This window comes from Pan paniscus, chromosome 1 (assembly GCF_029289425.2).
Source record: "Pan paniscus chromosome 1, NHGRI_mPanPan1-v2.0_pri, whole genome shotgun sequence".
Taxonomy (NCBI): domain Eukaryota; kingdom Metazoa; phylum Chordata; class Mammalia; order Primates; family Hominidae; genus Pan; species Pan paniscus.
In genome coordinates this window covers 14,544,720-14,616,808 of record NC_073249.2, presented here as the reverse complement: position 1 = coordinate 14,616,808, position 72,089 = coordinate 14,544,720, and the positions used below count along the sequence as shown (strand labels likewise).

The 72,089-nt window shown below is 43.0% G+C and overlaps 1 protein-coding gene, 2 long non-coding RNA genes and 1 other non-coding gene across 6 annotated transcripts in view; 3 read left to right on the top strand and 1 right to left on the bottom strand.

Annotated features, from left to right (window-relative positions):
• Positions 1 to 8,946: 8,946 nt before the first annotated feature.
• Positions 8,947 to 9,074, top strand: LOC112438420 (U8 small nucleolar RNA). Its single transcript, XR_003026842.1, has one exon. It is a non-coding gene; the product is annotated as a U8 small nucleolar RNA (small nucleolar RNA).
• Positions 9,075 to 19,941: 10,867 nt separating this feature from the next.
• On the bottom strand, positions 19,942 to 25,854 carry IRF2BP2 (interferon regulatory factor 2 binding protein 2). 2 transcript variants are annotated; one of them, XM_034949292.4, is made up of 2 exons: positions 24,125 to 25,854; positions 19,942 to 23,531 (listed from the first exon to the last, which is right to left on the bottom strand). In XM_034949292.4, the coding sequence occupies exons 1-2, from the start codon at positions 25,170 to 25,172 to the stop codon at positions 22,816 to 22,818; spliced, it is 1,764 nt and encodes a 587-aa protein (XP_034805183.1). In that variant the 5' UTR covers positions 25,173 to 25,854; the 3' UTR covers positions 19,942 to 22,815. The 2 variants fall into 2 exon arrangements, with proteins under 2 accessions (XP_034805183.1, XP_034805189.1); XM_034949298.3 differs by having other exon boundaries at positions 24,173 to 25,449.
• Positions 25,855 to 26,913: 1,059 nt separating this feature from the next.
• LOC130540884 (uncharacterized) lies at positions 26,914 to 50,574 on the top strand. 2 transcript variants are annotated; one of them, XR_010109893.1, is made up of 3 exons: positions 26,914 to 32,625; positions 45,396 to 45,534; positions 48,737 to 50,574. It is a non-coding gene; the product is annotated as an uncharacterized LOC130540884 (long non-coding RNA). The 2 variants fall into 2 exon arrangements; XR_008954903.2 differs by lacking the exon at positions 26,914 to 32,625 and having other exon boundaries at positions 33,707 to 45,534.
• Positions 50,575 to 62,037: 11,463 nt separating this feature from the next.
• The window catches only part of LOC130540878 (uncharacterized), a 14,598-nt gene continuing 4,546 nt past the window's right edge, over positions 62,038 to 72,089 (top strand). Inside the window, exons 1-3 of the long non-coding RNA XR_008954900.2 lie at positions 62,038 to 62,254; positions 70,961 to 71,199; positions 71,843 to 71,968. This is a non-coding gene — a long non-coding RNA (uncharacterized LOC130540878). The remainder of the gene's footprint in view (positions 62,255 to 70,960; positions 71,200 to 71,842; positions 71,969 to 72,089) is intronic.

The following is a 72,089-nucleotide window of genomic DNA, read 5'->3' as shown; positions in this document are numbered from 1 at the left end:
GCGCGCGTGCGCGCGCCGTTGTGGAGTGGGGGAAGGAGGGAGTGTATTCTTGTTCAAATTGCCAGATTAACCAGAAAATTAGCAGGAAGACAAGGCAGCAAAGTGAAAACTATTCTGTACAGTAGAGGTTCTTCATAGATCATTCGACCTATTAATGAAGTGACCATTTCAGCAGCAGGTATTTGAGTTGAGTTGCCAGGGGAGAGAAGGAAAGAAGGGTATAGGCAACGCTGTTAGTCCTTGAACTCACACAGAACATGGAGAGCTACATTCTTAGTAATACCAGGGATCGTGCAGTGAGCATTTCCTAGGCAGCAGACACAGTACAACACACTTTACATAGCTCATCTCATTCAATATGTACAAAGTCCCTATGAGACTGGTACTAGCTTATGCCCAGTCTACAAAGGGAACAGAGACTCAGAAACTAATTTGTTCAGGATTAAATAGTGAATCACGTTGTGGACACATAATTCAAATCCATTTTTTTTTAATGCCCAAACCTGGGCTGTTAGCAACCTTGCTAAGCTTCATTCCTTTTCTTGAACCTCTCCCTAAGCCTGCAGCCATGCATCTAGGACTCAGGGATATCTCTGGGTGGGGGTAGAGGTGAAGTCAGCCAGAAGTGTCAGGGATGAAATGTCACAGTGTTATTATAGACCTAAGGACTGGCCCTAGAGGAGGGGGCTCCCATCTCCTGGCTCCTTTCCAAGCTGGTAAGAGCCTGGCAGTCATGCTGGAGAGACAGGGGAAACATCTAAGCTGCTGAATGGAGCTCAAGTCTCCACCATCGGGGAAAGTTCTTCTCTCAGGGTCTTCCTTGCTTTCTCCTTGGACCCAATCTGTCCGCAGGAAGCAGAATTGCTGGAGAGCTTGCCTTTAATTGATGCTTGGTGCTTAAAAGAATGGTATCTGGCCCGCAGCCAGGAACCTCTGCGGGGAGATGTGAGCTTACTCTCTGGAGTCCTCTCTCTCTATGGCATCAATTGATGAAAATAAAATCTGCATTTCGTGACATTACTATATACCCATGAAATAGGATTTAAAAGGGTCCTGATTGGTGAAAATAAAAATGAGTCAGTTCTCATTTGCTCAGTTTTACCCTTCAATTCAAAAAGCCTGTGCTCTGTATCTTAGCCTCTCAGAGGCCACACCAGATTCTTGTAGGGTCTGCTCAGCCTCCTCAAACTGCTGTGACAACAGCCCTGGATTCTCGGATACACTGACACATGTTTCTAACCCTCAATCCTGCCACCCTCTGCTTTTGCTCCTCCTGCTGAGAATTCCCAAGGGAAGAGCTCTGAGATCATGACCCTCTTCAATCCCAGTTCAACACAACATCCCTTTGGTTAATTTCTGAGAAAATATCCCAAGTGGTTATTTCAGATAGTTTTCTTGGACTTACTGCTTCTGTCTTGAGTTCTGAAAGTCTGCGTATCTGTGCCCTCCTTTGTAGGCTGGGAGCTTCTTGAGGGCCTGGCTTCTTTCTTTTTGCCCTGGCACCCAGCATAGTGCCTGGTGCATGTGAATGATAAATCACGCGTTTCAAATGCATGAGTCAGTGGGGGAATGAATGGAAAAGCACTGCTTGGACAGCACAAATACAAAAACGGATCTACAGACTATATAACCAAAAGACTCCTCTACACACACATCCTGAGCACCAAGGAAACTTCTGTTTGGGCTGCTGACCATGAAATCTACTCTGCTTAGTTGCTGTGTTCATCTTCGTCCTCCAGTCTGGACTCTCAGTCTCCTCGACCCAGAACTCCTCGGCCCCAGCTCTGCTCAGCCCGACCTGGACCCTCGGCAACCTGGTCCATTTCCTGTCCGATGTTCCTTAACATCACCCACTACCACTCTTGCCCAACTCTGGATGTAGGGGGAGGAGAGGAAGATCTTCTTCTGCCTTGCGGCATGTCCCGGCATAACAGCAAGTCATTCTTATATGCTCATCTAGGCATTTAGACTTCTTCCAAGATTGGGTGGTGCTTCCATTCTCATAAACGACCCACGTTTGCAACCTTGGAGTCATTGTTGAAGCCCCCTTCTTGTCCATGCCCTTAAACAGGTCAGATTCTGAGTCGTATCAGCCCCTTCTTTGAAATGTCTCATCTGCTCCTTCTCTGCTGCCATCCTGGTCCAGTTGCTCAGAATTGGGTTATCTTACTGGCCTGTTGGCAGCCTTAATCCTATCCCCGCCTTGTTCCAGGGTCAGCTGCCTGACTTGCCACTGTCATCATGGGCCACACTGAATTCTTGGCCCCTCCCTGTGTATGAGTTTCTGGGCCCCTGGAAGTTTCATCTTATCCTATTTACTTCCCATCACGTAGACAGTCCTTCATGCTTCCCAAAATATAGGATGCTAATTTCTGTCTCTTTGTCCCGCCGCTCATGTCCCTCCTCTCAGGTCTCACTTGAGTCTGTCTTCTCCATGAAAACTTCCTTTTCCCTTTCACTCCCCTCTGTAACCACCATGCACCCCTAATCCAAATCCTACCGCTCCACACCTGCATGCGTACTATCTTACACTGGGTTCATAATTGAGTGTGCATTAGCTTGAAATTGCCAAATAGGCTCATAAGTTCTTTGGGAACAGAATGTGAATCTTGTGTTTCTCGCGGTACCTGCTGGAGAGAAGAACTTACATATTATTATGCTTGGGTTCATGATTGACTAACCTTTGCTGAAGAAAATTGGGGAAAGTGTTAGTTCACAAACATTATACATATTTTGCTTGGGAAAAATGAGGGCTTGCAATGGGGATTTTGTTGACATTGGCTGCTGCTGCTACTTTCATTTCTGCTTTTTCTTTCTCCTTCTCTTTCTCCTTTTCCTTCATGTTAATCAAATCTCTCTCTCTCTCTCCAGTCCTTTTGCTGTAGGCTATAAGACTGTTGGATCATAATAACAATCTAAAATCTCCAGTACCACACACACAGGAGGCACACAATAAATGTTTGTCAATGACTTAATCCATGAAATATTTTATATCTAGAATCCTTAAAATCCCATAGCAGTGGCTGGGCGTGGGGTTCACGCCTGTAATCTGAGCACTTTGGGAGGCCAAGGGTGAGCAGATCACGAGGTCAGAAGTTCGAGACCAGCCCGGTCAACATGGTGAAACTCCGTCTCTACTAAAGATACAAAAAATTAGCTGGGCATCATGGCATGTGCCTGTAATCCCAGCTACTCAGGAGGCTGAGGCAGGAGAATCGCTTGAACCTGGGAGGTGGAGGTTGCAGTGAGCCGAGATTGTGCCACTGCACTCCAGCCTGGGCAACAGGGTGAGACTGTCTCAAAAAAAAAAAAAAAGAAAAATCCCATAGTGGTTAAGCCAAATACCTCCTTTGTTTTTAATTCCTAAACCCAGACCTTTCAATGTTTGAGTATCCTAAGCACTACATCCATTTCTATGTGTTTCTCTATTCGCTCCTCTTTCTTCCACTTCTATTCTGCCCTATCCAATTTTCTGCTATCCTCTTAACAGTGATTATTTGGCTTTCAAAACATCCTCTCATGAAATAAAGTTCCATGATTATTAATTGCAATTGTTGGACATTATCATATTTGCTATAGCAAGAGATAATCCATGAAGATTAATCAGTGTGAAATGTGCAATTTATGAAATGACCTTTATATACCCTAAGGAAAAAAAATTAACACATTAATAAGAGATGAGTTTGCTGGTGCATTTGTTACTAGACTCTCCAAAGGTGATCATACATATTTCTAGAAATCACCTTGCCTTCGGAATTGGAGCCCCAGATTCAAGGTATGTGTGGTCTCTGATGTTTCCCCTAAACCACACTGTATTGAATTTGAAGAATCAACCTGCATGTACAACGGGGCTGTCAATGAGAGTTAATTAATAATGTCACATGGCAGGACATTGCATGTTGTTGAATCACACTGCTACCTGCCACAGTAGAACTGAGGGACCTATGTGAGTGCCCCTTGAGAAAACCTAAATAAAAATCAGGAAGAGGAAATAGAAATATTCCATTGACTATTTAGGTCCATGCATAGATAGTATGTATTTTAAAACTAAATAATTTATGTTTTCTTTGTGATAGTGATTCCACATTTTATTCAGCATAGCAATCATGACAATTGATTCATAAAGCAACATTGCTTAATCAATGGACTAGAAATACAGTCACTGTGAATATAAATTCTTTCCTCTTCTAACGATCCCAAGCTAATCATTTCAGCTCTTCTGGCTCGTTTTCCTGATTAAACCAGGAGAATAAAGACAACAGTAACATGTGACTCCTACATTAGCAAGCTAAGCATGAAGAATGAGTATAAACCCGTCTGTAAGCAAAGGGGTTTGGGGGATTTGTATAATCCATTCCATGGCACGTCTTAACTAATATTCCCTGTACTGATAAGGCCAAAAAAAAATGTAACTCTCAAATAGCAAAAAGAAGAAAATGGGATTAGAGTTAGATCAGCTTCACTTTATAACTATATATAATTTAAAGCAAGTCGCTCGGCTTTGCCTCAGTTTTCTGTTCTGTAAACGTGTTTCTTAGAGGCGGTTATGAAGATTAAATGACCCGACAGAGGCAAAACAGCTTTGTAAACCATAAATCATTTTGTTCGGAGTCAACAGGATGACTTTTTCCCCTCACACAATTTAGAATTATGTACCTGTTGAGGTAGCAACGCCCTCGTTTAATCCCAGCCATGTTTGGTCCCCAAATGCCTCTCTCACTCGCCCAGAGTGATACTGAGGCCACAAAAAGCTCTGCTGTTTTTTTTTTTTTTTCTCGTGGTCTTTCTCAGTTCCAACGTGGTACACAGGTACCTGGCGTGTGTCTGCTCAGACGGTGGATGGCCCTTGTTCAAAGACTGATGGGAACACCTAGTGTACGAGGTGGCGCCGGGGCTGCCCACACCAACAGGCCGTGTGCTCCCATCTCACTGTGCACGAGGAACCGGTGTGCTTTTCGGCCAGGCTGCATCACCCTCCCTCCCTTGGCTTTCTGTGTGACGTGCCTGTGCCAGAGACTGCAGTGGCAGCACAGTAAAGAGGGAAGAGGCCTAGACAGAGGGCGGGGTGGAGGAGGCATTTTACAACTTGTTAAGATGTGAGTCTTCCCACCTCAGTTGTTGGTTTTTTAAACAAAAACAAACTACAGATCAAAATCTCAAAGAACCCCCTCTTCTGGGCTGCCCCAACTTGTCTCTAAGCCACCTTCTTCCTTCATTCTTTGTCCCTGCCAAGCCACTAATCAGAACAGCGTGAATCATGCACCTCAGCTCTGGGTGGCTCCCAGCAACATCCCAGATCCCGCAGTTGTAAAGCCAGCTGCTAGGAGTTTAATCCTGTTGAGGTGAGCACTCCCTGTGTCAGAGGGAGGGGCAAACAGATCAGGGACAAGGACATCTGAAGTGAGCACATGTCCACCAGCCACGACCCCACTCTGCCATGCTGTACTGATACTGCCCTGATATCCACACAGGGAACACCCTTCTTTCCAGGCAGCCCTGCTTTGGAGGCTGATGTGGAGTACTAAGTTTATCTCCCAATATCCAGGCCATTCCTCAGCCGCTGTGCAGCAACCATTTATTGTGGTGGGACTGATCCTACTCCCAATTGCAGGGAAAGACTCCTAACTAGATGCCAGTCAGGGCAATCCCATGCCTTTGCCCTGGGATTGGTTAGGGCATGGGCAGACCTGAGCCAATCAGAGCAGAGCTTTTCCTTGCCCACGATGATGATGTCGGGACTGAGCCAATCAGAGGGAAGCTTAGGACTTGTTCTAAAAGGAAAGCTCTGCCCTCTTTCCTCTTGGATGTGAAAGAGAAAGTGCATCATCCTGTAAGCAGGAGGGAAGCCTGCCTGAAGATAGTATCAACATAGTGAAGGTACAGACACGAGAATCAGAGAGAGAAGATGCTTAAACCTTAAGCAAGTCAGACCTAGGGTCTACCTGACTGTAGATTTTATTAGTTCCCAGAGCCATTAAGTTCCCTTTATAGTTTAAGCCTATTTGAGTAGGATTTTCTGTGATTTTTGCCCTTGAAAGCATCACAACTGGTAGAGGCGTCATTGTCTGGGGATGGAAAAGGAAACTTGGAAAGTGGCCATGATGGTTAATGTCATGTGTCAGCTTGGCTAGGCTATGGTGCCCAGTTGGCCAAACACCAGTCTAGATGTTGCCTTGAAAGTATTTTAAAATGTAATATTTAGATCAGTAGACTTCAAGTAAAGCAAATTACCCTCCATAATGTAGATGGACCTCATCCAATCAGCTGAGGACCTTTAAAACAAAGACTGAGGTTTCCTGAAGAAGAAGGAACGGGACCTCAAGTTTACAGCATAAATGTCCTGCTTCAGTTTCTAGCTTGCAGACTTTCAGACTGAAGACTGCAGCATGAACTCCACAACAAAATTCCAGCATGCTGGCCTGCTCTACAGATGTTAGACTTTCCAGTCTCCACAATCACATCAGCCAATTCCTTAAAGTCGATCTCTCTCTTTCTCTATCCTATTGGTTCTGTATATCAGGCTCTGGAGAGCCCTGACTTATACAGTGGCACCAAACTTGTTTACTAGGAAGGGACAGGCACTGGTTCAACTGATTTGGTGGCAAAATCTGATTTGGGAGATGATGGGCTGGGATGAGGTGCAGCAACCTAAGCTCCAAGAGTCTCAGACACAGTCCAGAAAGTGGTTGGCATCATGGAGCCCAAGATGAGGTAGCAGAGACTCAACAGGAAGGCATAGTATGGTGACAGGGAACCTGGACAGAACGCCATCCCCTAGGAGATGCTGGGAAGAAAACAAGGCAAGCAGCAGAGTCCTCTTCACTGTACTGGGGCTTATGGTAGATCTCCAGTCCTAGAAGAGACCTAAGGATGTGGGGACCAGGCAACCAAACAGAGCTTAGGCATAGGCCAAGGCACAGTCCTGTCCCATGGACTTGCCCGACATGGGTCCAGAGAGAGAAGAAGTAGCTAAGAGGTGTGATCTAGGGGCCTGGAGCTACCTAGAAGCCTTTCCTAAGGACAGTAGCCCTGGGGCTTGGCAGGGAAGGAAACCCAGGGAGCCACAAGGGAACTCAGAGCTACAAGATGATCTTGGGACTGGAAGAGGTTCCTCAAAAGTCCACTTCACGCTTGGGTTAGCCTGGGGACTGGGGCGGATGTGAGCCTTCATGGTGGGACCTGGGAGCCCAAAGCAAAGGAGTTTCAGTGTTTCTTCCTCTACGAACCCGTCCCCCTTGCTACCTCACTCCTGGCAGAGTGACTATATCTTCCCTATGCCCCCATGGTGTCTTATAAATGCATTTATTATGGCTCAAGGAAGACAAAGCAGGTAGGCCATAGCTCCCATCTTAGCAATCTTACATTGAGTCTTGACCACACATTGAAATGAGACACTCATTTGTATAGGCCCCCAGTTAGTAGCAGAGGTATTTCAAATCTCTTGTCAGATATGCCCAAAGGAACCAGCCTCCTTCTGTTTCTATATTCAGACTTTGTCTCTGGTGGCCTTTCTATGGGGACTAAAGTAAAGGGCAGCAGGTCTTCCCAGCCTTGCTAGGAAGAAGGCTGTGGTCTCTTCTGGTGCCTTTGACCTCCTGGCTCCCACTGTGGACCCCATGGCAAACTTGAGCAGAGCATTTCTGCAAGGCAGTGCAGAAACGTGACCCAGGGACTTATAACTGCACCAAAGCCATGAGAACCAGCTCACAGAAAAGGCGGCATCCTCAGGACGAGCTTAGGATTCGGAAGAACTGTGTTGGATACATATTTCAGGTGGTCAGAGAAGAGTTCATCAGTCATCTTGATATTTGTAAAAATGTGTAAGAAAAGCAGGTTCCCAACTTCATCACTAAAGCAAAGCTCGCGTAGAAAATCCCAAGTTAGACAATAAAAGTCAGCATTTTTATGTTACTTAAGAGTTCGCAGAGCGTTTTCATGCTCATAATTCTATAATATAAGCATTAGTGTTCCCTCCATAGCTAGGGTGTGATGAGTGATATATACATTTAGTTAATTTAGCATAAAACTGACCTTAGCCCTTGCTGCTAGGGAGAGACAGAACCAAAACTAAAGCAGCCTTAAAATCCTCCAAACCAACCTCTCTCTGAGTCCTAGAACATGGTGCCCTTTCTTGCTTCTCTTCCCCATAGCCAAAAAGGGACCAGAGCTCCCCACAGTGGGGCTTGTAGGAGCCTGAACAGAGCAGAGGCATGCAGACTTGCAACTGAAGACTTACAGCAGAGTCTGCAGAGCACGAACAGGACAGAGGACCAGAAATCCATTACCACTGGAAGTGGTGGGCTTGGGTTCCACCAAGTAGGGGTCTGGAGAGGGGTCTCTGAAGCTTGAGGGTGTTAAATAGTCATTTAAAGAAGATTGGCCAGGCGCTGTGGTTCACACCTGTAATCCCAGCACTTTGGGAGGCCGAGGCAGGTGGATTGCTTTGAGTTCAGGAGTTCAAGACCAGCCTGGGCAACATGGCAAAACCCCGTCTCTACTAAAAATACAAAACTTAGCCAGGTGTGGTGGCATGTGCCTATAGTCCCAGCTACTCGGGAGGCTGAGGCTGGAGAATCTCTTAAACCCAGGAGGCAGAGGCTGCAGTGAGCCGAGATCATGCCACTGCACTCCAGCCTGGATGACAGAACGAGTCTCCATCTGGTTAAAAAATAAATAAATAAACTATCAGAGGAACTCTATCCACAGAAGACCTGAGTGGGAAGGCTGTGTGAGAGGAAGAGCAGGTGAGGTTAAGTCACCTTCCCAGAACTCTGATGCTTCCTGCTTTGGGATAAATAATAAGACCCCACATATATCACAGACTCAAGGAGACTTTGCACATTGCTTCATTTAACCCTCACAATGAATTTAAGAAACAGGTACTATTATTATTCCCATTCTACAGATGAGGAGACTGAGGTTTAGAGAAATCAAAGAACTTATCCATTGTCAGGTGGGATAATACTTACCTATGTTTGGAGGACAGTATTAGGACATAATGATTGGAGTCACATGATATGATTAATGTCTGCTTCATAATCAGGTCTCACACACCCTGATTGCTCCTATCTGATTCTTCCTGACAATCTCTTAAAGAAAAAAACATAGGCCGGGCGCCGTGGCTCACGCCTGTAATCCCAGCACTTTGGGAGGCTGAGGTGGGCGGATCATGAGGTCAGGAGATCGAGACCATCCTGGCTAACATGGTGAAACCCCGTCTCTACGAAAAATACAAAAAATTAGCCGAGCGTGGTGGCAGGCGCCTGTAGTCCCAGCTACTGGGGAGGCTGAGGCAGCAGAATGGCGAGAACCCGGGAGGCGGAGCTTGCAGTGAGCCAAGATCGTGCCACTGCACTCCAGCCTGGGCGACAGAGCGAGACTCCGTCTCAAAAAAAAAAAAAAAAAAAAAATGTATTTCCAAGGACACACAGGTGGAGCTGGGATTTGAAAGCAGTCAGGCCTTTAGCCATGACACTGTTCTATGTCCACTTAGCAGAATCTTTCAAAACACAAAGAACTGCTGCTAACATGCTCCTAAGACCACCCAAGAAGCTGTTAAGTGAGTCTTGCCCTACCCGCACTACCCTCTGTCTCTTCCCATGCCAGAAGGTGGAAGACCACAGTGACTGATCAGATGGCAGCAGCACCCACCTGTGACCCAGCAATCAGAATCAAGTCCCACCACTGTTGCAGGCTGAGCCTGAGCAAAGCAGTCCCTGCCATAAGAACTGCTTCCTGCCTACTTTCTCCTGCTTTATCTTAAATCTCCCTAAACTCTGCACCTGTAAAAGCATCTCAAGACACATCACCCTTCTGATTGGGACTCTGATGTGGTTACCATACACCCTCTGACTGCTTCTTTCTGTTTTTTTTGATCCAGGTCTGTCTGTGCGGACCCTCTGTCCTGGCTGAACAGCATTTGTGGGGTCCCTGTGTTTGCTCAACATCCCAAAGCCCCCTTAATTTTAGATCCGCTGAGCTCTGCTCTTTCTCTATCCTGCCTGGCCAGCCCCACCTCATGGCTGCTAGCCTCAGCATTCTCTCCCAAGGTAGACTGATTGGGTTTCCATTGTATCTTATAAATACATTGTTATGGCTCTTTTCTTATTTTCCATTACTTCTCACCATATTTCCCTTGTTGAGATTAGAAACTAAATTTATTCCTTTAACAAATATTTACAGCACACATGATCATGACAGTGGGTGTACTAGTCCGTTCTCTCATTGCTACAAAGAACCACCTGAGACGGGATAATTTATAAAGAAAAGAGGTTTAATTGGCTCACAGTTCTGTAGGCTGTACAGGCAGCATGGCTGGAGAGGCCTCAGGAAACTTACAATCACAGCAGAAGGCAAAGAGGAAGCAGGCATATCTTACGTGGCGGGAACAAAAGGAAGAGAGAGACAAGGGGGAGGTGCTACACATTTTCAAACAACCAGATCTCATGAGAACTCTATCACAAGAACAGCAAGGGGGATGGCGCTAAACCATCAGAAACCATCCCCCATGATCAATCACCTCCCACCAGGCCCCACCTCCCACACTGGGAATTACAATTCAACATGAGATTTAGGTGGGGACACAGAGCCATACCATATCAGTGGGGGTCACTTTGCCCTTCCTCATAGAGTTTATACTCTATGGCAGCAGTCCCCAACCTTTTTGGCACCAGGGACTGGTTTCATGGAAGACAATTTCTCCATGGACCTGACAGGAAAGGGGTTAATGGTTTGGGGATGAAACTGTTCCACCTCGGATCATCAGGCATTAGACTCTCATAAGCAGTGCACAACCCAGATCTTTTGCATGTGCAGTTCACAATAGGGTTCATGCTTCTGTGAGAATCTAATGCCGTGGCTGATCTGACAGGAGGTGGAGCTCAGGAGGTAGTGCTCGCTCACCCGCCGCTCACCTGCCGCTCACCTCCTGCTGTATGGCCTGGTTCCTAACAGGCCATGGACCCATATGGGGCTGCAGGCTGGGGGTTGGGGATCCCTGCTCTACGAATGCAGGGCCTAGGGTCTGGGGAGACAAAAACTTACAAATTAGTAAATAATATATAACATCTGATGAGACAAAGTACTAGGAAGAAAAATAAAAGAGGAACAGAGACTATAGAATGTGGAGTAGCTTAGCATGGATAATTTTATATAGTGTATCAAATATATTATGATAGCTGAATAGTGGCCCCCCAAGATGTCTCTGTCCTAATCCTCTGAACCTGTGAATATATGAAGTCACATGGTAAAAGGGATTTTGCAGATGTGATTAAATCAACCATTTTGAGATGAGATCATCCTAGAACTGCTTAGCTGGGCCCCATATAATTACAAGGATCCTCGTAAGGAGGCAGGAAGAGCAGTGATGATGGAAGCAGGAACTGGAGTGATTCAAGGAAGGGACCACAAACCCAGGAATGCAGGTGGCCTCTAGAAGCTGAAAAGGCAAGGAAGTGGCATCTCTCCTGAAGCCTCCCAAGGAAACCAGCCCTGCCGTCATCTTAATTTTAGATCATGGCATCCAGAACTGTAAGATAATCATTTGGTGTACTTTTAATTCACTGTTTGTGGGACGTTGTTATAGGAGCAAGAGGATGCTAATAGAGGGTGGTCAGGGAAGATCAGGGGACTGATCAGGGAAGATCACTCATCAGGGGACCTTGGCATAGAGACCTGAAGGAAATGAGGGAATGAGCTATGCATACATCTGAGGGAAGAGCATTCCAAGCAGAGAAGAGCCATGAGGTGGGAGCATGCTTAGCAAGGTCAAGGAATGCCAGGAAGCTGGCGTGGCTAGCATGAACAAAGATAGGAGCCATGTCTGGGAAATAGCATGGCCTTGATGGCCATTGTAAAGACTTTGGATTTGACTCTGAAGGAGACAGAAAGGCAAGAAAAGGATTTGAGCAAAGGAGAAACAAGATCAGATGAATATTTTTAGGGTTTATTCTGGCCGATGAACTGAGAATAAGTTGCAGAGGACAAGGGCAGAAATGGGAGGAACAGTCTGGAAGACTCTGCAACACCCTAGACAAGAGATGATGGCGGCGTCTAGTAGGTAGTGAGATGTGGTCAGATTCTGAATATATTTTGAAGGTAGAACCAAGAGGATTTGCTGACAGACTGGATGGAGAATGGCTGAGAAAAAATCCAAGTGAAAGACCACTCTAAGGTCTATGGCTCAAACAACTAGAAGATGGAACTGCCATTTTGTAAAATGGGAAAGACTGAAAGGGGACTGTGGTGCGGTGGTGTTGGGCGAGGGTGGGAGGGAGATCAGAAGTTCAACTTCAGACATATAAATGTGAGACGTCATTAGATATTCAAGCGAACAACTGAGTAGGTAGCTGGATATACCAGGCTGGCACTCAAGGACGGAGGTCTAGGCTAGAGAAATAAATCTGAGAGTAAGCATATAATGTTATTTTAAAACCATATTTCTGGATGAGATTGCAGGGAGTAAGTGTAGACAGAGAGAGAGGAAAAAAAAAACCATCTGAGGACTAAGCTTAGGGGCACTCCAACAAGTGAGACGATGAGGAAGCAGTGAAAGAACAGCCAGTGAGGTTGCAGAATGAAGAAAGTGGTCTCTGGAAGCAAACTGAAGATACTGTTTCTTAATACCTTTATATTTAAGGTTAGAAAGAGGTGGAGCTGGAAGTTAAGAGTAAGCCGTCTGACCCCAGAGGCCATGTTATTTATCATGAGATATACGTGGGGAGTGAAAGAGCAAGTGAACCAATGAACAAATAAGTGAATGAATGAATGGCTATGGCCAGATGTTGGTTCCTTCATGTAATTTTACCTCTCCAATCTCTCAACTCTTGCACATGCCATCTCTTTTCCTTTCATATTTGTTTATTTAACAATAAATATTGTTATTTATTTTAAAGTGTTTGTAGACATGGTGTCTCACTATGTTGCCCAGGCTGGTCTCAAGTGATCCTCCCACCTCGACCTCCCAAAGTGCTAAGGTTACAGGTGTGAACCACCACATCCAGCGTCTTTTCCTTCTTAACTGCTTACAATTCATCTTGTTCACGAAGAGTTTCAACCTAATTCCATCCATGTCCTCAACCCCTCAGCAAACATGGCCTAGATGAAGGATCTCTGGCTTGGTCTGGTCATTCCTTGAGACTCAGCTCAGCCAGTATTTGTTACTGAGACCTTGAATCATTTCCTTCCAGTGCTACAAATTTTGAGGCTGACAAACCCAACTCTTCATGACCTCTGAAGACTTACTCATGAATCCAGTGGCTCCTGTGTAAAGAAATATGATTTACAAGAAAATTAAATGATTTTTTTACAAACACAACGTTTTTACCAAGGTCAAAATCCAGTGAAGATGCTCTTATTTCCCATTATACATCATTTTTATTGATTCCTTATTTAAACAAACCTTAACAAAAATGAAATATGTTCAAACATATTTTCAACCCACTCACCCCCAGCTGCTACTAGCCACACATATACCATCCTTGCTTTTAAAGTCATAAATGGAGTGAGGTAGACCATTGCGGTGGTTCATAGGCAGGCTGAGCCTTGAGTAAGTGAATCTGAGCATAGGGTGTTTCAAGAAAAATATGCATATTCTTTCTTTGTGATATTTTAATTTTAGTTCCAATGAAACTATACATCCTCCAAGGTGATGATAACTTTGAGAATCTTCTGGTACTGTGATTGAAACCCAGTGAATACTCTAGCTACAAGACACTGGCCTGAGACAATGCATTTTCTGTGATGACAGCAGGGGGAGCCCCTTCTCTCCAGTGTTTCAAAGCGATTTGCTATTATTCTGTTTAATATAATAACTGAAAGTCTCTATTTTGGGTGGTAGGCACTCACTGTGCCCAATCACCTAATGATGCCCTGTATGACAGCACCTTCTCATGTCTGGTTGATAAATGAAAAACCAGAAACCTGTCATAGAGATTACCTAATTTGATATTTTAGGCCCCTCTGAGGCAAGTACATCATATATATATATATATATATATATATATATATATATATATATTTTTTTTTTTTTTTTTTTTTTTTTAAGACAGAGTCTCACTTTGTCGCCCAGGATGGAGTGCAGTGTGGCGATCTCGGCTCATTGCAACCTTCGCTTCCCAGGTTCAAGTGATTCTCCTGCCTCAGCCTCCCAAGTAGCTGGGATTACAGGCATGCACCACGGCACCCAGCTAATTTTTGTATATTTAGTAGAGACAGGGTTTCACCATGTTGGCCAGGCTGATCTCAAACTCCTGACCTCAGGTGATCCACCCGCCTCGGCCTCCCAAAGTCCTGGGATTAACAGGCGTGAGCCACTGTGCCTGGCCTATATTTTTTTTTAATAATTGCAAAACAGATACAAAAGCTAATTGAATTACCTGAGATGACTGCGCAAGTCCCAAGAACATCTGGAGATTTCCTGACCTTTATTCTAGTGGTTTTATCTGGGGGCAGAACTGGACAATTCTGAGGTGTTTTCAGAAAACCTTGAATTTGCATCTCTCAGCATAGTTCCCTCTCAAAGGTCTTTGTGAAGGAGCAGAGCCACTGAAATTGCATTGCTGCTGTGTCAAAAACAGCCACAGGAAAAGAGCAAGAATAATTTCCTAGGAATTGCATTTCAACCCGAAAAAGCTTCCAGATTCCTCAGTAACATATATAAAGAGCAGAGTGCATTGCATGATTTCCATCTCAAACTTCTAAATGGTTTTTGTGCCTATTATCTAGAAAGAAAAATATGTTGGTGAAGGAAGTCTTTGGATAGGGTTGTGTCTAGGAATTCACAAGCCTGAAGCAAGGCTTTTTTTTTTTTTTTTCTAGCCTCCTATCCATTCACCCGTTCATTCACTTTTAAACAATCACTAAAACTATTATACAATACTTATTCCACAATCTAGTTGCCACTTCTGGTAGCCAGCACCCTGCCCCCCCAACTCCAAGGCTGGTGATGAAGAAATAGTTTAATGTCAGTTTTTAAAGTGACAGGGGTCATGCTGTTCATTTTTTGAGAAAATACTGCAGAGTATTAAAGGAAATAATTAATAAAAATTAGCAGTTAACTAATTGGGTAGAACCTCAGGTGCGCAACAATGCTATGATCAAAGAAAAACTTTTTTCTTCAAATTTAAATAAAAGTTTCTTGATAGAAAGTAAACTCATTTTCAGGCAGTCAGTTGTTAACAGTACTCTGGGCAGTTCCCATAGGGGCATGTCCTGAGGTTTGCTTAATAAATACATTTTTATTAGCATGCACCATCCATTAGTGCTAACACAGATGCTTCTTAAACATGCGTGTTTACTTCACCAGCACGGAACATTTGGCTTATTATAGCTGCAGCCAAAAAAAAAAAAAAAAGCAGCATCATGATTTCCAAAAAGGGAGTGACATTTGATTTGGGGCAGCTCTTGTCATGCGCCATCTCCAACTTAGAAAATCCACCCTGTACAGCCCGGCCCGCGTCAGGGACCCTTGCAGGCGGCAGCCACGGCTGCTGCTGACGCGCGTTTGATCTTTTCTGGGCCACCGAGGGCTCGCCACACCCCTGCTCTGGCGCGCACGTTCCTCGCTCGGCCTCGCCCAGCAGGAGCCAGACCTTTTACTTTATTTGGTTCACCACGCGGTCTCCGCTCCAGAGAGCGCGCCGGCGGCGGCGCACTCGGGCCCTCGCGCGCACTCGCACATTCTTCCCCGGGAACGCGGGCGGGGGGCGCGAGGAGGTGGCCGGGCCCGGGCCGCGGTCCCTCTAATTATAGCCCGGCAGCTGGCGCGCGGGCTTGGCCTGGCGCTCGGGACCAGGACTGGGCGGTGGAGCGGAGGGGCGGGGCGCACGGGGCCGTTTCCCGTTTCCGGGCCCGCGCCCCGCCCCGTCCCGTCCCGTCCCGTCCCGTTCCGTTCCGTTCCGTTCTTCCCCGCCCCGCCCCGCCCGGGGTCGCGCGGCTCCACGTGCGCAGAGCCGGGCGCGCGGAGACTGCGCTGCTCCAGCCCGGGAAAAGTTCTAGAATAGAGGCGCGGCGCAAGTCAGGGGGCCGCCTTGGAAACCGCAGCAAGGGCTCCTTGTGGGCTCCAGGCTGTTGGAGAGTGAGGGAGCCTCCTCCCCTTTCCTTCCCGTGGAGTAAACAGAGCTTGGCAGGGCTGGAGGCTTTCTTCCTTTTAAAAAGTGCCATTCTGAACAACGATACAAAGTGAAAAAATAAATGTTTTTAAAAAGAAAGGGAAAAACTACAATTTGACCATTCTGACCAGCCTCCTTGTTCCAACTGGCCTCTTGATTTGTATAAAGATAATGGGGTCCGGCGGCCCCCTTGATGCATGAATTGCACGCTGGGCATAATGAACTTATTGTGCGAAAGCACTTTGGACTTCGGACTGTGTTCCTATGTCAGAATTTTACTGTGGTTTGTAAGATAAACTGGAAGGAAACAAACTCGTGGTTAACTCTTGTCAATACGTGTCTTGAACCAAGCAAAGTGACATTTCCTACCTGTGGCTTTGACTTTAAGCTGCACAAAAGATAGGAGCTAGCCTCTCAGCTGTTCAAAGCCTAGAATGAGATGCCTGCTTAGTAGGTGTTAAATTATAACAGCAACAACCCATATGGTGCTTATTAGGAGAATAGTATTCCAAAACTTCTCTAATGACTGTGACCCTCCTGTGAAATTCTGATTTCAATTGTATATGGGGTACAATAAATCTTTATCTTTTATCACCAGAAAAGCTAATTGAACTGCTGTTTGCAGGCAGAAATAACAAAATGGGGGTAATGGGCTCTTAGCCTGGGCTAAGGCTCTCAACAGCTTTTTTCTGTTTTGCAGCTCACACATACAGTCGGCTCAGGCAGACGGCCCAAGCCAAGCCTGTGCCAAAGAAATGCTGATTTAGTCTGACCCAGACAATCTCTACTCCCACATGTCACTTCTCTGCAGAACTCTTACTAGTATGGCAAATACTTTAAAAATCATACAATAAAAGAAGGCAAAACCTCAGTAATTTGAGGTTCACTTTTAATAAACTCTTTCCATGCATTAAAATAAATTGAGGCCCTGAGCTCTGGCGAAATGTTGTTTCCGGGTTTTTAATTCCCACCGCCCCCCCACCCCGGAGGCATAAATAGCCACATACGCAATTCAAAGTACTCTATTTGAACTAGTATAGGAAAGATGTTTTCTATAGATATTGCAGATAAATTTGCAATGACTTAAATATTTATCTGCTAAAGTTGCTGAGTGCCTCCACAACAAAACCGAACTCATTTTTTGTGCACGATGGGCATCTGAATGCTACCTGATGGTGATGATATAGAAATACTAATTGCTAAGTAAAAGTGGTAAGTGATGTGATCTACAGATTATGTAATGTAGTTCATTTCCCCCAAAATGTAAACTATATTTAGAAATATTCAAATGTGACATTATTACCCTATACAGGATGTCTTATCTCAGCATCAAGGGCGTCTGCAGAGCTGCTGGAGGAGGCTCTTTAGATTACGCAATCTAACTTCTGACAGCCCATTCAAAGGATGAGAACCGGTGCCTTGAAGCTCTCAATTTAAACTAGGAATCCTGTAGTCTAGTCTCTAGACTTATCTGACCTAGGCAGAAATCATCTCCTAGAGGCTTTTCATGGCTGATTTTGTGATGTTTTACTTGCACTGAAGATTTATTATTCCATGTTTTGAGTTAGTGTTATACAGTGCCATTCTATATATTTTCCAAATAAATGTTTGTCTTACAGAAGAAACTGTTTATACCATTCTAATAGGGTTGTTTAATAAGGAAATCTTACTCAGTTGGGTTTTGGATTAAAAATAAAAGAACAGCTTTTAAGATACAATGTCGAAATGATTCTCAGTAATGATCTGTCTATGGTATAGTTACTTTTTGTCCTAAAATACCTTTTCTGTGGGTTGTATGGATTGTTTTATGTTGTGCCAGGCAGATGTGCATAATTTTCTGATTAAAACCAGTGCAAATACAGACTTCATATTCTATAATCTTTTAAAGAGACAAGTTACACTTCAAACAATCAGAGAGCTGTTTCAAATCAAGCATTTTAAGTTAAGTTGTATTGACATGGGGAGGGAGCAGATGACACACCTAATGAGTTAAAACAATGTTCACTGTTAAATTAGGTATAAATTAATGTAATAACTAGGGGTAGTGTGGGTATCCCTGACAAATTATGGATTTATCTGAGGATTAATGGAGGAATCCACAGATAATCCATAAATCTACCCATTTTCTATCTTCTAACCGCTTAACGAGTAATTTATAAATTGTCTATTTGTGTGCTTTTTAAGTTACAGTGAGGGGTTCAGACATATTAAGGAAAATGCAGGCTGTCAAGAGAAACAGCAACAAGGGATCTATAGAGTTTGTAATCTGGAAAGTCACACCCGTAATTTTTATTTGATTGTAGTACCATTGCTGTCAGAGGCCTAACCAGTGGCACTGAAGGAGTTAAAACAGTCCCCACCCCCACTCCCGATTTCTAGAACCCCACATGATAAATTGGGTAAATATGTATTCCATTCATTGGTGCATCTGACCTTGGTCTGTGACAGAGGAAAGGCGTGTCTTCTCATACTGTTCCCTATGAACAAAAGGCAAGCAAATGAGGGTGACTCAGGACTTCTCATGGCCTACACACAACTGAACATTTTTCTGAATGATTCCACGTATACACTTAGGAATCAGGAAGAGAAACATTTTACTCTTCACTAACCAAATAAAACCATCTATAAATCATATGCAAAACAACTTTGAGTAAAGAGGGACTTAAAAGTCTAGGAATTAAAAAAGGATTTCCATAGTTTCCTTTTAACTCTCCCCCAACTCCCCTTTGGGGAATAAACAAAGACATCTGCCACATCAAGAGTCTGGTTTGTTTTCTTAACTGAAAACGAAATGCAGTCATTAAAGTATATCTTTGGGAAGAGGTTTCGAAATGTTGAAAATTACTTCTACAAGCTGCACTATTTTCAATTTCAGTAAAAATAAAATTTAGCATTTTTGTTACAAAAAAACAATAGTTCATCCTATTTCTTTTAACCTAGTTATTACATGAAAAATTGTTTATCATCTGTAACTTGCTAAGAATATGGTTTCTTGAAAACCTTAAATGGACTACTAATAATGAAAAACTATTAAAATGTATATAGTGATGGGCCCCTCCTAGTTACCAGACCACCCTAGTGTAAATATATTCAAGTACACATTCACTGTTGCTGTTTAATTTAAAACATATAGTAACTCTATGTATATCCTAGCCTCCAACTCTTTATGAGTTTCACAACTTCCTTTCATAGAGAAGTCTGCCAAGCCATTAATCAATGAAAAGAGTAAAAGCTGCAACATCTAGGAAATTTCTTATTATATGAGAGTAGCCAGTAAAATGTGTCTCAGTGCTTTCTACCTTTTATCTCTATTTATAAATTTAAGTTTCAGGATATCAATAAAGCTCATACATGGCTTTGGCTTTTTTCATTCCTAAGCTTTCCAAAGTATAAGGCTTTTTTTTTTTTTTTTTAAATCCCTTTTGTCTTTAGTGCATTTCCTATGGCCCAACGTAGCTGTTTTATTCCAAAGCTTTTCAAAGAGCAGCTCCAGGTCTTGAGAGTCTTTCCAGTGTCGTCACTATCTTCTCTTTCCAATCTACCATTGCAGAATGGCTGGTTCTGCTGCTAGTTGAAAAATAAACAAATGCTTTCTAGCTGTACTTTGTTCAGCTCTTTTATCTGTGTCCCCTATCCAGTTGCCCTTTCCGCAGTCCCTGGCACTTCTTTTTTATACCATCAGTTGCCTTTTTGTTCCATGTCTTTTATCTCCTGAAGTTCAGGCAAACCCCAACCCCAAACCCACACATCCATTAGTCACATTGCCATTAGTGATTAAAACAATAGCCATTCTAAGCTTGCTTTAGAAAATTAAAAAAGGCCTCAGAAAATGTTCAGTGCTCCCAATTTTATTTTTATTTAATGCTAAAAGTTAAAGAAAAAAAGGTACTGTAAATCTGACAAACGACAGAATTCAGGTGATATTTCCATAGCGTGATTTTAAGATATAATAATGTTGATATCTGAGATTACACTCACTTCAGTTGACATGAGTTTCATCATATATAGAAAAAGTATCACCTTCAACTTAAAAAAAGTAAAGGTTAAAAGGTGGCACACTTTTAAAATACTTGGTGGCCAAGGAAAGGTATATAGTAAAAGTTGTAAACCATGTGTATGTTCTCATAACTTTAAATGTGAGGCCACATGAAAGACAGTACATCTGTTAAATTCTATAAATTGTTAAAAGCAAAAAAGGGAAAGCTTCAACACCCCATCCCCTAATATTTTGAGTATTAAAAGCACAGCTGAAATATTAGGATTTGAAATCTGATACTGCCCATGTACAGTAAGTAGCTTTGTGACTTTTTTATCCAGCTGTGGAGAATCTCTGCACTGTCATCAGGTACAACAAAAGATCAAACCCATGTCCCGATGTTAACTTTTTAACTTAAAAGAATGCCAGAAAACCCAGATCAACACTTTCCAGCTACGAGCCGTCCACAAAGGCCACCCAAAGGCCAGTCAGACTCGTGCAGATCTTATTTTTTAATAGTAGTAACCACAATACACAGCTCTTTAAAGCTGTTCATATTCTTCCCCCATTAAACACCAGTACAGAGAAACCACAGGTTGCCCTTTCCACAGCTGGATAGACTTATCCAAAACGGCAGGATGGTTCTGTATTAATCTTTTTGGAAAGCATATCTGTATTAAGATTGCAAAACATACAGATAGCTACCACAAATTAGGTCAAATGACTGATCAAGTTGTAACATCTGTGAGGTCAAATTCCAGTTATAATAAAGTGCCTAGATACACATTTATACAACAGACCATAAGAGCTGAATTCTTTACAAATGTCTTTATGGGCATGTAAAATTGACTCTGCATTTCTGCATGTGTGCATTCACATAAGAGAGACCAGTCTGCACTGAGTCATATATACTCCAACTTGAAAAAGTAAGTGTAACAACTGGTTAATCATGCAAGTCTGTTTGTAATATAACAATGACTGGTAACATGAATTCTCGCACAGTAGTAATAATAGGTGCACTCATTAAAAACACTACGGAAAAACACTGTATTTGGTGCAGTATCTGATTTTCAAGTGTTAGTAACTTGGCCATTAAAAAATAGTTTTGAACAATTTAAAAAGGAAAGACAAACATATAACTAAAAAAGAATCCAAAGTTGGTAAAAATCTGTATTTTCAAATGAAAATAGAAGCTAGGCTGTGAACCATACACATAAATTGTAGACCTTGAAGCCATAATTCAGCCTAATTATAAGGCCAAGTTACAAACACCTGAACGTAAGGATTTAAAATAGTGTTCCTGTCAATGTTGAATCAGAACAGCACAAAAGAAAAACCAGTATCACTGTGAGACAACTATTTCTAATAATTGATGATTTATTGGTTTTAAAAAAATCATTTTACTGATGCAAAATAGTGATCAAAAGAAATTAGTTTACAAAAAGACTTCTAAAAATATTTTGAGAGGTGGGGCCTGTCTATTATATAAAACCCTTAATTTCTTTAATTTCCACTAGTTTATCATTTTTTTCCAGAACAGTATTATTCACTTGGTATTTCAAACACATGTTAAGAAGGAAATTACAGGTTTCCTCCACCCACATTTGGGCTGTCACTGATATGCCCAAGGGCAGTCCTGGCAGCACCACGCGGCTGTTACTGTCATTGTACCATACTGTATTCAGCACTCACTAGAAACAGGGTATAGGTGATAGTATCAACAGCAATAGCACTACAGGTAAATGATAAACAAAACAAAACAGAAACAAAACCAATCCCACAATCTCCAAGTTCACCTGGACTGTAACTTCTCTTGCAACTCTTTCAAAATAAAGGACAACAGCAACAACAAACAGACCTCTAGGGTGTTTAAAAAGATGAAGTGGCGCTGCAGAGCTGAGCTCTGCTCAAAGATGGCAGTGCCATCTTGTACACACCACCATCCATTATAACCGCCTTCCATCACTGGAATTGTGTCTTATGTAACCAACTAGCATGCAGCATTGTAATCTTACAACTGATCACGTGGACAGTGAACAGCGGTCAACTTTGTCTTAAAAAAAAAAACAAAAAACCCCAAAAGACCACACAATCCTGAAAATTTCCCAGCAGCACTCTCAGTCATCAGTATCTCAGGAACTGAACTTTTGAGCAAAATAGAGATTCAAAATCCGCTTTCCTACTCCTCTGAGGACAATGTTTCAGGGTAAACTGGTGGTATTTCCCAGTGGCATGCCCACTTGACAACATGCCCGTTCAATCATTTCCTTTCCTTCTCCACCACTTGGCCTCCGGCCTGAGAAAGGGGCCAGCAATAAGGAATGACAGACAGTAAGGCAATCTTACAATGTCAGAAAATGTATTTGGCTTTTTTTTTCTTTTTAAAATAAGTGCATACAAATACAGCTAGAAGCATTTCTGATTTGCCAAGTGCTCTAAAAAAGCAGCGCAAGTCACAGCCTACATAGAACGGTAACTGTCACCAGGATAATAAAGCACAAAGATATGCTAATAACGTTAACAAAAGAAAAAAATGCCTTTATAAGTACATACCTTTTGTCGTCAAAAAAAAAATAGAAACACAATGTATTCAAAAAAATCAAAATTATACAGCCATGTTTATGAAGTCTACATTTCCCTTGTCTTGGATATATATATATATGGAGATATATATACAATTCAAGCAGTTTTAATTAAGGGTAATCATTGGGTTTTTCTGAAACCGGAAAGTCACGAGTCTCTCTCTTTTTTCACTTTCACATCTCCAGCAAGGATGGTTGCAATTTCCCCTTGCATAAAGGCCCAGGGGACATTGGAGCCCACAAGAGGGCATTTTTCCCCACTGGGACAATAGACCTCTCCACTAGCTCCCTGCTGTTTGATGCTTTGTCTGGAGCAAGGGAAGCAGAACTTGTGCGAAGGGACAGACGGGCACTGCACAAAATGGGTGTCCTCCAGCCGCTCGTGGCAGAGGGTGCAGCACAGCGGGGCACTGGCTGCCAGAGAGGAGTCCGGGAGGCTGGCAGGGTGCACTGGCTCCAGTCCTCCTGTGTTGCCTGCTCCCTGGCCCCCCACCTCTCTGGGGCCCAGCCTTCTTTGGTTCATAGAGGACGGAGAGGGCGGACTGTTGCTATTCCTCCTGGTAGTGGAGTGAACCTGGTTGGCATCTTTTGAGGCATGACTGCCCCCTGCATTGTCTGCTACTAAGATCAGGGCTGCCATGGGGGACTGGCCATTCTGGGCCGCTTCAGGCGGTGTGGTCCGGTTGGAATGAGGTGAGGCAGTGGGTGGTGGCGGAGACACAAAAGAGGATGTAGGAGTCATGGGGATCTTGAGCCCTTCTGTGGATGTGGACAGCCACGGCTGGGCCTCTCCATTGATCTTAGGGGGCCCGACTTCACCTTCTGGTTCTGGAGAGGGCTTCCTTTTCCTTGCTGTTCTTGCAACTGGAAACACAAAGAAATAAAAGGAAAAAGGTAACATAAGTGGCGGTGCACTGGAAGAGATCCTTCTCTTCCTAACCCGAAACAAAAGTCGTTACAGAATTCCTCCTCTCTAAAAGCACAGACAGAAAATACTCATATACGAGTTTCAGGTGCACATGCAACTTAAAACCTTCAGGCGTACGGGATTCTGAGGCAGCAGACTGATTTAAAATGGAGCCACTGAAAATGACACGCTTGTAACTGCCTGTTTGTACACATGCACAAAAGTACCCTCGTTTGCACTCAACATGTGACTGCTAATGTCCCCCAATAGGTTAAAAGGTGACTGGTGCCCTCATGCTCCCATCCAAGAATGTGCTGGGAAAGGAAAACCCCGTGTCAGAGCGTATCAGCCCAGTCTGACTCATCTCTGTTATGCTGCTTCAGCACATGAACACGTTGCCACCAAGCACTGGTTCCGCCTCAGGCAGATCAGGAAGTGGGGTGTTTGTTGTTTCTGGGCTGGGGTAAAATGGTGACTCGAAAGAACCACCCCTCCTCTGCTCTCCGTCCCCTTTTCTCCCCTAGACCCCTCACTTCACAGCCGCCCCTACCTGCTTTAGACCCGTTGGCCCCGTTGGCCTCGAAACCCAACAACCTGCCTGCAGTCAGGGCCGGCTCCTTCTTAAACTTGCTCTCGAAGGGCCCCGAGTGGCCGTGCTGGTGCAGCGCCAGCAGCGTGTCGCGCACGGTCTTGGGCCTGTTGACCCAGTCCTGCTCTCCAGACCCGCGGCTCTTGCCCGCACCTTCCGCGCTCAGCTCGGCGGCCCCGGCCGCGGTGGACAGGCTGTCGGCCGGGCCCCGGTGCGCAGGCGGCGGCGGTTGTTTCTCCTTGGCTGCCGCCTCACGCTGCTCGTGCTCCACGGCAGCGCTGCTCGACACGGATGCCGGCCGCTTGTGGGCGCCCAGATCGGTGGGCTGCGCGGAGCCCAGGCTGGCGGCCGCGGTTCCGGACACCGCGGCTAAGGAGGCGGCAGCGCGGCCGCCGAGGCCGAGCGCGGTGGGCAGCGGCGTGGCCGAGCCGTTCATGAGCGGCACCAGGGTGGGCGGCACGGCGTGGCCGCGCCGCGGGTTCGGGCTCTGGCGATTCAGCTCGGGCGGCTCCTCTAGCTTGGAGAAGCCGTTGGGCACCAGGATGCCGTTCACGGGCGGCGGCTGCGGCGTCGGCGGCTGGGCCAGGCTCGCGGCCGGGCGGCTGCTGCCGAAGTCAGAGCCGAGGCGCGGGGGCCTCTCGGCCGCGGCCGCCAGCGGGTAGCGCTCCAAGGCCTGCGGCGCGCGCGGGGCCGCCTCGGGGCCGCCGTGGCCAAGCTGCTGCTGCTGCTGCAAAAGGATGTCCTTGGCGGAGAGCGGCGGCGGCTTGGCGGCGGCCGGGGCCGCGGCGCCGGGTGGGGAGCGACCCTCCGGGAAGCAGCCGTGCGCCCGCTTGAGCTGCCGCGCCGTCTCGATGACGAACTCGACGCGGTCGGCGCCCTCGTAGTTGACGCAGCCGCGGCAGACGGGTTCGGTGAAGTCCCAGATCATGGCCCAGGGCATGCGGGGCAGGTCACACAGGTAGCACGACTGCCGCCGGGACGCGGCCGCCACCGCCACCGCCGCGGCCATGTCCGAGGAGCCCGCGACGCCGGAGGAGGAGGCGGAGGAGGAGGAGGAGGGGGCGCCGCCGCCCCCCACCGGCACCACGCGCGCCCTCCTCCCCCCCCAACCCCGCGTCTCCCCCACCAGCGGCGGCGGCGGCCGCAAAGGCGGCGGCGGCGGCAAAGCCCGCGAAGGCTCGGCGCCCGCGCAGCGCCCCCGGTGCACGAGGGGCGGCGGGCGCGAGGTGAGGGGCTGCAGCCGCGGCAGCAGTTCCCCCCGGCCGGCCCGGGCACGGGCGGGCGGCGCGGTGCGGCGGGGCGGCGGGCGCGGCGGCGGGGGCTCGGCCGGAGCCGCGGCGGGCCTCCAGACCGGGGCGAAGACGGGCCGCGCGGGCGCGGGGGAGCGCAGCAGGTCGCGGCGGCGGCCGGCACGGAGTGCGGGGCGGGGGGCGGGGAGGCCGGGGGGGCAGGGGGCGGGGGGCGGCCGCCGGGGCAGGCTCAGCCCGAGCGGCGGGGCATGCCGCGCCGGGGTGGCGGCGGCCGGGCGGCGTGGAGCTCGGGCGCGGCGCGGGCCCCGGGTCGCTCCGCCGCTCTCTCACAGCTCCTGGCGTCGCCGCTCTCCAGCGCCAGCGTCAGCGGCCAGCCCGCCTCAGCTCCGCCGCCGCCACTGTCGCTGCTGCTGCTGCCGCCGCGACCGCTCCACTTCTACAGACTTGATTCTTCGACAGTCTCGCACGGCGCCTGCGCGGGCCCCCTCCCCTCGTGCGCGTGCCCGCCCTCCCGCGCGCGCGCTCCCCCTCCCCCCGCGCGCCGAAGGAGCGCTGCCGGGAGAGCCGGCTCTGCGGCGCCCGCCCGCCCGCGAGGCAGCGCAGCAGCGCAGCGCCGGTGTTCCCTTCGGAACACCGCGCAAAGTGATCGTGTGCTTTTCCTCCACTTTCCCTCACTTCGCGCCCCACCCGGCTGTCCCGACCACCCTCAGGATGTTTTTCTCTAGTGTGCCTCTGGGCCAAATCGTGCTAAAAATCATTTCTTTTTCTTTTATGCAAGGACACTTTGTCACTTGGTTTCCGTCAGTCTCCTGAGAATGGGGAATTTAGGTCTAGCGTGGTTCACAGTTCTGGTTTTTTAGGAGTTATACTTGAAAGCTCAATGTCGGACACATAAGCATGAAATCCGTCACTGGTGCTTTGCATTTGTCTTGGAAAGGACATACGCGCCGCCTGTCCCTTTTACTAACTAGGGAGACTGTGAATATTCCCAAGCCCAGCACCACGTGCACGCGCCGCCAGCTGGCTCGCGCGTTTTCCACGGAGCCCTCTGGAGGGGAGGGAGCGCGGTTCGGACTAGCCTCTCCCGAACACCAAGTGCTGCTCTTAGCCCCGTCCAGCCCGCCCTGTTCAGCGGGGGCCTCGCCGCGCCAGTCGCCCCGGCCGCCTTATGTAGGTATGCGCGGCGGGCGCGTGACGTGGGCGCGGGGCCGTGGGCGGCCGCCGCCGCGAGTGCGCACGCTCCGCGCAGACGTGCCTCGGCGCCGCTGGCACTAGGGCCTCGTGGAACGAGTGCACATTCCAGGGATCCGGGGTCTACGGCCAGCGCGGCCGCGTCACAGCGCAGGCTCCACCCCCTTCGGCGAGTCTGGGCGTCGAGGCGCCGCCCCCGGGCCCGAACTTGGACTCGAGGTGGCGGGAGGCGAGGGCGCGAGTCGGGGGGGGGGGTCCTGCTCGCCTCCGCGAGGTCCCCGAGGGCCGTGGGGGCGACCGGCTGGCTGGTTCGCCCGCCGTCGCGCAGGGCGGGCCGCCGACGGAGGCGGACTTGCGCCCTATATGCCACCCAGGCCGGGATGAGCCCAGCCCAGCCGCCCGGCCTGCAGCTCTGCCACCGTTGGCAGCCTCAGACTCAGCCCAGACTGAATTGAATGCTTGAGTTTCACAATTTTATCGGGAGGAGGAGCTGGTGTGTGTTATGGTAAATCACTTTGGGCTGGTCGTTAGTCTCCCTAATACACGTAGGCTTAGTCGCTCTTCAATTGGGATTTTTACACTTAAGCTCTTTAAGGGCGGCCTCTGGAGCTGCTTTTGTTGGGAACACAGGCCCACAACTGTCCCTTGAGACTGGAATGAGCTGGTTAAGTGTGGGAAGAACAGGGTACTAATTATATTATCTTTCCTACAACTGGATTGGTAGGTGGAGAGAAAAAAAAATCATGCTGACGTTTCTCTCTAGTCGTTGCTATTGAAAATACCAGGTTGCTTCAAAGGATTAACCACAAGGAAGAGGAAAAACACCCTTAGAGAAACAGTGGAGGGAGCTGCTTAAAACACATGAAAAAACCTGTTCGAAAATGGCACAGAAAACGTAATGTCAGACCTAAATGTTTTTACAGGCTAACCTTGAATGTCTTTTGGGGATTTCCATAGAAGGTGCGCCTGTTTTAAAGGTCTCTGCATCTGTTCCTGGATCTTGCCCTGCAATTGCAATCCTGCCTCACCCTCTCCAAGCTGGGAGAACGGGGCCTGTCCAGATCCTTCCCGGGAGTAGCTGGTGCCAGCGGGTTTGGTCACTCCCAGGCCCTGCTGTTGCACACCGCTTTCAAGACCTGTCCCTTTGGTCACCCTCCTCAGAGACCCTGTGACACTCATTCCAGTACATGGCTTCACCCACTGCGTCACTGCCCAAAGGGGATGAAGTCCAGTCCTTGTGCTGCAGAGAAATGAACCAACTCATCGCCCCCAAGAGACGGCCCCACTAAGCATTGACTGAAACATACTAAAAGAAAACACAACTCACCATTAGAGTTGTGGCCTAATTATACTCATTTCTCTGCAAGCTGGTACTGTAATGGCCTCAAGGGGAGAGCCTGCCACTCCATCCTAAAATGGAATTAGAGATAGAAATTCTGCCACGATACTAAGATCTTTGCAAAACAGAGCTTTTCTTCTCCAAAGGAAGAGCATTTCCTTCTTATTTTACACTGCCAGTTTCATGTCGAAACTGAGTTGTTGTAACTTCCCTAATGAAATGCCCGATGGAAAATGGAAGGGCTATTTTAGTTCTGGGCTCGATCCGGAATCAAGGGGGTTAAGGCTGGATTCAGGGCAGCAATTCCTTATATTGTATCAGAAGTCTTTCATGCAGCCTGGCCTTTCATGTAGCTCTGAAGCAGCTTTATCGATGTATGCTAAGTAAACATAGCTTTGTTTTTGTCTTCCACCCACCGCTCCCTCCCGGCACAGACTGGAGTTGGATCCCGTCCAAAGCGGCTGCTGCAGCAGTTACAGCCGCCTCCTCCACACACAGGAGCAGGGTTTCTAGGGTGAGGCAATGCGTCTGCAATTCGCAGAGACAAGGCAGGAATTGTAATTGTAGTTCATCATGTGATGACTTATGAAAGAGGAAGTTGGTATGTTTTAGTCACGTAGACTCTGCCCTCTTGCTTAAGGCACCAGGTCCTCTCAAAAGAGAATTATGATCATCTTTGCCACCCAGAGTCAAGGTTACCGGGTTGGCTGCAGTGTGCTCCTGCACATTCATATACGGACAGGCAGGCAGATGCTGGGCCAAGTGTCGGCGACGCAGCGGGATGAGGCTGGCTTTTCACCAGAACACTAAAATGTTGCAATTTGTCTTAAGGACTAAAGGAAATATTCTATGGAGAACGCTCCTGCTGAGACTAGACAAACCAACAGTCCTTTCCAGCTCTAATTTTTGAGAGTTGTTTTTTTTTTTAATAAAAATCACAGTTTAGGAGTAAAAGGAAAGCCATTCAGTATGACACTATAAGAAAAGCAGGAATAAGGAAGTGGCTTGGAAGGCAAACCTAAGAGAGCGGTTGTAAGCGATAGCTCAATGGGTAGAACTAATGGGACCTTCCGACACTGAGATTGAAACGGGCTTCTACTGCGTGAACGTTAAACATCTAAAATCTGAATCTGGTTTCCAGAGCTTACTCCAGTCAAGCAGCTATTAACACACGGAAGCCCTGAACTGACAGTCTATAGAGCAGTGTAAAGAAACGGTTCCTACAAGAGTACCTTATTGGAACTTTGCCCCCAGGATATGCAGCTGCAAGAGGGGTGCAACCCCATTCCCCCAGCAGCTTGTGGGTGCTGTCCAGGAGATAGATGGTATTCCTAGGAACTGCTGAGTTCGTGGCTTTCACCCTCTATCCAGAGGTGGAATCACAGCCTTCATTCTTTAGAGTGCAGTTTCCTTAAATAGCATGATGTTGCAACCATGCTAAAGCTTCTTAAACTCTGACCTTGGCGTATTTGAAGAAGAGAAAAAATGCAGCCACATTTCATCTGGATTTCTGTGGACATCATTGCGGGTTTCTTCAGCTTTGGCAAAAGTGTCGTAAGGTTTGAAGAGCACACGTGATATTCAGGGCTTTTCCAATTTTTTAAATAAGTTATATATATTTGAACACATTTGTTTATATGAATATATCTACACATACTATGGAGCACCATGACATAAATGAACCTTCTGTAATTGATATGAGAGTCTTCCTTCTAAGTAACAGCATTTTATGAGACAATCTTACTGTTTTTCAAATTGCAAATATTCTTTTTTAGAAATACTTTCCCTCTGTTTGACCTCTCTCTATAGCCTACCTCCCCTGTGCACAGAGCATACAGATATTAAAGAGACTTTTGCATGTGGAGGAGATAAACTCTCTGTGGAGGGTCTAAGAATCAAGCCAAATAAAATCACAGGAGCTCTTAATCATCCACATATTGTACACAGAAGCTGTTAGTCGGCAGCCTATATGTCAACGTATGTATAGGTCCCTATTTAGAGCAAAATTTGGGGTCTTGATGAAGGTTAAATACTCACTGTGTCAGAATTTAAAGAGCTAAGTGAGAAACAGACAAAATAGACAAAGGAGAGATTGAGGTCACACACTTGCTCAGTCTGCAAGGAAATTTGTAGAACTGGAAGGGATTCAACAGCCATTTGATGCCAGTAAACCTCCTATTGACTTTTTGGAAAAAGCAGGATGAAATGCACTTTTCTGGAATATCTGGATGTGGGTTTAACTTAGAATATTTAAAACACTCACTGAAGCCCTTTGAAAGATATCAGTAGGAAGATGTTGACAAAATAATGAATTAACTTCACAGATAATGTTTGAAAATATAAAAATGGTAAATTTTCCCTTCTTAGCTTTTCTATTAAAAAATGTACATTTCCTACATACACATTCCATAGCATAAGAACTGAAAAAGTCAAATAATGTAATAATTCTAAAACGTTAAAGAACAGTACGATGGCATGGTATTTGCTGTATCTTTCACATGAACATTTTAAAAAGATATTTCAAGGATAAATTCTATTATCTTGTCATCCTTTTCAGAAACTAAAAACCTGACTTACGTAAAGTAACATGAAAAGTGAGTGTCAGAGGCCAGACGCGGTGGCTCACGCCTGTAATCCCAGCACTTTGGGAGGCCACGGTGGGTGGATCAGGAGGTCAGGAGTTCGAGACCAGCCTGGCCAGCATGGTGAAACCCCATCTCTACTAAAAATACAAAAATTAGCTGGACGTGGTGGCATGTGCCTGTAATCCCAGCTACTTAGGAGGCTGAGGCAGGAGAATTGCTTGAACCCGGGAGGCGGAGGTTGCAGTGAGCCAAGATTGTGTCACTGCACTCCAGCCTTGGCAACAGAGCAAGACTCCATCTCAAAAAAAAAAAAAAAAGTGTCAGAACTGATATCTAGGTGTGAGTCCTGTTGCCTAAGGATGTAGTCGAGAACATTCTATTTGCATTTTGCATTGTTAAAAATCATGTAAGCACAGCGTAGAGCCCAGCAAAAGAGTGTTAACATCTGAGTGTTAACAGGAAAGGTGTTAAGATTTGCTATCTATACCTATATTTATAGGAAAAAGGAAAATTTTAGTATAGTTCATAGAACAATCAATCCAAAGAGAAGTAAACATTCACCACAGACAAAAGGAGCTGACAGAGGTAAGGCACAGTTGCTATAACACCATGTCGAGTGTGGGACTCTTTAAATGGCACACCATTTTTATGCTAGTCTTTATGAACCTTGGATAAAAACTGATGTTGGTGTTAGGATAAAAGATTCAATTGTGGGAGTCAGTTGGGTGATGAAATGGTTTTGGCACTTACCAGATTGGAATACTGCACCTCCAACTCTTTGTGATCTGTTTTCTTAAAAAGAGGAAAAACTCATGAAATAATTTAATTCCAATTGTAGGAGTCCAATCCTGACTACTTTGCACTCAGACAAATAAATACAATGGGCTACAGGGTACTGAAAAGAAAAAAGTGTGAAACAACATTGTATAGAATAGCATGGTTGTAAGGGTACAAGTTGTTCATGAAGTATGCCAATGAACTTTCATTGTTATTATTATTATTATTTGAAACAGAGTCTTTCTCTGTCGCCCAGGCTGGAGTGCAGTGGTGCAATCTCAGCTCACTGCAATCTCCACCTCCCGGGTTCAAGCGACTCTCCTGCCTCAGCCTCCTGAGTAGCTGGGACAACAGGCACATGCCACCACACCCGGCTAATTTTTATATTTTTTAGTAGAGACTGGGTTTTGCCATGTTGACCAGGCTGGTCTCAAACTCCTGACCTCAGATGATCCTCCCACCTCGGCTTCCCAAAGTGCTGGGATTACAGGCGTGAGCCACTGCACCCGGCCATGTTTTTGTATTTCTTATGAAATAGAAATTAGCCAATATGAATTAGGCTTTCTCTTGACAAGATGAAAATATATTTTGCAAAACAATGCCATTCAGCAGGATAAATTTGGCCTTACCAATGGAGTTTCACTAATCTATTCTGGTGACTTACTTACTTTAGTCTAATGGGCTCAGCAAAAAATAAAGTAAGCTTGTTATTTGAAACAATTATTGTATGTATATAGTGCAGATTCCAATGATATCTCTCAGAGGTCTACACATTTAACAATAAAATTCTTTCTCCAACACCTGTTTTTTGGCATGGGAGGAGTAGTGGTCATTTTTGTAGGTAAAGGAGACACAGAGAGCTCCCTACACAAGGAAGGAGAGTTAAACAGACTGACTGAGGACTGTACTTTATTAGTTGGAGTGAATTCCGGTATGCATTGGCACATCCATTTCTGTGCCCACATGGTAATGCCTCTTTGTGAGGCAGAGTGCAAAACCACTGGGAAAATTAAGAATCACACCCAGAACTGAAGTTCATACAGGGGAGAAGGAAACAGACATGCAGTAGGCAGCCTAGATGTGAGCCCTAGCAAGAGACTACTGATGGATTCCCCAAAGTGACTGCCTAAATGTAGTGTGTTTACTACAAAGCTTGTCACAGACAGCTAAAATGCAAATACAAATGAACTTTGATGGACTTCCTGGCAAGACTCCCAGCCCTTCAAGCAAATTCCTGAGTGAGGAAGCTGGTTCTGAAACATGCCTGGGAACTGCACACATGTGAACTTCCTGAGGCCTCTTCTCTTTAGCATTTAACAGGTAGCTGGATTTTAAACATTTGTCAGGCTGCTTTTATTCTGTCTACCTACCTCTCAATTATCTACCTATCTACCTATCCATCTATCTATCTTTGCATTATCAGACCAATTCATTATTCTTAACAATAGTTAAGAACATCAGTGTCTGTTCACTTTATGAACTGAGACACCAAGACAATAAGGAATCTGTCTTAAAACAAAGAAAATGTGTGGTTAAACGACAGTTAGAATTCAGGTTTCCCAAACTGCAGTTCTTTCTTTAGCCCACTGGTGGGCTACCTCCTATTTATATTTTCTTCATAGGTTCTTTTTTGCATACGTGTAAATATCTATGCAGGAGATCACTGAGGGACCATAGCTTCTCTTCATTCATCTGGCATGTGACCTGAGGCAGGTCAGCTGGACACCCTAGGCCAGTTTTTCTTGAGTGGAGGAGACGGTGCTGGCCTTGATGTCATTTCTGTTCTGACCTCTTGTGGTGGGTGGGGGTGATGGGAATACACAGGAATTTGACAAACCCAAGCCCAACATTCTTCTGACCCACATGGGATTACAAAACAATGCGGAAAAACTGCCAGTAAATGCCTGCCCATTGTTTGGGGCATTGTGCCATCCAAATAAAGTCAGGAGGTTAAATGGCTACCAGAGCATCACATCATCGAGAACATCGTGTCTGCTTGGTTTGGGCTCAATCCCAGGTTAGGAGAATCTAAACCACGGTCTATACTTAGTTTAAATTAGCCAGGGCAAAACATCTGTATCAGCATTAATATAAGCCCAACTTCAATGTCTCAGGGCTTATGGAAAATATTTGCATTTTTCTTTCCTCAAGAGACTGCCTTATTTCATATATGTATGTGTGTGTATGTGTTTATATATAATTTTATATGTATATGTGTGTATGTATATATACACGTATATGTGTATATATACGTATATATACACGTATACACGTATATGTGTATATATACGTATATATACACGTATACACGTATATGTGTATATATACGTATATATACACGTATATGTGTATATATACGTATATATACACGTATATGTGTATATATACATATATACATATATGCATACGTATATATATACGGGCAAAGACTTAATATACTATCCACAGGCTATTCAGATTGTTCAAGAGGCTCTCAGTTGAAGAAGCAAACAGACAAACAAAACGGTTTCATACACAGGCAGACATTTGGCTGAGTAGGTCGGCAGGATATGGAAACTTGCTTTGAGGTGTTTTTGGCTTCTCACCTAGAATTCTACTACTTAATGGCTGTGTGGCTTCTTTGCAGGCTATATACTGAATTCATAAAGGATGTTATGAGAGTAAATTCAAAGAATTCTGATGTTTTGAAATTTGTTGTGACTTGGTTAACTATGGTGAAATGTTAACATTCGTGTTACATTATGGCTTTTGTTTATACGGGTCTGATTATGGCATAACAATGAAGTTTTAAAAAACTCTATGTTTTTCAAAAATTCTGTGTTTTTCTTATGTGAAGAATTTGTTTCAACTATTCTTCAAACACCAGAAAAGGAGCCACCGTATACTTTACTTTTCATATAAAGATTACTCAATATATTTTAAAATGGGTGTTCCAGAATTAGACTTCCAGATTCCTTGAATTGAGAGTGTGGAAAAGGATAGGCAGCTCCTGTAATAGGAGACATTCTTTTAAAAGCCTGGAATGCTGAAACGCTCTTAGACTGAAAACATGTCAGGACATGCCTTTTTGGGATACTGTCAAACGGTTTAGGCTCAGAATTCCACATTCCGTACTTTTGAAGTTGTTTTCTGTTGGCAAATGACCTCTTGATTATTTTCATGTGGTGAGTATTCAGGCCAACCTTTTTGGTTCCAAGTGATTTAAAAACACACACACACACACACATAAAAACAAACCACTCTGAAGTGTCCATATTTTAGCATGAAGTTAGGAATTATGCGAGTGCTGGGTGTATCACGGTCAATTCTGTGAGCCTCGTCACAGTTTATAGCCGAAGTCAGAGGCTTCAAAATCAGACACACATTGACCTGGAATGCTTTATTCTGCAGTGCTCATTCTTGATTCTCAGAATTATCGCTCCTGTGAAAAACTTGTCACCATTAGGGAGCTGTCATTTCCCTGGTAAAATTAAACAGCAATTTCATTCACCTTTGCTCCTTTTTGGATGAAGGCTGGCAATGGTTTAAGGAACAAATAAATGAATGAATAAATGAGTGGAGTTCCCTCCTCCTGACTCAGAAAGGTGCTACTTCCCCTCACGCAGGAGATACAACTTCCATGCAAGCCAGTTCTCCCACTACATAGAGCCCTTCTGTTTTTAGGAAGTTCTGATTCATGGATTGGAGAATTGAACTAAATTAGTATACTGTACAGCATGGGCCTGGTTAAATTAAACATAAATGCTCTGCCCCCTGCCACCCACCTCACTCTGACCACGGAGAGTTCATTTAACAGGCGCCACTGTCTGTGAGACCCAAACAAAGGTAGCTGACTTCAAACCCTGTCTACATTTGCCTTATTATAGACCATGTGTTAGTAGATGTTGTAATACTTTTTATGAACCAGTAGGATTCTCAGAATGCTTCAAAACAGGCATGATATTGGGTGATGATTTTTTTTTAAGTCTCATCTCGATTTAATTTTGTGAGAATTTTTTAAAATTGTCTGTTTTATTGAGAAATTGCTCAGAGATCATATACAATGAGAAACTCGGCTAGAAGAAGATAAACAAAACAAGTATAACAGAGACAACGTTCTTTTAAAACATTTCATTTTGCAGACCAATAATAAAACTTGTAAATCTTTTAAAAATACTTTTCTTATGGTGTATAAATTCTGATATTTTACCTGAAGCTAATAAAGCCACCATAGAGAAGAAAGTTAATTTTTTCTTCTTTAAGCTTTCCATAGGTAGTATAATTTAAATAATTCTGTGGTACAGTTTCAACACCTCAGATTGAGCACTTTTGTTTACGAAGTAAGAACAGTAATCCTCATGTAAAAAGGTGGTATTGCTACCCTAGACAGCAGATGGTGTTATTAAATACACAGGCAAAGTCTAAGGTCATAAGGAACTAACAATTAACCAGAAATACGATCTGTCACAGTCGTTTAATGGGTAACCTAACAGATATATACCACTTGTATTCTTCTGAGTGGTGGGAGGTAAATAGTCAAGCTTCAGAGCAGTTGCACAATCGTTTAGAAATACTGTAATTATATTCTTATTTAAGCATTTAGGGAAACCAACAAGCCAGACAGAAAGTGAAAATCAGTGTGATTTCCTCATAATACTGTGTCCTGTTAATCTGCTTTGAAAAATACTTTACAAATTCAGACAGCACAATTTCATAGCTATCCCTGAATCTAACTCGTCTCCCCAAACTAGGAATGTCAAAATTTTGAATTTTTTACTGCCAGTCTCAGTTGTTCTAAGATCTCTTTACATTATCATAGGTATAATTTTTGCCCCTGAAGTTTTCGTCGTGTGAAGGTAAAAAATTGGAGCATACACAACAGCAAATGGAAGCAGGGTGGCAGGAGACAGCTGGGAAACTGTAGTGGGGAGGAGAGGCAGTCAGCTGGTGGGGTGGACCGTAGGAAGAGAATGGTCTCACCAGTAAGGAATGGGTGGCACTATTAAAATCTGGATATGGGCTCAATTTCTATTGTAAATCAAATATAAATCACTAAAATAGGAGCTGGATACACAGTGCCCAAGTCCTCGTGAGAGTTTCCCAAGAAGGGTTTACCATGGAGAACGTGTCATCAGTTCCTTTTCAGTTAGGGCTTTTGAGGATGAGGAACTGAATTCTAAATTCACCCAAAGGAAAAATGGCCAACAGGGCAGCAACTAAGCCTGGATCACAAAGAACAAACTGCTTGGTTAGAATTTGGAAGAGTGGCTGGGTGCAGTAGTAATATAATCCCAGCACTCTGGAAGGCTGAGGCGGGAGGATCACTGGAGGCCAGGAGTTTGAGACCGGCCTGGGCAACATAGCAAGACCCCCATCTCTACAAAAAAAATACAAAAATCAAGGCCAGGTAGAGTGGCTTACACCTGCAATCCCAGGACTTTGGGAGGCTGGGGTGTCTACCAAAAAATTAAAAATTAGCCAGGTGTGGTGGTAGTGCATACCTGTAGTCCCAGCTACTAAGCAGGCTGAGGCAGGTGGATTGCTTGAGCCCAGGAGGTTGATGCTACAGTGATCCATGAACCATGATCACGCCACTGCACTCCAGCCTGGGGAACAAAGCGAGACCCAGTCTCTAAAAAAAAAAAAAAAAAAAAAAAAAAAAAAAAAAAAAAAAAAGTTTGGAAGAGTGAACCTTGTCCCATAGGCAAATAACTACGAAGCATACCCAAGAGTCATGACTCTAGCCATTGTGTCAACCAATTGTAAAAACAGCATCTGGAAAAGCAAAAACATCCTCAGTGCCCCAGGTGAATAGAAGATGAACAATGAAAAGCAAGGTTCAGAGGTCACTGGCTGATCAGGGTAAAAAAGTGGGTAGATTCCAATCTTCAGACAAAAACTATTCTTAAAAGACAAAAAGTTATTCAGTTTCCTTGCTGTTGGATTTGGTGAGGATGTCTGAGTCCCAGAAAATGCATACTAATAAGGACTTTTTTCTTATACAGTTTCATGCATTTATATATGTTTATTTAAATTTCTCTAAATTTAATTTGAATAAGGCAGGCAACAGCATCTCAGGGCACAGACTCATAACTGGAGACCTTCATCCACAAGCTTAGCTAGCTAGATTTTCCGTGTGGCCAGGACGCCTGCTGAAACTTCCAGCAGTCCTCAGAAAAACTGATGAGATACCCTTGGGCTGAATGAGTAAGAACTTTCTGGAGAGTGGAAAACTGGTGAAAGTCCAGCTGGAAAAACATATGGCAGCAGAGGCGGAAAGAGTGCTTTATGACCGGGAGCTTTATAAAAAAAATGTCTGAAGGCTCAAGGCAGCCGTTACAACCTAAGATCCTACTAAGCATGATGGATGTTTTTACTTCTAGGATTGTCTCCAATTTACCTGGACCACAGCCAGCACCGTATCCTCAGGCACCCCATGGGACAGTACATACAGAAGAACAGCATCGCACCACATCCCATCACCAAGGCCAGGATTCTGTGCCTCCGCCCCCCTCCCCACCTCCTTGAAACGGGGGAAGTAGGGGGAAGAGTCAATTCTTCTTGGAGCACATGAGATGGTAGCTTGCTGTGTTGTCCTGAAAGAAAACAAAGTTTGTAAATCACTGTAGATAGTTTTTTTTTTTTTTGTAATAGATATGTCGGGAGGGAAAATGACTATGGTAAATTCCATTCTCAACCACACATTAACTCAGAGAATTCTTGAGCTACACAGTGACAGACTGAGCTCAAGGAGAAAGACAGGCATTCTGAGTTTCAGACTACGGAGCCATTTGGAGGTGACATGTACAGAACAATGCACAGCTTTGAGATTTTATATTGGTCCTTCCCTGCCCAATGTCATTTCCAAAGTAATAGAAAGGAATATTTTATTTTTTCATGTTAACTCTTCATTATAATCATCTCTTATTGCAATGACCATTTGTATCTGTTACTGAGAACAGGTATAACTAGCTTTAAGAACATCCTACATGGAATGATATATTCCTTAGAAAGAAATCAATTAAGAGGTGATTATTCACAATTACAAAAGGACCCTTTATAAAGTCTGTAATTTACCACAGGTTTAAAGAAAAGTACAGTTGACCTTTGAACAACACAGGTTGGAATGGCACAGGTACATGCATTGATTTTCTCTTGCTTCTGCCACCCCTAAGACAAAGAGACCAACCCCTGCTCTTCCTCCTCCTCCTCAGCCTACTTCACTTAAAGACAAAGAGAATGAAGACCTTTATGATGACCCACTTCCACTTAATCAATAGCAAATATATTTTCTTTTCTTTTTTTGAGACAGAGTCTCACTCTGTTGCCCAGGATGGCACAATCTCAGCTCACTGCAACCTCCACCTCCTGGGTTCAAGCAATTCTCCTGCCTCAGCCTCCCGAGTAGCTGGGATTATAGGCACCCGCCACCACGCCCGGCTAATTTTTGTATTTTTAGTAGAGACTGGGTTTCACCATGTTGGCCAGGCTGGTCTCGAACTCCTGACCTCAAGTGATCTGCCCGCCTGAGCCTCCCAAAATGCTGGGACTACAGGTCTGAGCCACTGTGCCCAGCCCCTCTTCTTTACAATTTTCTTAATAACATTTTCTTTTCTCTAGCTTCCTTTTTCTGTAAGAATACATTATATAATAAGACACATACAAAATCTGCATTCATGGACTCTTTATGTTATTTGTAAGACTTCTAGTCAACAGGTAGGCTATTAGTAGTTACGTTTTTGGAGAGTCAAAGTTAAACTCAGATTTTTGAATTCACGGGGGTTGGCACCCTGACTTCCATGTTGTTCAAGGTCAAATGTACTTAAATAGTATTAGATTTTTTAAATGTAATCAACGTAGACTTGTTAAAGCTCCGCACAAGTTGCTTTGGAGAGGCAAGCATGTGGACCTCTTTTCATGGATGCCTCAGCGGTGGCATCTGTAATGTAGCCATTGCAGACACCACTGTTTTTCTTCAACAGACAATACTGTCTCCCTTTCGGCTTCTCTGATGGATGTTTCACCACTATTTTACTTAAGCTGTGTTGACAGTAGAAGCAGCAATTACTGTAGTCACAAAAATCAGGGCCTACCTTTATTACCCGATCATTATGACAATTATCGCCGCCCCCCCCCCCCCCCCGTTTTCTCTTTGTCCGTGCACACACATTTCCAAGGCATGTATTTTCATTACCAGACAGAGAAGGGCCTACAGGTCAATTGCACACACTCCGTACTGATAAAGTAATGTCATTAACTTTTGATTTTTAAAAAAAAGCAAATGACAGTCCTCTATTCCTGGATTGTGTTTTTCGTCTTAGGTACTCAAGTAAAAACCAAGATGGTGTCTCTCTCTCTCTTTCTCTCTCTCTCTCTCTCTCTCTCTCTCTATATATATATATATGCACACACACACACACACACACATTTAATTTTAATAATGTCAGGCAGTATGTGTTTTGTTTGGAATGCACTTTGCACCCATGAGCGAAAGCCAGCGATGTGAATCTAAAACTACCTGGGCCTAATGAGGAAAGGCTTTGAAACCCGGGCATTTTCTAAATGTTCAGGGACAGAAAACAAAGTCACCTCTTCTTAACAAAAACTATTCTCTTTAGGGGGCTCCAGGGCTGTTGAGATCGATTTGGGCCAGGGACTGGCCAGATGTTTGTTCTTTTGAATGGTGTCCCCACTTCCCCTTTCTGGGGACCTCAGTGGACTTCTTTTGCATTTCCTGGCTCTGTTTCACACAATGCTTAGAGCTTCAAATCCCACTTCTCTGCAGTTACTCCAAGGTTTAAGCTGTGGGAAAGTCACTCAGGCTATGTGGCGGGTGCCAGCTTTGCTTCTGCTGCTGTACTGCTGTGTCAACACACCACTTCTCTGTGCCTCTGTAAATTGATATAACAACGGCAACCACAAAACCGACTGCCAAGTCAGTATGTGATTTACAAATATGTCCAGAGACCATTCAGTATCAGTATCAGCCAGCAGATAAAGCACAGGGCTTAGAGTCAGAGAGCCTGGGGTCTTATTCCAGCTCTACCACTTTTATCAGTTGTGTGATCCTAGGCAAGTGACTTAAACCTTCTGTGTCTCAATTTCCCTATCTGTGAAAAATGGGTCTAAAGTTAGTACTTACTGCAGAGGTTGATGGGGGGATTAAATGATGTGCAAAATGCCTGGAACAGTGCACGGTCCATGGCAAGCCCTGGATTCACATTGGCTTTTATGTTACGTTAGTTCCAGACTTTGCTAAATCAGGCACTTCTAAAACCAGCCAGTTCTGCTGCTGCTGCTCATGGCCAGGCTTCAGGATCCTTGGGAACAACCTCTGCTATTTAGCAGTCCTCCACGTCCACCACTCCATGGAAGTAGCTGTCATCAGAGCTGCCAATGACTTCCCTGTGACCATCTCCAAGAGGTTCTTAGCGCTCTAATCCTTTCTGAGTCATCTGCCACTTTGGATATCACTCCTTGGCATCTTTTTCTCACTTTGACTCTTAAAGAAATATCCTGTACTTACTGAACTTCTTTCCCTATGTTTTTATTTTATGTGTTTGCTCTCTGCCTCCCCACATCCCCAACTCCCTACTCCACACTGGAAGTGTCAGTACTTGGCACATCGTAGATGCTCAATAAATGTTTGTGAACTGATTTGAACTGTGTTGTTGAAGTAGTTCCTCAACTCTGTCCCTTTGTATCATTTTCTTGATATTTGAGCCCTTGCTGCTCTGCCTGGAATCTCTGCTATGATGAAGCAAACCCTTCAACATCTTCTCACTTATAGTTCATCTTTTTCTCTTTTTGAGCCTTGAAATTCATTTTATTTTATTTTGTATATTTTTTGAGACAGGATCCCACTCTGTTGCCCAGGCTGGAGTGCAGTGGTGCAATCATGGCTCCCTGCAGCTTCAACCTCCCAGGCTCAGGTGATCCTCCTGCCTCAGCCTCCCCGAGTAGCTGGGACTACAGGTGTGCACCAACTCACCTAGCTGATTTTATGTATGTTTTGTAGAGACAGGAGTTTGTCATGTTGCCCAGGCTGGTCTTGAACTCCTGGGCTCAAGCGATCCACCCACCTCAGCCTTCCAAAGTTTTGGGATTATAGGCATGAGCCAACACATCCAGCCTGAAATTCTTTGTAATTAAATTAACCTGTCCCAAGTTTCCAATTTTGGAAGGGAGGTATATTTTTAAGGTCTAAATTTAATTTTATTCAGGAAACAGGAATTAAGCCCCACCACACATCAAAACTACATACTATTATCCTAAAAATAACTCCTCTTGAGGCATGTAAGATGCATGTTAACAAGGGAATCATATTCTCTGAGTGGCAGAACCCAACATTTTAATATGCATTTTATGGGTGTGATGGCACATGCGTGTAGTCCCAGCTACTCAGGAGACCGAGGTAGGAGGATCACTTGAGCCCAAGAGTTCAAGGCTGCCGTGAACTATGATGGCACCTCTGCACTCTAGCCTGGGCAACAGAGCAAGATGCTGTCTCTTAAAAAATAAAAAATAAAATTGATTTCTTTTCTTTTTTTTCTTTTTTGAGATGGAGTCTCGCTCTTTCGCCCAGGCTGGAGTGCAATGGTACAATCTTGGTTCACTGCAACCTCCGCCTCCCAAGTTCAAGCAATTCTCCTGCCTCAGCCTCCTGAGTAGCTGGGATTACAGGCATGTGTCACCATGCCTGGCTAATTTTTATATTTTTAGTAGAGACGAGGTTTCACCCTGTTGGTCAGGCTGGTCTTGAACTCCTGATGTTGTGATCCACCTGCCTCAGCCTCCCAAAGTGCTGGGATTACAGGCATGAGCCATCGTGCCCCACCCAAAATTGATTTCTTAAAGACAGTGAAGTATGATAACTGTTGGTTTGATCTTGCCCTGAAGCCGAATAAAGGTTTGACCTATGAGAATCAAGGACAATTAAAATATTAGCTTATAGCATAAAAAGAGAAGCAGACTTCCCCTTACATGCACACACATACACACACTCTCTTTCTGAAGTCAACTATACATAATTTTTAAGACATTACACATTGGATTGTTCCCACTATCACGCGATCTTGTAATGATCAGGACTGTCTTCTTTGTTACATGTAGTAGGGACCAAGATACTTTTAGGGCCTCATGAAAATGTTTGATTTTAATTTATTTTAAAATCAGGGCCAGGTGCAGTGGCACACACCTGTAATCCCAACACCTTGGGAGGCCAAGGTGGGAGGATTGCTTGAGTCCAGGAGTTCAAGACCAGTTTGTGCAACGTGGCAAAACTGCGTCTCTACAAAAAAAAAAAAAAAAAGAAAAAAAATTTGCGTAGTGGTGCATGCCTGTAGTCCCAAATACTTGGGAGGCTGAGGTGGGAGGATCACTTGAGCCTGGGAAGCGGAGGTCACAGTTAGTCAAGATAGCTCCACTGCCCTCCAGCCTGGGTGACAGAGTGAGACCCTGTCTCAAAAAACAAATAAATAAAATCAGAACGAAAAAATATAATAATCACAAGTACATAAGAACAAATTCATATACTTTTAAATTTTATTTTTAATGAAGAAAGGAGCCCACAAAGACAAAAATACTCTCAGCATTTCCAGGCACCACAAGAGTCACAATGAGGCCCTAGTGAGGACACCAATTCAGTTGAAGTTCATGTATTCATACTGAGTACTCCTGGAAATTTTCATATTTTAAATTTATATATTGCGCAAGACTTAGTCTTTGATTTTCTAGTTTTTTCTATTTATACTAACACCTCAGAGACCTAATACATTTCATGGCCTTTGTTTACTGTCTCTATCGTAATGACTTCCAAGTCCCTCTCTTCTCTATTCTTGTGTTGGAGTTCTAATTTTGTACTTCTAAGTGCCTGTTGGGTATTTCCACCTGTGTATCTCATCGCTGGCTCAGCCGACAAACACATCACTGAGCTCACCATCTTCCCCTGCTCTTCGGTTTTCTCTCTTCAATTTTCCTGTCTATTAGAGTTCCTGCTAACTCTGTAGTCATTAATGAACCAACCACAAGCTTGTCTCCTTCTTCATCCCCTTATCTGAGGACCTGATTGAGCCTCTGGTCCCATGCCCACTGCCATCCCTATTGAAGTCTCACGGCCAGTCCCTCAGCCAAGCATCCTTACTTCTCATCGAGTTCCACATGCAGACTCCTGACTGACTTCTCTGCATTCCAGCTTCCTTGTGCGATACATTCCTGACCCTCCCCGAATTGATCTTTGTACTGCTTTCATAATTTTCCTCCTCTGCTCCATAATTCCTCCACACTTCAACCCAAACTCCTCACCCAGTTTAGAAAGCTCTGCTCACGTGGTTCCTCCCACTGTGGCCAATGCATCTCCCAACACATTAACACCCACCAGAGGTGATGATTAAGGAGTCCCTTCACTCACGAACTAGACTTGCTGTCTTAGTCTTTTGTTTCTGCTCTTTCATTCATTCATTTACTCCATTTTTGGGGTAACTACTCTGTCCCAGGCACAGACACCTTAAATGTTCCTCTATTACCTATTCCAACCCTGTACAGCTTTCAAAGCTCAGGTCAACTTCCAATCCATGAAGCCCAGGTCTCCCTTCTATCACAAGTCTTTTTCCTCTGAACTCCTGGGAAGCTTAGAGACATTGTCAAACATTTAGGACTTAAACATGTGACGTGAGATTTCCTGACTGTGTCACGCGTGCTCTCCAGTCTGACTTGTTTGAGTTTCTGCAAAGATCTTTACAGAAGATCTATCTTCTTACCACTCAGCTGCAGCTGGCATCAAGCCCTGGCTGGACTAGTCATGCTAACCCCTTGGTTATTAATCATCGCCATGATTTTTCATGTGTTTACTATAGTATGATCCAGGCATTGACTATACTAGGCACTTTATGGGGTTGTTATTATCCTCTGTTTTTTACAGATGAGTAAAGTGAGGCTCAGAGGGGTTAAGTGACTTCTCCAGTTTTACATAGTTTGGAAGTGGCTGACTGAGAATTTGAATATAGGTCCGACATAATTCAAATATTGTGCTCTTGACCACTTAACTAAATTAACTCTACTCTCTGATTGATTCATATATGTTGAAATCTACTCATTCTCCTCCTAGTGTCATTATGTTTGTTTTTTCTCTCCTTTATATTTTTGAGGCCTGCTGCTCTATCCTTTCCAGGATCTACACTTATGCTGGACCCACTAAGCTGTCCTAGAACATCATAGTAAATGTTCACCAGATATTAATTATTTGAGTGAGAATGGTTGTGAGCATTGGGTACTCCCCCAGCCAGTACCCTTCTCTCTTGCAGTAGTATATTTTGTAGATTAAATAAAACTCAAGATAAAAAAACAAATTAATAAATGATCAATGGAAACAGAAATTTGGAACATAAAAGTATTATTTCAAAATGAACACATTATATGTAAAAGCTCACAACCAGGAATTTCTTCAGTTGGGTTTGCAGCAATGTTATGTCACTAATACTATATTACTCTCTATATGGCCAAACCTGTAAAGCCTTAATATCTGATTATGGAGCACATCTAGACTGTTAAAAAGCTTTCTATAATATTAATAAAATCAAATAATAAATAAAAATTAAATTGACTAATCATAGCAATTTCATTTTGGGAATGTTTTGTAGGCTGAAGGCAAATCCTTGAGATATTTTTGCAGAAGCGTCATTGCAAAACAGAATCTGCAGTAGAACTATGTCATCTTCTGGTTCTAAGCGTGCCCTCTCATTGCTGGCAGATGGCAAATATTTATTTGCTTGCTAGCTCTTTAGTGGAACTGGTCTTCTGTTTCCACTGTTGCCTCCTGTGACACAAACTGCCACCTATCTCCCAAGGTTCTTTCTTTGTAACAGAACCCTAGTTTTTGGCTGGACTCATTTCCCCAGTGGTAGAGGCTGCCGGCTGGTCATGTCATGAGCCCAGGTCTTCTTCTTGGGCACAACCAGATGCCATTTCTCAGCCTCCCTTGCAGTTATATGCAGCTGTGTGTTTGAGTTCTGGCCATTAGTGAGTGGAAGTGATGTGTCCCTTCTACTCACACTTCTGTAGTCCTGGCCTACAGAAACTCACGATGGCTCTCTATACTCTTTATCTTTCCACAGCTTAATGCAGATAAGTAACAAGATCTTGGAAGACAAGTGTTGAAGGTGAAAGAGGCACAAGATAGAAGAAACCTGGGTCCTTAGATCCTTGCTTGGAGGAAAACCACCTGCCAATCCAGAACATCATTTTGGACTTCATGTGAGTGAGAAGTAATCCTGTATCATGTTTGAGCCATTAAGCATATTTTGGTTGCTTGTTCTGATAGCTGTAAGTATCTTACTGATGTAGACATCATAAGTGAGAGACCATGTTTCCTCACCTCCCCTGCTAAGTGTAACCATGTAACTAAATTCTGGCCAATGAGATGTAAGCAGAAGTGTTTTGTGTGACTTTGAAACAGGATGCTTCAAGGAAGCTGATTTGGACGGGATGGGAAAACTTCTGTTGTCTTTTTTTCCCTTTCTTTTATAGTTCAGAACTCAGACAAAATGTCAGGAATTGCTCTGGCCGTCTTGCACTTCTGTGAATGGAAACCATTTTCTAAGACAATGGGGTAGGGTGATAGAGAAGACTAGGTTTCTGATGGATGTGGAGCTGTTGGGCCCATCTGGGACCCTTAACCCCATCCACAGTGCTTTTATATTGGAGGAATCTCTTGTTTAAGCCTCTATTTTATTTCTCATAGAGACACACATTCTTTCTATAGGAGCAAAAGTGACCATTTTAAGATTTGAATCAAGTTATGCCACTTCTTGGCTATGAATCCCTTCATGACTTCCAGTTTACCTTAGAATTGAATTTATATTTCTACCATGGTTTATGAAGCCCTGCTTGATTTGTCTCCTGCCTACCCCAATGACCCCACCCCAATTACACTGGCCTGCCTTCTGTTCTGCTGTAGTGACTGATCATTCACCTCCATGAGGCCCTACTGAAGATGTTACCTTTTCAGGGAGGTTCTCTGACCTCCCACCTACAATGGGCTCTTCCAGCTTTCGTCTGTCTCACCACCGTGTTTACTTCCTACATGGCTCTGATCACAGTCTTTAATCATCTGGTTGATGTATTTATTCATTTGTTTGTCGCTATCTCCCCAACTAAAATGTAAGCTCCGTGAGACAAAGATGGTCTCCAGTACAACACAGTGCCTGCTGCATAGGAAGCACTCATTACATTGTGAAAAAATACAGCAAACATGTATGTACATTTGAATATATATAAACACTAGATGTATGTGCATGTGTACACATATATAGTTGACCTGTGACTAGTGCAGGAGTTGGGGGCGCTGACCCTCCATGCAGTCGAAAATCTGACTTTTAATATAACTTGGTTTTTGGATTTATAGTGTGTGGATTTCTTTTTAAAAACCTGGCCCTGATTATAAAGACAGAAAAAGTGGAATTAAATTTAGCCATTATTAAGAATCCAACAAATCAAATATAAGTCACAGTGAATACTAAAATTTTGAGGTGAAAAAGAAAATTAGAACTGGAGATAGACATTACAGTGCCGTCCCAGAAAATGGCAGTATCTAGCCCATGAGAGAGTTTCTTTCATATTTTTTTCATTACATGTACTAAACATAGTGATTGCTTTTTATCTTTTTTAAAAAATCTAGGCCAGGCGCGGTGGCTCACGCCTGTAATCCCAGCACTTTGGGAGGCCAAGGTGGGCAGATCACAAGGTCATGAGATCGAGACCATCCTGGCTAACATGGTGAAACCCCATCTCTACTAAAAATACAAAAAATTAGCCGGCCATGATGGCAGGCACCTGTAGTTCCAGCTACTCAGGAGGTTGAGGCAGCACAATGGCGTGAACCCGGGAGGTGGAACTTGCAGTGAGCAGAGATCACGCCACTGCACTCCAGCCTAGACAATAGAACAAGACTCTGTCTCAAAAAAAGAGAGAGAAAAAATATCTAAATGATTATTTGCTCTCTGTTCAAAAATCACTCAGCCAAATAGAATTTCCTGCTGAAGGAAATTATGACATAAAAATTTTAAAATTACCCCACCACTTTTTTTTGTTTGTTTTTTATCTCTGTCAGTTTGTTACCTTTATTCCTGAAAGAAGGACTCAAGACTCATGTAATACTCTAAAATAGATATTAACAGGAAATGTTCCTAGACAATGTGGGTTTGCAAGAGAAACAAAGAATTTATTGTTGACTTGATTACTAGCTCAAAGTAATCACAAATTCCATGAAAGACACTGCAAGTTGACCTCTTTTAAAACTACTTTCAAAAGCGGAGGTTGATTTGTATTTCTTAATCAGCATCTCAGAACAATGTACATTCTTTTTGTATAGTGTCATGGGCATCCGGGACTTTGGCTTGATCAACATCCACTTCCTCCTGTGATACCAAGACCCTAGTTTTCTTTCAAAGAACCACCCCTCCCTGACTCTCAGTCTTTGTTTTCTGGTGGGGTTGACTCTTACCCCTAACCCCAGGGGTGGGGCATGTGGTCCAAGTCTGGCCAATGAGAATTTTAACCATGCTGGTGATTCAAGAATGAGTATATGTTACATGCTGAGCTTATCAGAACCAACATTGTCAGCCACAGGGGTTATGCTAGAAGTATTGGAAAGGATAAATTCTCTTCTGGGGTGGTTAAACCTATAGAAAATTAGCCTGGAGCTTCTGGTGGACATCTTGTCAAAAAAATAGTGATTGCCTGCTTGAGAATGAAATCAAGAGAGAAGAAGGCAAAGCTAAAGCCTGGAGAATATTCCTGAAGACATTTTTCAAGGATCTGGAACCACCCTTGAACTTTTTTTTTTCTTTTTTTTAGAGACAGGGTCTTGTTCTGTTGCCTAAGCTAGAGTGCATTGGTGCAATCATGGCCCACTGCAGCCTCAACTCCTAGGCTCAAATGATTCTCCTGCCTCAGCCTCCCAAGTAGCTGGGACTACAGGCATGTGCCACTGTGCCCAGTGTTTTTTTTTTTTTTTTTTTTGTAGAGATGAGGTCATGTTATGTTGCCCAGGCTGGTCTTGAACTCCTGGCCTCAAGTGATCTTCCCACCTTGGTCTCCCAAAGTAACTGAATTACATGCATGAGCCACTGTGTTTAGCCTGAGCATTTTCAGGTACATAAACAAATATATTGCCCTTATTTAAGTTTCATTTCTCTCACTTGAAACTAAGAATCTTGACTATACACTTAATTGGTTACTAAATGAATTAGGATATAAAGATTTTTTTAAATTAGTTCACTACAAAATTTTCTATAATTGGAAGAAAGATGGCCATTCCTCCCCAAAGGAGCTCTTACAACTTGAATTCTTTCATCAGAAAATGCAGTTTCCTTTTGCCTATACACAATCTAAAGATTTTTTAGTATACTTCTTTAGTTGCCTAAATGTTCTTTATATGTTTGTCTTGTCCTTGCAGTTCATATTAGATATTATGCTACCAATGAGCAGGGACTATGATGAATGTGTCTTTAGAACACCCAATGAAGTGCCACTTGCCACAAGAAGCTAAGTCACAATCTGATGGCCAGAAAAGGCAATCATTCTTCCTACAGTTTTGTGCATAAACCTTCCTGCCTCTCTGCTGGGGACCACCTATGGGGAAAGGAAAACTTCTCTGTCATGGCTCTCCTTTCCCAGGAAAACTTTAGCTCCTGTTGAGACCAACACCTTCCCTGGAGAATGCAGAGTGAAGGGATTAGGCCCATCACAATTTTCCATTCATGATGTTGGGTCAAGCAAGGCATCACACAGAATGAATAGAAACAGAAACAGCCCCACATGTGAAGTAGGAGCCATGCTGGAATGAACAAGGGCCGCGGTATGGGTGAGTTACACGGTACAGAGCACAGGGGCTGACTGCTTTGTGCCCTTCCAGGTGGGATCATTACTTGCCAGCCTGCCAGCTGATGCCAGTGGCAACAGCACGACAGGCTGAACTGGATTCTTTATGACTATGTATTCATTAGGGGGAAAAAGCACTTCCAATGCAAATGATTGAAATGGAAACAAGATGTGCACTCTGCTGCCTAAATGAAAGCTCTACCAGGTAGGCCATTCAAACTCAATTAAGAGTAGCAAAACAGGATCTATCAGGACAGTGGCTGTAACCCCTGTCACAGAGAATGGACAGTGAGCGGTCCAAATGGATTGGGGGGCATGAATGGCACCTGACTTACAGCAGGAGCTCAGCACTTTTACTCTCTTTGCCGCTTCACTGCAACAAGGAGAAAAAGACATTAGGATGAAGGATAACGTGTGATACACACATAAAGATGAAAGCGAGAGGGACACATGCAATGTCACTTACTGGAAGGACCACTTTAGGCTGCTCTGTCCTCTCTCCCCTGAAAACATGTTCCACATTGTTTTAACCATCTGTGGCCCACTCTGGAGCTCAAGGAACCCTGGCCTTTCTGCTTTATCGTGAGCACAGCCATATGAAACTGTAATCTGGCAGCTGAAGGGGAAAGTACTTTTACTGTCTCTGCTGAGAAAGGGTTTGGATGAATCGAATCCCCTGTTATGCGTGGAATTGTACCCTCTAGAAAGCTCTGTTGATGACCCGACCCACGGTACCTGTGAATGTGACCTTATTTGAAAATATGGTCTTATAAATGTAATCAAGCAAAGATGAGGTGATGACTGAATTAGTGTGGGCCTCCGCCAACATGACTGGTGTCCTTATGAGAAGCAAGGAAGAGACATAAGGAGAACATGGTGTGACAATTGAGACAGAGATTGGAGTGATGCATCTACAAGCCAAGAAATGTCAAGGGCCGTGAGCCACACCAGAAGCTAAGAGAAAGGCATGGGACTGACCCTCCCCTAGAGCCATCAGAAAGAGCCTGACCCTGGCGGCACCTTGCTTTTGGACTTCTAGACTCCAGAATTATGAGAATAAATTTGTGTTGCTTTAAGCCACTCAGTTTGTGGTAATTTGTTATGACAGTTCTAAGAAACTAATCCACCCTGCTAAAGAGTAAATGTCTGATGCAAAACTCACTACATGGATGAAAAGGCTGAGATATTCCGAAGAGTCATAATGAACTGTGCCGTCATCTACAAAGGAAGTGCAGCACTGCAACAACTCAAGATAGATCCTGGAGACGTGGCGGGACAGATGTGCCTACCAGACTAGGAGCACTTTCAGGACAGCGTCATGCCTTGTTCTCCTCCACATCCCTCCCTCTGTGCCTGAAAACCAGAAATGCTCAATTAAATGTTGAAAATGTCAATAAATTCATAGGAAAACGATCTCAGATAAGTCAATAACGTTATTTTATTTTATTTTTTTTTTGAAACGGAGTCTTGCTTTGTCACCCAGGCTGGAGTGTAGTGGCACGATCTCAGCTCACTGCAACCTCTGCCTCCCAGGTTCAAGCGATTCTCCTCCCTCGGCCCCCTGAGTAGCTAGGATTATAGGCATGCACCACCACGTCCAGCTAATTTTTGTATTTTTAGTGGAGACGGAGTTTCACCATGTTGGTCAGGCTGGTCTCGAACTCCTGACCTCGTGATCCACCCACCTCGGCTTCCCAAATTGCTGGGATTACAGGTGTGAGCCACCGCACCCAGCCATGATTAACCTTATTTTATGATGTCATGTAAGTCCTTACCATCACCTTCCATGAAGACGTAACTGACAAAGACATCTGATTTGATGCTTTCATTGGAGAAACCCACCCTTGGCCATTGAAGAGCACAACTTTGGGTTTCTTTGAGATTTAATCTGGTCCTTGGATTCCCAAATGGCAGACGTGACCAGTAACAGCTTTTTACAAATCTTCAAATCCCACTGACACTGGGATTCTGCCCCTCAGATGCGGCTGTGGTTTTTTCACTGGCAGGGCAGGATATGTTACTCTCCATTTAACATCGGCCCACCCAAAGTGTTAGTTAGCCTGCTGGTTCATACATGAATCCATCTGAAATGCCTCCGAGTCTCCAGGTGAAGGGTGCTGCCATCAGCAGCAGCCAATAAATGAAATAATACCAAATATAAAATCAGCCACATTGGTCTCCTGGAGGTAAATAGAGCACAGGGGCGTTTCATTTACTGAAAGGCCAGAATTGCGATACCTGTAAATGTTGAATGTGAATGTGTTTTATAAAGTGTAAAGGGCTGTAAAGAAGTCAGTTATTATGTTTATTATTGCTCCTGCTCTGTACACTTGATCAAATGACAAACCCAAAGGCTCACCTCTCTGGGCTCCGGTTTCCTTACTCAAATGAGGGAATTATGTTTAATATCCCAAGCTCCCAACTAAATCTTTTTTTTTTTCCTTTGACTCTATGAATCTATCAGCAGGAACTTCCATCCAAATTCCTGAAATGTGGGAATATATTTGATGACGCTGTTTACATATAATATTAAATTATTTTGCATAAATTTTTCAGAATATGTATTGTATAACATAGAAGATGAAGGGGGAAAAAGTAAAATAAGATGGGAAAGTAGGCCATAAGGAAGGATAAGGAGAAACGCTTAAGAAAATCCACCTATTATAATAATTAAAATTCAGCTTACCTGGAAAGGGGAGGAGAGCATTTATGATTAACATGAATATAGTCTGTGCTCATTGCAAAGTAAATTTTCAGAAAAAAAGGGCAAAATCTGATTATTTTAATCATCATATTAAATGCAATTAGAAATCCCAACTACCTTTTAAAGTAAACAGCAAACTTAGTATTTTACTACATAAAAGAAACAATTGAAATAATCCTAACTTCAGATTATCGTTGCTTATAACAGAACACTATATTTGAAAATGATCCTCATTGAGTTTTTTGGATTCAGCAACTTTTTCTGTGGCTAAAAATGTCCCTTGAGTTTCTGAAATCTGCTAGAATGCTGGGAAGAGCTGTGCAGAAATACCTCCAAAGGGTCAGAAAGTAATTTAGGATTTTTAATTCAATGGAATCAATCTTTCTTGTATATGTTTACTTACTTTTTTAGACAATAGGCCAATGATTGTAGGGTTTGTTCTAGCCTTGAAACCAACTCTCTGCAGAGCAATTCCTGTTTCCACAAAGGGTGCATCAGGATGCATGGGACCCCCGGATCACAGGCCCCACGTGTGAACGAAGCAACACAGACCATGGATAACAGAGACCTCTCTAGGGTGAGTTCTCTTGAGATGCAGGGCACGATCAACAGGACGAACAAGCCTAAAGATGACAAATGGGTATACTGGCCTGGGCTGGACGAAAGGAGGCAATAGGGCTAAAAACACAGAACCAAACCTGTCATTTCTCTCCACAACTTCCTTTTGATCTCAAATATCATGTGTTCTCACTTATAAGTGGGAGCTAAACAATGGGTACACTTGGGCATGAAGATGGAAATCATAGACACTGTGGATTCCAAAGTACGGGAGAATGGGAGAGGGGCAAGGGTTCAAAAATTACCTGTTAGGTACTATGTTCACTATCTTTTTTTTTTTTTTTTCTTTTTTGAGACGGAGTCTCGCTTTGTCGCCCAGCCTGGAGTGCAATGGCGCGATCCCGGCTCACTGCAACCTCTGCCCACCAGGTTCAAGTGATTCTCCTGCCTCAGCCTCCTCGGTAGCTGGGACTACAGGCATGCACCACCACGCCTGGCTAATTTTTGTATTTTTAGTAGAGACAGGGTTTCGCCATGTTGGGCAGGCTGATCTCAAACTCCTGACCTCAAGTGATCCGCCCACCTCGGCCTCCCAAAGTGCTGGGATTACACATGAGAGCCACCGCACCTGGCCTATGTTCACTATCTGGGTAACAAGTATACTAGAAGCCCAATCCCACTGTTATGCAATATACCCATGCCTATGTACATGTACCCCCTGAAAACATGCATATGTACCCCCGAATCTAAAATAAAATAAAATAGAGATGCAGAAAAGAATAATTTAAAAAATATTTTGAGAAATGTATAACAAGAGCCGTAAAAGTGTTTATATTCCCTTGTCCTAGTAATTCTGCTTGTGGATATTTATCTCAACAAAATCATCAGAAATGTGTAGAATGATTTATGGATAAGCATGTTCACTGAAGCATTCCTTAGACTATAGGAATATTTGGGGAAAAAAACCCAATATACAAAAATGAGGAAACACTTAAATTAATCATAGTCCATTCAGATGATGGAATGCTGTGTAGATATGTAAAAATCATATTTTCAGAGATGGCTGTTGATCAATGAAAATGCCCAATCTATAACATTCCATGAAAAAGACAGATATACAGCCATATATTCCATACAATTATAATTTTAAATATGTATGAATGTGTGTGTATATATAATATATGTGAAAAAATTGGAAAGAAATACACTAAAATGTTAACTCATTATCTCTAAGTGGCAGGATTATGAGATTACAGGTGATTGTTTCTGGTTCTTTGTATTTTTTAGTATTTTTTTTTTATTTTTTTGAGATGGATTCTCACTCTGTTGCCCAGGCTGGAGTGCAGTGGCATGATCTCAGCTCACTGCAACCTCTGCCTCCCAGGTTCAAGCGATTCTCCTGCCTCAACCTCCCGAGTAGCTGGGACTACAGGTGCGCACCACCGTGCCCAGATAATTTTTGTATTTTTAGTGGAGATGGGGTTTCATCATGTTGGCCAGGATGGTCTCGATCTCTTGACCTCATGATCCACCCTGCTTGGCCTCCCAAACTGTTGGGATTACAGGCATGAGCCACTGCGCCTGGCCTATATTTTAGTGTTCTAAGATTTTTCTACAATGACTCTGTATTGCTTTTAATGTCAAAAATCTCAATAATTTTGAAGGTTATGGTATTTATATACTTTTTTTAAAAATGACGAATGTTCTCCCTAAATCAGAAATGTGGACACCGTGTTTTGGCTTTAATGTAGTGAGGTGGAGTATTACGATTAAATACTGTGTTTTCAAGCATTAATGACTCAAAGAGCAGGTACTTACAGAGCACCTATTATTGCCATCAACCAGTGTTATTGAACACTTACTCAATAAGTGTTGGCCTCTGACTTTACGCCTAAGAGTCAGGAGACCACAAAAAAGAAACAATGTCAGGTCTGCAAGGTGAAGGCAAGAAGCTCATGTTCTAGGTACTTGTGACTGTCCTGTAATGCTAAAGAATGAACCATTACCAAAGATTTGGCAAACTCGCCCAAGCTTACTCCTAAGGAGTCTAACCTTTGCCCAGGTATCTAGGACTCAGGCCCACCTGCTTAGCCTGGTCTCACTGAAGTGTGGAGGCAAAGCATTTGCAGCTTCATCATCTTCCATTTTGTCTCATAAGGGAATTGTGTTAGTCCAAGAGGCTTGGTGTGTTACATGGTTGTACAGCTTAGTGCTTTCTTAGCATTCTGTTTAAGTGCTGACAACTTGATATTTTCATCAATGGTTGCTATATTTCTCCAGTGTTAGGTTGACAGGCTAATAATTTCAGAAGTCAATTTCTCCCTCTCTCTGTCTTCTCCCAGTTTACATATTTCTATTTTCCAATTCCTTTATCTGCATTTTGTAAATACCTCAAAATAGTGGAAGGCAAGGCCTCTAGGATCACTTGGCCCAATCCCCATATAATTGGATCCTTAGGGCTTGCTATATCTTTAAAGAAATTGAGGTCACCTTTTGTCACCAAGAATTAAGCACCTGTTGTGTGACTGATGGAGATCTGTACACAGAGCACATTGCCCAGGGCAGGGGTGATTTGGTTACAGGCTGCCTCTCAATGTATGATAAAAGTTGGGATCAGGTTGTAAACATTTTGCTCACTGTAGCAGAAAGCTCTCTGTGAACAGAGAACTGTCTAAACAGGGTGGTTGGCCACAGAAGCTGCCCAGGGATGCACCTCCTTTCCACATTAGCCCATGGCCTTTCCAGCCCTGAAATCTGAGTTGCATGTGAGTCACTTAGACAGGCCATCTGTCAATTATTAAGCGACATCAGTGGGCCCAGCAATTCCATTCTGCGTAGTGCAAAGGTCCTCCATGCATTCCAGGTCTATACCATCAAAGTGGCTATTTTTCTCAACCTATCCCTGCCCTTTAAGAAAATGGGGGTCATTTATTTCCAGGGATCACTATTTACACCCCATTGGCAGGTAGTGGAGCCCAGTGGTTAATAAACAACCTTGTTTTAAATCCCATCTCTGTTGTTTGCAAGCTGTGTGTCTTTCAGAAACTTTACTTAAATTTCTTGAGCATCAGTTTCCTCACAAGGGTGTGGTCAAGTGATAATCAAGTATTTGTACTTTAACCCTGTACCTGGCTGATAGCAAGCCCTCAGAGAAGAATTAACTTAGAGTTTTTATACATTCCCTCCAGTACAATGTTCCTAACATACAAGGGGCATATGTGTGTATTATGAGTGGGAAGAAGGAAGGAAGGCTGCAATTGATAAGGCTTGCATTCAACATTGCTGTAGTCAAACTCTCTTTCCTTAGGAAGATCTGGATGTGCCAACATTTCTTATATATCATATGTGGAGGTGACTTAGGTTTTTCTTTCAATACTTCATCATTTGAAAAAGCATTTGGTGATAATGAGCAGGTTTTGAAGTCTGTGAACTAAACTAAAAGTAAAAATAAATGGGACGGTGAAATTTTGTTTGTGCCTTAAGGGAACTCCCTTTTACCCTCCCACTATGTTGATGATGTCATGTTTGTTCTAACATATCATCTAACAATTCCCTCCATTCATTTTTTTCTCCTTATTTCTTTTCCTTTCAAGTAACAGTATCTTCAACAATCGTTCGGCTGTTCAGAAACTTAAAAATCATGAGACGATTCTTAAAGGATAGGAACTAACATTGATCACACAGCGTGTAATCCCACATCTATATACTGGCAAATGGTGGCACAAACACCATAAAATCTCAGCTTGCTTTGTAGCCATTCTGGATTGCTGAGTTCTAGGCAAGTAAGAGCTGGTCCTTCAAAGCACCAAAAGAAAGAGAGGAAGGAAGGAAAGAAGGGAGGTGGGCAGAGAGGGAGGGAAGAAGGAAGGAGAGGGAGGGAGGGAGAGAGAGAGAAAGAAAAAGAAAGAAAGAAAGAAAGAAGAAAGGAAGAAAAAGAAAGAGAGAAAGAAAGAGAAAAAAAGAAGGGGAGAGAGAAGGAGGGAGGGAGGGAGAAAGGAAGGAAGGAAGGGAAGGAAAGAAAGAGAAAGAAAGAGAGGGAGAGTGAGGGAGGGAGGAAGGGAGGGAGGGAGGAAAAGAAAGAAAGAAAGAAAAGAGAAATAAATAAATAAAGAAAGAAAGAAAGAAAGAAAGAAAAGGAATGGAGGGAGGAAGGGAAGAAAGAAGGAACAAAAGAAAAGATTTTGGCAGAACACTTTCTAAAATGTAACTCAACCGCCCCTGCTTTCTTAAAGAGTGGAGGAACTTTATTTAACTTCTTATTTTTTTCTTTTTTTGGTTGTAACATTATCACAAAAAGAACTGATTTCACTGCTATCGGATAAAAAATAATAGGTTTAGGCCATGGTTGGGGGGAGAGAGAGAGAGAAGTGAGAGACAAAGACACACACACACACACACACACACAGAGAGAGAGAGAGGAGGGAGAGAAATATTTGCCTGCACACCTGAGAGGTCCCAAATTACTGTGCCTTTTGGAATTCTTGTGCCTGTCTTTCACATTTTTTTTCTGTTGCTCTCTTCTTTGGGCCATCAGCAGTTACTTCTTGTTAGTGTGCAAGACTATGCAAAGCCTTCTCCCTAATGCTGATTTTCTATTTCTAAATTGCTGTGGGCATAGAGAAACTCACACTGGTTAAGGATATGTATGCAATAAACATAAATGCTTTTCAAGTCAGGAACTGAGGGCTGGTTCTTCTCTGAGAAAAGCGTAAGAAAAGTGTCTCTCAAGTGTTGTTTTATTTTTTAAAAAATGCATTGTTTCTAAGCTATTTTCTAGATATGTGAGGCTAGCAATGGCTCAGTTCTATGTAAATAAAAATATATATTAAGTATTGTCAACCTACCCGCCCCACCCCTGGCAGAGATTGCTTACTCAAATGCTTACATTCGGATGATATATATCTTTCTTGCCCTGAAGTTTTGAAAATTTTAATAGCTCCATGGATTGAACTGACATGAGAGAAAAATATTTCAAGTCTCTTTTAGAATTTTTATGCTCATAAAAATGTTCCCAGTGTATCAAAGGCAAGTTTGATCTCAGAGAAGTCATATCCTCCAAAATCTATCTCAGGTGCTATCTCCCTATTGATGACACTTTCCTCTTTTCCCAATTGGTTTATAAAACTCATTTTCCAAGTGGGCAAAGGACATGAATAGACACATCTCAAAAGAGTACATGCAAGTGGCCAACAAACATATGAGAAAATACTCGATATCACTAACCATCAGAGAAATGCAAATTACAACCACAATGAGATACCATCTCACACCAGTGAGAATGGCTATTAAAAAGTCAATAGGCTGGGGGTGGTGCCTCAAGCCTGTAATCCCAGCACTTCGGGAGGCTGAGGTGGGCGGATCACGAGATCAGGAGTTCAAGACCAGCCTGACCAATATGGTGAAACCGCGTCTCTACTAAAAATACAAAAATTAGCCAGGCCTGGTGGCGTGTGCCCGTAGTCCCAACCACTCGGGAGGCCGAGGCAGAAGAATCACTTGAACCTGGGAGGTGGAGGTTGCAGTGAGCTGAGATCACACCACTGCACTGCAGCCTGGGAGACAGAGCGAGACTACGTCTCAAAAAAAAAAAAAAAAAAAATCAATAAATTACAGCTCCTGGCAAGGATGTGGAGAAAAAGGAATGCTTATACACTGTTATTGGGAATGTAAATTAGTTCAACCCCTATGGAAAACAGTATGGAGATTTCTCAAATAACTAAAAATAGAACTACCATTTGACCCAGCAACCCCACTACTGGGTAACTACCCAAAGGAACAGAAATCGCTATGTCAAAAAGACACCTGCACTTAGATGTTTATAGTTGCACTAGTCACAATAGCAAAGAGGATGGAATCAACCTAAGTGCCCATTCCTGGTGGGCTGGATAAAGAAAATGTGGTACCATGGAATATTATGCAGCCCTAAAAAAAGAATAAAATCATGTCCTTTGCAACAATATGGATGCAGCTAGATGCCATTATCCTAAGTGAATTAACATAGAAACAGAAAACCAAATGTCATGTTCTCACTTATAAATGAGAGCTAAACAATAGGCATACGTGGACATAAAGACAGAAACAGTAGACACTGGGGATTCCAGAAGGGGAGACAAAGGGAGTGGGGTAAGGGCTGAAAAACTACCTATTGGGTACTATGTTCACTATTGGGGTGATGGATTCAATAGCAGCCCAAACCCCAGCATTATGCAACATACCCTTCTAACACCTGCACAAGTATACCCTGAGTCTAAAATTTTTTTTAAGTTAATTTTTAAAAAACTCATTTTCCATGACTGGTCATTTCTGTTTAAGATTCTGTTGGTCAAAACTGCTATCTAGGCAGTTGCCAGTCCTTCAGGATTTCCAAGCAGAAACCATAATGAGTATTAAAAATCAGTGGGCTGGGAGCTCTAAGTCCCCAAACACATTCACAGTCAACCATGTGATGTTCCTCATTGACAACCCACAAGCAGAGGCAAGCTGCGGGGTGCCGCCTGACCAGAGCAGATTGCAGCCAGGCTGGCCTTCCTGAAAGATACACACACTGGTCCCTGGACCCTGGGACGCCCCCGCTCCCCCGACTGTTTATGTTTGCTGTCACACACTGAACAATCACGCGGTACACTTCACAGTCAGCAAGTTTATCTTGAGTTAAAGTTTGACCAGTAGAAACCAAGTTGTGTTTACCCCCGTTCTACAGCAAGTCATGTGCAAATAGCACCTGTGAACATTTTTCAGCACACATTCTGTACTCCCTCCATGGTTCTCATGGCAATGAATGTTGCGGGGAAAGCCAGTAAGCGTCAAAGCTTTGGCAAATGTTAAAATCCTCTCCGGAAATGGTTCACAATCACTGACATCAGGGTGCATGGGTCATGACCATCTTTGTCGTTAGAGCACATTCCCTCTTCCCCAAAATGCAAATTCAACCCAATAACCCTTCTACTAAACAGACTAGAAACTCTGAATGCTGTGACAAATATTTTCTCACTGTAATAAGAATACTCTACACTTACATGTTTTTTTTAATTGTTAGAATTTAAAAGGATTTTATAGACTGGATTTCACAATACTTTCCAACTGTTGTATTTCATATTTATGCATTGGTCACAATGTGTTAAGCACTATTCTAAGTGCTTTCAAATATTATTAATTCATTTATTCCTCCTAACAACTTTGTGAGATAAGTACTATTATTACCCCATTTTACAGATCTGCAAACTGAGGCACAAAGAGATTCAGTAATTTGTCCAAGGTTACATGCATTGCTAGTAAGTGGTAGAGCCAGTGAGTTGAACCCAGGCCCAGACAAAAGCAAGTATATACCCATTTTCCATGCTGCCTTACTACATAAATGTAAGTATTGGTAATACTGTCTCTTTTTTTCCAAATAAATTGAAGAGAAGCTGATTTTTAAAATATTTACTATATTAGTTTGCTAGGGCTACTATAACAGAGTACCCTAGACTCAGTGGCTTAAACAATAGAAACTTATTTTCTCACAATTCTGGTGGCTAGATGTCTGAGATCAAGGTGCCATCAGGGTTGGTTTCTCTTGAGGCCTTTCTCTTTGCCTTATAGGTGGCCACCTTCACCAGTTCATCTTACACAGATTTCACCCTGAGTGCATCTGTATCCTAATTTCCTCTCCTTAAAAAACACCAGTCATATAGGATTAGGGCTCACAGCAATGACCTCATTTGAACTTAATTACCTCTTTAAGACCCCGTCTCCAAATAGAGTCCCATTCTGAGGTTAGTGGGGTTAGGGGTTCAACATATGAATTTTGGGGGACACAATTCACTATAACGTCTACTACATGGTCATAATGTGCTAGCTACTATATGAAATGTCAAAATGTTGAGCTCCAAGTTCTTTAAGAAGGCACAGTATTCATCGTGGACATTTATTTGAATGACAAAGTTGACACGGCTCTTGTTTCTTTCTAGAAGGTTGACTTGACCATGCTCTCCAATGTGAAGTGGGTACTATGACCAAGGCATAGTGCTTGCCATTGTTTTACCTTGACTTCCTCACTTCGTACACCAAGGATGAGAAACTATTCATCTCTCTCTATCGTCTGTGTTTCATCTCTCTCTCTCTCTTTATCATCTGTCTTTCATCCATGTAGCTATTTATGTATCTACTGATCTGTCTAACTATCTATATGTCAATCAGTCATCTCAATGGACCACAAATTAAGGAATGAAGTAGTCATCTTGTTAGTATGTGTGTCTTGGGCATGTCTTTAAAAAGACTCCATTTTAGCTTTCTCATTATAAAATGCGTCTCTTAAGCCAACTGTAGAAAGTAAGACTTAGTATAAAGGGAAGGAGCTTTATGGCAGGAAATCTAAGGTAAGCCATCTTTTATGACTAGAAGTAAATCCCTGGGTACAGGGAACAATCAGAGATGTGGAAATAATAGGCGTGTGTATATGTAAGTATGAGATATTCATCTCACAGCGCCTGTCATGTAGGAGGTGATTTAAAATTATTAAAGGAAGGAAAACAGTATCCTGTCCCAGTTTTTTCCAACAAATGTCATAAACAGATACCTGCAATGATTTAGGTCCCTACAATGATTAAGCACATGTAACACTATAATTTTACTTCTCATATAAAAGCAAATATTATCCTGCCTCTCCTACTTCTAATTCCCCAAGGAGAGCATGTCCTTCTTAACTGTGTTCATCACTTCTGCAATTACTGTGAATGTGGAAGTGCTATTTAAATAAATTTTAGAGCATTATACGAGTGTTACCATGAATGTTAGCCACTCCTTTCCCTTCTTTTGGTTTTGAATCCCAGGAAACTAAAAACAAAATTGGACACTAGTGAAATGAAGTTGCCAGGATAATGCTGAGTAAACTATGGCAATCCTTTGTTAACCCTAGTGTTGTAATAATGAGGTTCAGCATTTGTTTTTTAAAATTTCAAAATCTGTGATCTTTTAGCAGATGTTGGGCTCAGTTCAATATCCTTCACAGTGATGACTTTCCTTTCCTGTAGGTTATGCATGCCATGATTGAGGAACTGCCTGTGTTCTACCCTTCAATGAATGGATAGAAATGTAGATCCAGAAAAAAAATGTGCCCTTAAGTTCCTCAATATTTTGGGAAGTTGCCAAGTGGTTACTGTAGTAGATTACGGCATTGTTTGCAATTATTTGTCCTTTCTCCTTTAAAAGGGTTATATATCCCTGCCTTAGACCCCTTATAAGTAAGTGTACTTCCCTGTCCCTATCAGGCTTGCTCATGTGATTTTCAATGGCCAATGACATATGAGTAGACAAGGTATATGCCGCTTAGGAGCAGAAGCTTTAAATGTGATCATGTGGTTCCACTTGGTCTCTTGCTCTTCTGCCCTGTTCCAAGAGAAAAGCATATTCCAGATAGGAGCTGCTCCTTCAGCTGCATCCTGGGATGAGAAAACACATGGGACAGAGCCATAGCAGACTCATAGCCTACGTGTATCATGAGCAAGAAATACATTGATGATGTAACAACTGAGATTTTGGGGGATTGTTTGTTATGCAGTGAAGCTGACTAATACAGTTACACAAGATTTTGCTGAGATTTGCACAGATAAAACAAGGGAGGATGTGAGTGCAAGAAGATGTTATACTTCACAGTAAGGGCTAGTTTCCAAACATGAAAGAACACATAGCTTATGTAACATGACATTTGTTGGAGAATATGCCCTAGAAAATCATGATATCACAGATATACACTAAATATCTGAAGGAGATTACGGAGAAAACATTTCCAGCAGAGGAGTTCTTTAATATAGACAGAGCTTGTTTCAGAATTGGTATCTTCCTGAATATTTGGTTTGTGTATATATTTTTACATATATATGTGTAATTACTCAAACATAGTATCATTTTAAATTTGTATTCTCTAAACCCCATTTTTAATGAGTTCTTGATCTTGCCAACTAAGGTTCTGTTAATATTTTTCAGAAGTGTACGACAGGTTACAGAGTATAGCTCTGCACGCCAGTAGGTTTAGTAATAAGTGTTTATTGAATGTAAATACTACAAGGAGAAAACTGGAGCACCATGATAAAACTTGAGCTTAGAATAGTACCTGGTATAGAGTAGATGCTAAAAAATACTTATTGATTGACTGAGTAAATTACAATACTGTAGAGTTTAGGTAAGATAAGGGATAACTTTGTCCTGAAGTTTGTTTGCTGTTTATTTAATTATGAATTCTCTCCCTTCTCATTCCGTAAAGACTCTGGGTCAACTCACTCTGGAGGATGTGCCTCATACAAGTCACTTTCTTTTTCTTTGTTTTCCTACACAGAAAGTGGGAATCGTAAGAGTGAGAAGAAAATGTTTAAAATGTTTGGAGAACTTTTGCGCTTCATAACTGTATTCCCTTGCCCCTTTTCCCCGCTTGTTGAGTATTTGTGGCTTATTGCTGTTGTCTCTGTGATTGATTCAGAGTCCACTCTGATGACTCCTGTTCTGCTCTCTATCTTATGCTGTGCTGGGCATGCCTATGAGGGGAAGACCCCAATTCATGGTCTCGAAAGCTGTGTTGGAGGACAATGAATGGGGAGAATGCAGTCTTGGAAATTTGGAAATAGGTGGGATCCAAAGAGCACCCCAATATAGCATTTGCTTATTGTTCATAAAATAGTTGTTGAATGCATGAATATATACTTTTTGAGACTGTAGAGATGCTTGTAGGAAGAGCAGCTGAACACCTGGCGAGGATAGCGATTATTTGCATGTGTCCAGCTGTGTGCCTGTGCCAGGGCTAAGTCTCCTAGGAAACCAGAGTAGCACCACATTGTGAACCTGATGTCATGACGGTGGCAAGCAGTTTAGTTTCCTGCCTCCACCAGAGTGAGGGCATACTTGGTGTTAGTAAATTTCATAAATGTAACATTTTAGGTATTAAATAGATTTTAATTAAATAAATTATGTATTTCTGAAATTAAATAATTAACAATAATAAACCTCCTCATTTACCCTCAAATATTGAGGTAGTAAGAGAAGAGTAATCATTTAGGTTTACGCCTTTCTGGGTATCAGTATTTAAGAGCACCCAGGAATAGCTGAAGTTGTCTTTTCTCTGTCTGAACCCCCTCCAGTAACTTGCATGCCCTGTAAAGGCAGAAATTACGCATGCCTGGTTCACTGCTGGGTCCTCAGTTACTACCTGGGTTCCTTCTTGTTACAGGCACTAATACAGACTCGATGACTGCTTGATGAGCTGTACTGAGAGGGCCCAAAGCCATGACAGGCCAAGCCCACATCACTGCTTGGCAGGAGCCGCTCCTAAGTCAGTGTTGCCCTGGGGAATCTGAGAAAACACCTAGGTGGATAAATTAGTACATTTCTGGCCAAAGGGCCTCTCTGAAATCTCACACAAATTAGTTGCAGAAAAAGAGCACTTAAGGTGACTCATGCCTGTAATCCCAACAACTTGGGAGGCTGAGCCAGGTGGATCTCTTGAGGTCAGGAGTTCAAGACCAGCCTGGCCAACATGGCAAAACCCTGTCTCTACTAAAAATACAAAAATTAGCCAGGCGTGGTGGTGTGCGCCTGTAGTCCCAGCTACTCAGGAGGCTGCGACAGGAGAATCATTTGAGCCCAGGAGGTGGAGGTTGTGGTGAGCAGAGATCACACCACTGCACTCTAGCCTGGGTGACAGAGCAAGACTCTGTCTCAAAAAAAAAAGAGAACATTTGATATTTAATGTTAAACATGGACAGATATCTATAATATTAATAAGACCTTCCATTTGTTGAGCAATACTATGTTTTAAACACTGACATTAATTCATTTAATGCTCACAGCCACTCTATGAGGTCTTGTGATAGGCTGTCTCTGCGATGGCCCCTGTTGATCCTCACCTCCTAGCATTCACTTCCTTGTATAATCTCTTCTCCTTGAGTGTGGACTGGATTCATATACTTGTCTTGAATGAGTAGAGTATGTCAAAATAATAGGATGTCCCCTTCAAGATCAGATTGTAAAAAGTCTGTGGCTTCTGTCTTTGGTGCTCCAGCTGCCATGCCATGAGCCACCCTGTAGAGAGGTCTATATGACAAAGCACTGAGGGAGACCCCCAGCCAACAGCCAGGGAGAAAGTGGAACCCTCAGTCCAACCGACTCCATTGGATGCAATCCTGTTGGCAACCACGTGCATGGACTTGGAAGAGGATCCTGACCCAGTCACACCTTCAGATGGGACTGTAGCCTCAGACAGTAGTTGGACTGCAACCTCATGAGATACTTTGAGCCACAAGCTCCTGGCTGAGTCGTGCTTGGCTTCATAACCCACAGAAGTTGTGGCTAATACATGTTTACTGGTTCAAGCTGCTAAGTTTTGGGATAATTTATCATACAGCAATAGATAACGAATATAGGTAGGTACAGGTATTATTTGCATTTTACAGAAGAGGAAACTGAGGTTTAGAGAGGATGGAAATGATGGAGCCAGGATGTGGACCTTCAAATATGACTCCAAGGACTGCACAATTGATAACAAGAATCAGTTTTGGATAATGTTAAGCATATTACTGTTGTTCAGTCCAGGTTGGTACTGTGCAGAAACTACGTGCTTCCAGACTCTAGAAAAGCTAACATGAGCAGAAAAAAGGATAGTTTCCTCCCAAGCCAGGTAAAGATTTTAAAAGATACACAAGAAAAAAATTATAGATCATACAGGCAACAACAGAGAATTAACATTCCATTTCTAACAAAGATGATCTTAGTATTAGTCAGAGTTCTCCAGAGAGACAATACCAATAGGAGATAGATGGATGGATAGATGGATGGATGGATAGATGATAGATAGATAGATAGATAGATAAGAGAGGATTATTAGGGGAATTGGCTCATACGATTATGGAGGCAGAGAAGTCCCATGACAAGCCACCCACAAACTGCATGCCTGTAGTATGGCTCAGTCCAAAAGCCTCAGAACCAGAGAAGCCAATGGTGCAACTCTGAGTCTAAGGCCAAAGGCCTGAGAACCCAGGGTGTCCTGGAGTCTAAAGGCTGAAAAGCCTGGGGTTCTGATATCCAAGGGCAACAGAAACAGGGTGTCCCAGGTCCAGGAGAAAGAAAGAAAGATTTCTCCTTTCCTCTGCCTTGTTGTTCTATGTGGGCCCCCAGCTGATTGGATGGTGCCCGCCTACATTGAGGGCAGATCTTTCCCACTCGGTCCACTGACTCACATGCCAGTCTCCTCTGGAAACACCCTCACAGACACACCCAGATTTGAGGCTTTACCAGCTCTCTAGGTATTCCTTAATCCAGTTAAGACCTAAAATTAACTATCACAGCTTCCCTGCCTTCCAGTCCACCACTCAAAAATAACCATTCTCAGCAGTTCCTTCTGTTCTCTATTGCCTCAAAATTATGCAAAACACAGCAAATGTGGATGTACATTTGCATATATAAAAATATTGTGTGTGTGTGTGTGTGTACGCATATACATGTACAGTTGACTCTAGAGCAACAGGAGGGTTAGGGGCACCGATCCCCCAGCACAGTTGAAAATCTGCATATAACTCTTGACTCCCCTAAAACATAACTACCAAAAGCCTATTGTTGATCAGAAGCCTTGCCAATAACACAGTCAAGCAACACCTATTTTATATGTTACATGTCTTAGATTCTGTATTCTTAGAAAAAAGTAAGCCAGAGAAAAGAAAATGTTATTAAGAAAATCATAAGGAAGAGAAAATCTACTTACCATGTGTCAAGTGGCAGTGCATCATCCTAAAGGTCCTCATCCTCCTTGTGTTCATGTTGAGTAGGCTGAGCAGTGGGGAGGAAGAGCAGGGATTCGTCTTGCTGTCTCAGGGGTAGCAGAGGTAGAAGAAAATCTGTGTATAGTGGACCTGCACAGTTCAAGCCCATGTTGTTCAAGGGCCAATTGTGTACACAACACCACACACACGCACACACACACACACACACACACGAATGTGCACAAAAATTTGGGATCATGGTTATTTCTATTATTTATTGCTACATGACAAATCACCCCCAAACATAGTGGTCTAAAACAGTAGCAAGTGTTTCCCGGCTAATTTTTTGTGTTTTTAGTAGAGACAGGGTTTCACCGTGTTAGCCGGGATGGTCTCGATCTCCTGACCTGGTGATCTGCCCGCCTCCATCTCCCAAAGTGCTGGGATGTGTTTTGGTATAATTTTGTCAAGGTAGTAGTAGTCTAAATTCAAGCAGTGGAATTCCTGGATCAAAGGGAACATACATTGAAAATTACAATTGCTATTGTTAAATTGCTCTCAGATGAGTCTATTAATATTAGCAACATGACCACCAGTTAACAGTCCCCATAACAATATTTGTGAGTTCCTTTCTCCACATATCTTCACAGGCACTAATTATTTTTGCTAATTAGGTGAACACTTTATAATTTTTGCCAATTAGGTGAACAATGGCATCCTGTTATGATTTGGATATGCATTCTTAATTTCAAGTAAATGTGCTTATCACACATTTGTGTGACTTTCCTTATAAGCTGCCCATTCATATTCTTTGCCCAATTTTTAATTTATTGATTCATGCCAGCTTTTCTTTATTGGTTTGTACCAGTTTTTTATAATTTAAGAAAATTAACCCTGTGTTTCTCATATACGTTGCAAGTATTTGCCCTGATTGTCACATTTTTAAAGGTAATTTTGTCATACAAAAGTATGTATACTTTTATGGCATTAAATTTATAATTTTTTAAATCTGTGGCTTCTACACTAGAAAGGACTTTGCTATACAGAGATGATCAATAAACACACCCATGATTTTTTAAATCTTATGGTTTCAAATTTTACCTTTAAATTTTTTATACACATGGAATTTATTGGGGGAAAGAGTGTGGTAAGAACGAGCTTAATTTTTTTTTTAAGTGGCTAGCCACTGGTTCCAACACCGTTTGTTGAATAGCCCTTCTTTTCACCTCTTACAAGCAGCCTTTACTACTTTCACCTGATCCACCCTTATCAAGTGTCTACTGCCTACCCCTTTGGGTAGATGATGACAATGACCTAGGATTAAGGCAGAAGCTACTGTTCCTATAAAGAGAAGGCCCTTTATATAACTTCTTACCACAAGCATATACATGCCCTACCTTAGAGGCTAAGCTGATCTGTCCACTCACCCCCACCCCCAGCCTCTCTGAGATAATTTTCCTTATGCATATTTGGCAATTCTTGCCCACTTGTTTTGTTTTTTTTTTTTTTTTTTTTTTTTTGAGACAGACTCTCGCTCTGTTGCCCAGGCTGGAGTGCAATTGCAATAGCACGATCTCGACTCACTGCAACCTCTGGTTCCTGGGTTCAAGCAATTCTCCTGCCTTGGCCTCCCAAGTTGCTGGGATTACAGGTGCCTGCCACTATGCCCGTCTAATTTTTTTTGTAATTTTAGTAGAGACAGAGTTTTGCCATCTTAGCCAGGCTGGTCTCAAACTCCTGACCTTAGGTGATCTGCCTGCCTTGGCCTCTCAAAGTGCTAGAATTACAGGCATGAGCCACAGCACCCGGCCAGCACTTGATCATTTTTGGGTCAGTGCTCTAGGCACAACCACTCTGTAAGTCACTTTCACAAAGTGTTCTTCAAGATTATTCATTTTCTCCTCAATAGATGCAGAAAAAGCATTTGACAATGTTCAACATTCTTTCTTGATTAAAAAGCCTCAACGCTTTAGGTATAGAAGGAAATTTCCTCAACATAATAAAGGCTGTTTATGAAAATCCTAGAGATAGCAACATAAGCAGTGGGAAAAATGGAAAGCTTTTCCTCTAAGATCCAGTACAAGGCAAGGATGCCCATTCTTGCCACTTCTATTCAACATAGTATTGGAAGTACTACCCAGAGCAGTCAGATAAGAAAAAAATATGAAGGGCATCTAAATCAGAAAAGAAGTAAAATTGTCCCTTTTTATCAGTGACATGATCCTATATGTAGAAAACCCTAACAACTTCAAACACACAAAAAAAAACCTGTTTAAACTAATAAACGAATTCAGTAAAGTTGGAGAATACAAAATCAACATACAAAAATCAGTACCTTTCTTCACAACAATAATGACTTATCCAAAAAATAAAGAAAACAATTTCACTAATAACATTAAAAAGAATAAAATAATTAGGAATAAATTTAACCAAGTAGCTGAAAGACCTGTACACTGAAAATTATAAAACATTGATAAAAGAAATTTAAGATGACACAAATAATGGAAAGAGATCCCATATTCATGGACAGAAAGAATTAATATTGTTAAAATGTTCATAGTACACAAAGTAGTATGAAGATTCAAAGCCATCCTTGTCAATATTCCAATGACATTTTTTACAGAACTAGAGAAATCAGTTCTAAAATCTGTATGGAATCACAGAAGACCCCAATAGCCAAAGTTATTAAGAAAGAAAAACAAAGTTGAAGGCATCATACTTGGTGATTTTTAAATTTTACTACAAATCTATAGTAATCAAAACAGTATGGTATTGACATAAAAACAGACACATAAACCAACAGAACAGAATAGACAGTCCAGAAATAAACCCAAACATATACAATCAACTAATTTTTGACAAGAGCACCAAGAAGGTACAATGAAGAAATCAGTCTCTTTAGTAAATCGTGTTGGGAATGCAAGATATCCACATGAAAATGAATGAAATTAGACCTTATCTTACAACAGACACAAAAATCAACTTAAAGTAGATTAAGATGTAAGTTAAGACCTGAAACCATGAAACTCCTAGAAGAAAACAGGGGGAAAGCTCCTTGGCATTGGCCTTGGCAATGATTTTTTTTAATATTACATCAAAACCTCAGGCAACAAAAGCAAAAATAAATAAGTGGGACTATATCAAATTAAAAATTTTCCACACAGCAAGGAAAACAATCAACAAAATGAAAAGAATAGAGCCTATGGATTGTGAGAGAATATTTGTGTACCATATATTAGTAATTGCTGTTTTTGCCATTACTTTTAATGGCATTAATGGCAGTTTCTGCCATTACTTTTAATGGCAAAAGCCACAATTCCTTTTGCACCAACATGATATTTGATACAGGGTTAATATACAAAATATATAAGGAACTCACACAACTCAAAAGCAACAACAAGAACAAATAACCCAGTTAAAACATGGGCAAAGCACCTGAACAGACATTTCTCCAAAGAAAACATAAAAATGGCCAGCAGGTGTATGAAAAGGTGCTCAGCATCACTAATTATCGGAGTAATGCAAATCAAAACCACAATGTGATATCACCTGACATCCATCAAGATGACTATTACCAAAAAGAAGAGATGACAAGTGTTGGACAGGGTGCGGAGAAAAGGGAACCCTTATACATTGTTGGTAGGAATATAAATCGGGACAGTCATTATGGAAAAAATTGCCGGGGTTTCTCAAAAAAAAAACTAAAAATAGAGCTACCTATCATATGACTCAGCACTCTCTGTGCTGGATATATGCCCAAAGGAAATTAAATCAGTACCTTACAGAGATACCTGCTCTCCCATGTTCATTGCAGTATTATTCACAATAGCCAAGATATTGAAGCAACCTAAGTGTCCATCAACTGACGGATGGATAAAGAAATCGTTCATCACAGGGATTTGGTAAAAGCAGCTTCCCTGTGTTAGCACAACTTATTGAGGGATTGTAAAGGTCAGCCAAAGGAAAGGATACAATCATGATCTAATTCAGACCACAGACCAGTATGGCTTGAACATTTTCCTTAATCAGTATGCTTTTATGCACATACACACACACACACACACACACACACGCATATGCACATATATATACATATAGTGGAATATTACACAGCCTTTAAAAAGTAGATATTGCCATTTTTGACAACATGGATGAACCTGGAGGACATTATGTTAAGTGAAATAAGCCAGCCACAGAAAGAAAAATACTGTGATTCATCTTATATGTGGAATCTAAAAAAGAAGTTAAATAAGTAGAAAAGAGACAGTAGAATGGCTGTTACTGGGGATGGGAGAGGGAGAAGTGGGGAGAGGTCAAAGGGTGCAAATGTAGGATAAATAAATCTAAAGGTATGGTGTACAGCATAGTTAATAATATTATATTGTATACTGGAAATTCGTGAAGAGAGTAGATTTTAGGTGTTCTTATCATACACACACAAAAAATAACTATGCGAGATGATGAATATGTTAATTTGCTTGACTGTAGTAACGATTTCACTCTGTATATATATGTCAAAACATCATGTTGTATGCCTTAAATATAGACAATTTTGTTAAAAAGGGAAAAACTACCAATGAATAAAATGGAATTTTTAAAACACCATTTGTCTCTGTAGAGTTGAATCGCTGTAGGAGTTGATATTGATGTGACCCTTCTCTTTGTGAAGGCACATGGCACTTCGCACTGTGTCATGAATCCTTTTGGTTTGGTGGGGTGGGTACCCCCAACCTCTATTTATGTGATAAATTTAGGATTATACTGAAGGTCCCTTTACCTCATGATTGTTTTTGTTTTTTTCAATTGCCTAATCTAGGCTGCTTGGAAAAAGTTATGTTGGTGCCGGGATTCAGCCCTTGCCTGGACAGAGGTGGCCGCTAGAGTCATTAGCATGGACACTGGCACCAGTGACTACATAGGTCCCAGGATCGTAGCCAGCGACCTGAGGTGCCGCCGGAGACCACTTGAGAGGTGCAGAGACTGTAGGCCAGCCCCTCATTCTTGTCTGAGACAGTGATGCCCTCCCCACTCAGTAATTATGCACAGCTAGCAGAGGTGGGAGCTGGGTTCTCCCACACCCTGCAGCAAATCGGAAATCCCAGGGTGAGGACAGGAGGATAGAGTTGTTGTGCCAGCTCAGCACCCACTCCTCTTGTGTGCCCAGGCAGGCTGCTGAGATCCCCCAGCATTCTGGGCTGGGCAAGAACTCAGATTTCCACCTGAGGTTGGAGAAGCTTCAGAGTTCAGCCCCTGACCAGCAGAGTCCTGGGAGAGAGGGCAGTGCTTGCAGATAAAATCTCAGCCAGTGGGGCTGTGCAGGTGGCCCCAAGGCCTCTGGCTCCACAGATAAGAATCAGAAGCACAGCCACCTCAATTAGAAAGCAATTTGAGTTATCACGCTAATTAAAGGGGTCTGCAGGCACAAGACCTGACTAGATCTAGATCCCTAACGTTAACAAAAATCATATGGTTGAGAATAAGAATTTCACATAAATAGAAATATGAAAGTACGATGTGCAACTGAGAAGTTGCCATGATTTTTTCTTTTCAGGCTGTGGATAATTTCCATCATCAGATACATTATTTCTGATGGGGGAGGGGTGGGGGTGTGTGAATAGGGCCACTGACTTTTTTGTTCATTTAAAATCACTATAATTTGCTGAAGAAGGTTGAATGACTCCTACATTTTTTAAGGCAGCTCTGAAATGAATGGCTTCATTTAATCACAAAAGAAGGAATACCAGCAAGACCACCCAGGCCCCAGCTCCGGTTTTTCCTGAAGAATTTGGCCGCATCTCCCTTTTTGAAGGCAGAGTTTCATCTTGTAAGTATAAGATTCCTTTGTTTCTTTGATGATCCTAAAGCACTGGTGTCATCTGAGGGAAATGACCTTTTAGGTAACAACACCAGCTATCACTGGGGGCTTTCCGTGTAAGAGGACCACA

Coding starts and splice junctions, on each gene's coding strand:
- IRF2BP2 (XM_034949292.4), bottom strand. CDS start 25,172: ATGGCCGCGGCGGTGGCGGTGGCGGCCGCGTCCCGGCGGCAGTCGTGC. Junction 23,532..24,124: donor GGCCAACGGGTCTAAAGCAG/GTAGGGGCGGCT, acceptor TTGTGTTTCCAG/TTGCAAGAACAGCAAGGAAA.